This window comes from Triturus cristatus, chromosome 7 (genome assembly GCF_964204655.1).
Source record: "Triturus cristatus chromosome 7, aTriCri1.1, whole genome shotgun sequence".
Lineage (NCBI taxonomy): Eukaryota > Metazoa > Chordata > Amphibia > Caudata > Salamandridae > Triturus > Triturus cristatus.
In genome coordinates this window covers 336,050,987-336,123,075 of record NC_140590.1, presented here as the reverse complement: position 1 = coordinate 336,123,075, position 72,089 = coordinate 336,050,987, and positions in this window count along the sequence as shown.

The window sequence follows — 72,089 nt, the reverse complement described above, 5'->3', positions numbered from 1 at the left end:
CTGTCATGCTTCTGTGACGGAAACCAAGGAACCTGAGTATCATTGAATTCAACTCCTGAAACCTTTAAATACACCACTCCCGTATACCGCAAGAATCTTGGAAGCGGAGGGAAAGCGAAAACAAATCAAACCAAAGTTCCACTCACCAGAATGTCGTCTGCGCTAACCATTTCCAGAACACTTTCTGAAAGTTAGAAACTGACAGGCAGTGCCTCGCCTTGGTCTGCTGAAAACACTATCGCAACCCCCCAGAGTCTGCAGAAGCAAACAGGCTTCCTTACCCATGCCCGCTCCAAGGCTGCATGCAGTATACATGGCACCTCGCCACAGAGGTCCACAACACTCCAAGAGATACCCAGAACTGTTGTCCGAATTAAGGGTGGGCGTAGTTCGCGAAGTAGCACTTCGCGAAGCTACGCAAAGTGAAGGTCGCACTACGCGAGCTACGCGTAGCACTTCGCGAACTGCGTAGTAACATGTTCGCACTGTGCAAGATGTTGTTTTCAATGATTGCACAGTGCGGACAAGCAACCGGCACTGTGCAATCATTGAAAATAGCATCTTGCACAGTGCGAGCTGTAGTTTTCTGCTGCTCGAGTAGGTTTTTACTCGAGCGGCAGCTTTCTCAACGCGAACTGGTAGTTTCTCATCGCGAGCGGTCGCGAGCATACGTGACCCCTCGCAATGAGAAACCTGACCTCCTCGCGTTGGGAATCTCGCCGGGAGGTTTATTTTCCATGCTCGCGATCGCGAACAAGGAAAAAGTCTCGCCAGGATGTCATTTTGCTTGCTCGCGGTCGCCAATTTGATGTTGAGGACCGCGAGCAAGCAAAAAATGACCGCAGCACTACACAACACTACGCTACGCGTGTTCGCACTGTGCTACGTGCAGTTCGCGTAGTGCGAAGTAGCACGAACTTCGCAAACTACGCGAGCGTAGCGTAGTGCTTTCCCCAGGCCTAGTCCGTATGTGCTGGACGCAGCACCTCATCCAAAAGTTTCTGGAATGCGGACCATGAATACAACGTAAGCAGACGTACAGGATGCAACACTATGGGAAGTCGTGCAAGCGCATGCATGACTTTTCAGTATTCTATGAGGAGAAAAGGCCCCCCTACAGTTAATTTGAAGTCTAAGAGGAGAGGGAAGGAAAGAAAAATACAAAAACAAACCTCTTTCAAGACTTATATTTCTTTAAGTTTGACCTGTTCTAGGTTCTATCCTGCCAACAAAAAGGAAAACCTATATCTATGTCATCATGGAGAAACTACAGAAGAATATTTTAAACTCTTTTATATTCTTTATTTCAAAAAAAGTTTTGTATAAAATCATATGTCTAGTAACACATTTCTCATTGTAGTATTATTTAAATCTTTTAGAGAAACACTATTTGTGTACATATGAATGACATCTGCAATTTATACAAAAAAAACAACATTGGTTGCAACGGATACATAATAACAAACTACAAATATATTAGTTGTAATGACCCCACAGCCACAAATAAAACTAAACACCATACTCACTGCTACATGCATACATCAGTCATCCACATACTTTTAAAAATAGCAGAAGATTGAATCCTATGGAGGGTCCAGACTAATGAATTGGAGAGAAAACAGGAATGAACTACTTCTGTTGACACTGTATCTCCAAGGACCAATCCACAGGGATAGCACTTGATTTTTGGTCTACGCGCATTTCGGTGGGAGACCACCTTCCTCAGGACCAATAGATGGAAACAAATCTCACGCCCAAACGAAAGAGCTAGGGGCCATCTGAAAAAATTCAAATGCATTAATTTAGTCAAAACAAAGTGGCAGGAAGTGGTTAATTTAATGAAAATCTGTGACTTCATGTTTCTAAGGTGGATCCCGTGTTCCCATGACTCGTAGTGATCTCATAGGTCATCCAGAGTGATATTGCGAAAGAAGGGAGGAGGAAAGGTACACCTTCACCTTGAATAGATAGAGTTTCATAAATACATAGTCACTTGTGCAAAAAGATCTGGAAATAATTCATAGAAAGCCCGATATATGTGACCCAGAAGATTTGTAGTTTCTATGGTGCTAATTCTGAAGAGATTCTACCTTGGGCTGTAAGACGATTTACAATGAATGAAGGTGCTAGTCGTCTTCACTGTAATTAAGCCAGGCAAACAAATTAATGCTGAAACCAACAACATGCTTGTTTAGTCTATATAGATGGAAGAAAGAAACGTATGAATAAGTGGCACCTTGTTATGGTTAATGCCCAATTGAATATACATCCCTGGTGAAATCCCTTACCCTATACGAGTTGCTAACGATTATATGTCGAATCCAATCCAAAGGCGCATTTCAAAGGAGAGGCAATGTATATCAACATCAGAATAGTTGTCCGAGTGGGAGAAATCACTATGTTTTATATAAGGTCTCAATTAGACTCCCAGCTGAAAAAAAGGGGCATAGAATTATTTTTTATATCGTTGAGGATAGTGATATCCCTTATGTTAAACAGCTAGGAAAAGCTTAGCCCAGAGACTATATGTATATACACACAAAGCGGAGACGCATGGGGGAGATGTTTAGCCGGAAAGACTCCTTTTGAGAGGGTTGCTTTCTGTGGAGTGTTTATTTATAATTAACATGGGGCAGCAAGTCTGACTGTCGTATTCTAATCAGCCTTCTCCAGTATGGCCATTACTGGTAGTGCAGTAAATCTAAACCAATAGGATTAATCAAAACTAAGAAATTAACGAAGATAGTCCTATTCTTATATAGTTGTCACTCTCATAAAGAATGGATAGATTATTGACAGTGTAGGCGGCACTACTTCTAGTATAAGTATCTGAATGAGATTAGAAAATATAACCAAGAGAAGTACCAGAGGAAAGCTCCCTGAAGCTACCCCTAAACATACCTGAGTAATGACACACAACCCATTGCATTTGAAATGGACGGGCACCATATTGAGGTGCAAGTAAGCAAAGTTCGTGGCGCTATGCTGAATATCATCCAAAAAGAAGAATTACAATATCATATCCAAATGGCAGGAGGTACCATGAGCAGGTTACAAAGTTATATTTAATGTAACAACAGTACTAATAAAAGGTACCCTTCGCTAAATCCGGGGGATGTCAGGCGAATGTTAGCATTACTGCGATAATGAGTAAATTTAGACTAAAGTAGCGCAGCGCCGCTGACATTCTTACCCGCTTGAAGTAACTTCCAGCAAAATCTCCGTATCGCAGTGAGTGGCTGTAAGACGACAAACCTCGATACCGGGCTGAGGAAAATATTTAAATGAGATGCTGTTATACAATTGTGCAAGAAAAGCTCACGAGAAGAGAGCTAGTGAGATGAGACTCAGACAAGGTCAATGTATAACCAGAATCCTCCGCCATGTTGGAATGATTAAAAATATATAGAAAAAACCTTACAAGGCATATAGACTCTCACATAATTTGCCTATCAAGCTTATTCGAAAGTATGGCTATAACTTAAATTATGCACAATACTATTGCAACTATGATTACACCGGAAATTGGTAGCAGTGTGTATGGTGTTTAGTTTTATTTGTGGCTGTGGGGTCATTACAACTAATATATTTACAGTTTGTTATTATGTATTAGTTGCAACTAATGTTGGTTTTTTGTATAAATTGCAAATGTCATGCATATGTACACAAATACAGTGTTTCTCTAAAAGATTTAAATAATACTACAATGAGAAATGTGTTACTAGACATGATTTTATTTAAAAAAATTGAAATAAAGAATATAAAAGAGTTTAAAATATTCTTCTGTAGTTTCTCCATGATTACATAGATATAGGTTTCCCTTTTTGTTGGCAGGATAGAACCTGAACAGGTCAAACTTAAAGAAATATAAGTCTTGAAAGAGGTTTTGTTTTTGTATGAGTTTCCAGCATTGCCAGACTCCACAAACTACTGGCCCTTTCAATGCGTTGCGCAGAAAGGAGCGGATATGATGCAAACTTCAGCGAGGAGCCCGCAGACTTAACACTCACCGGACTCTGCAGGGGACGGTGTCCTCCGCTCCGTTGTAGGGCTGCTTGAGACCCCCTTCCCGGAGACTGGGAAGCGGGCAGAGGGACTTTTAGCTTCGGGGATTTCGGGGGAAAGCGGGCAGCAGAGCAGCAGCACCTCGTCCCTGAAAAGCGTGAGCAAGGTGGGCGGGACCTAATGAACAGGGCAGACACCAACAACAAACGCCGAGAATGTTTCATGAAAAGCCCGAGCAAGGCGAGCAAAATATGCTGTCAGGGTGGGCGGGGCCTAATGGAGACAGGGCGGACACCAACCCCACTTCCAGAGAAGCCAGACACAAAAGCAACAACAATAGTTCTCACAAGGTGATGCAGCGCATGCGCTGCAACGCAGGCGAGACCTAAAAACCACCCACTTCACTCTATCCAGAAACAGTGCCTATGTGTCCACGGCCTGGGTAACCCCAATGAAGAACGTTTGCTATACATACCTCTGTTTGCACAGCACTAGTGCTTGAGAAAACGACAGTCTGACATTCGGGTTTCAGACGATAATGTAACTGATTCGGAAAGTCGCATATGGTTAGAGAAACTCTTTTCCTTTAATACCTCGCTGTGAACGCACACCTGCAGTGGCATTTGCTGGAGCATGTACTTCTTTGCTCAAAGCAAAAGCAACAACACCCAGGACTCCATATTTGATTGGCAGATATTGAAACAAGCATTGGTGAATCAAATAGGTCTTGTCTTTGCACCTGGGCCTATTTATTTTTTGCTACCTGATATGCAAGTAGATCATCCATCTTGGAAATAATTTTCTTTAAAAACATAATCTCCATTTCAAGATGTCTACCATGCATGTGCGGGCATACTCAATAGCAATCTTGTAATGGAGTTTCAAAGAAACATAAGATACTCTACTGCAAGATCAGTGAATGTGTGCGTGCACATGCACTATGGCCATTTCGGAATGATTTGGCTTTGCCAATGATTGTGAAACAATTTAAAAAGCATTGGCAAAGCCAAAATAAGAGTTTGCCAGTGCCAGATAGAATGTGGTGGCGGGGGTCACATCCTGAACTGGGAGGGGTGAAGATTGGGACTCGGGGTTAGGCAAAGAAGCAGAGACAGGGGGTAGTTGAGTGACAGAATTGTTGCAAAAGGGAACTACTTGGAGTTCCATGACCCTAAATGAATGGCTGAGACATTAAGGACAGTCAATGGCAACTTCTAAAAAATTGAGGAGATGGAACATGCACTGCTGGGCTGTTTTAAATGTTGAAGAGGCTGTAGCGTGCCACGGAGGTCTCACTCTCTGACCAGGGAGTGTTTAGAAGATAACTGGGTTTAAGCGTTCTCTAGATTTAGAGAATGTCCCTCCGGGCGCAGCTGTAGTGGATCGCTGGACGCGATTTTCACATGATTATCCAAATGAATATAACATTTTATAAACGTTGTAGATGATTTTCAAATAATTATTTATTCCTATCATGAAGAATATTTCATTTCATTCTGTTTGGAAATGTCATCCTTATTGTTTGACAAACAATTATTTCAAGCATCCCAGTGCGTGTTCAATCTCCTCAATTTCATCTAACTTGTTCTGATCAACTGAAACACAGCACGCATATTTCAGATCTAAATGAACCATGGCTTATGACGATATATCACGACTTACAGACCTAAGAGCGGACACATTTGCTTTTGCAGATGACTACGCTTCCAAAATGTATGCACTTATCAATGAGGACACCACACCGATAACGAATGCAAGAAACAAAGAAAACATCAGACAACTATTGTATCTCACAAAAAGAGAAATCAACCAGCGTCTACACACAAGCACTTTGATTAAGTATCATCAGGCGCAACGAATTCTGAGAGGCCTCCGGATTCCTTTAAAACCGTTATTATGTAAGAACAATCCAAAATTTGCAGAAAGATGGTATGCGATACTCAATAAGTGCTCGCTAGACCTTATCCTGCTCATAATTGAAGGATTATCTAAAATTCTGGAAGACCTCAGAGAAATTACACAAACAAAAACAGACCTACAAAATGTAATGGAAACTGAAGATTGGCAAAAAACTCTAGAAGACATTAATAGACAACTCGACAAATACACTCAAGAAATTAACGAACGAAAGATCCGCAAATATAAAAGAGACACCATTGATTATAAGATGGGAGAGGTTTATTCATGGGCAGAAGTATACGCCAGAAGGCATCAATCCAAGCCATACAGCCAAAACACAGAAACTGAAACTTCCTCATCTGAGGAAGAACCCATAGTTAAAAAACCACACTCCCATCTGAACAACCTTCTACCTCATCTATCATTCAACCCACAGTTGGCGTCTTTTTTAGAGGAAGGACAAAAAGAAAATGACGACCCACGAGGGACAGAAATCCACCCTTCCGCCCTATTGTTTCTACCAAAGGAAGCATTCATGAACCTGTGGAAAAGTTCCTAGATACACATTTACAACAATTTGTCGTCAAGATGAACACCTACATCCGAGATACAACAGACTTCCTAAATAAAATCAATCAAATCCAACTACCGGAAGACGAAGAAATCTGGATGTGCACGATTGACCTCAAGTCACTCTACACCTCTATACCGCACAATCTTGGCACAGAAGCCATAGAAGAAACACTCTTACATTCACAACTAGACCACGACTTCCAAGTGTTTCTATTGGAACTATTGAATATCACCCTATATCAAAGTTATTTTGAATCGAATGAAGAATTCTATTTACTGCTCACTGGTACATCAATGGGCAACTGCGCAGCACCTTCGTATGCGAATATTTTCATGCATACATTTGAGAATAAATTCATTATATCCCTAGACACCTGGAAAAAGCATGTCATTATATTTTTACGTTACATCGATTACATTTTTGTACTGTGGAAAGGTTCACAAACATCTGTGACAACCGCATTGACTAATCTCAATTCGATCAACGAACGTATTCAATTCACCTTTATCATTCAGAATACCTCTATCGTGTACCTTGACGTACTCTTGGAGACACAGAAACTCCCTAGAAACCACCATATATAGAAAGTCAACAGGCAGAAACAACATTCTACACTATCAAAGTTTCCATCAGCTTCCATTAAAAAATAATCTCCTCTTCTCGCAACTGCTAAGGTTGAAAAGAATAGTATCTGATCCAGTCGACTTACAAAATCAAACAGACAACATGCTCCAACAATTTCGAGAAAGAGGATATCCCATGAAAATCTTACATCAAGCCCAGATAGAACCCACCAAAAAATCAAGAACAGAATTATTACAAACCACAGTTAAGAGAAACCAATCACGCATGGTGGTTGTATCTAAATACTTCACTATGAGTTATCACTATAAACAATCAATAAGATCGCATTGGTCAATTTTGTCAGTAGAACCCGATTTCAATGGAATTTATGGTCAAGCTCTGAGATTTGCATACACTACAGGCAAGAATATTCAAGAAATGTTAAAACAAACCGCACCGGATACTCTTCCAAAAACCACATACAAAGGCACAATCCTGTGCTATAATTGCAGTAACTGTAACAAACTTATCACAGGTCCAAAAATCACACATCCTATGAGAGGCACTCCGATTCTACTACGTGTCACAGCAACCTGTGAAACCAGCAATGTCATCTACCTACTAAAATACCCGTGTGGTTTGGTATATGTAGGCAAGACTGAAAGGAAATACAAAATTTGCATCCATGAACATAAGAGTAACATTTGCTTGAACAACACCAATTCAGCAATAGCCGCACATTTCAATGAAAATTATCACAATATCGCACAACTGAAATTCACCATTCTTGAAATCATTGAGAAAAAACAAGGGAGAGATAATAACAAATTCCTGCTACAGAGAGAAAATCATTGGATTAAATAGCTGGAATCAATGAAACCAAAAGGACTGATGACCGGATGGAATTCGCATGCTACTTATGATACATGGTTGAAGAACTGACTCGTTATTTTGCCTCTAACATTTTGTGCATGGTTGAAGAAATGACTCGTTAATTTGTCTCTAGTATTTTGCAACTTGTTCAATCTCATCATATGCATTAACCTTTTATATTTGTTTATTGATCAATTTCATATCGTACCACTCAAAAGTGCACTTTTAATTTGCACACTGCATGTCACACTCTTGTAATAAGGCCTTGCTATATGAATTTTACGCCCTGCTAAGATGGCGCCCGTTGGTATTCCTGATTTTTAGTGGTTGTGTAGTCCGTCCTTAGTGTCGGATCTATGCACAGCCCGTCGCTTCCAGCGTGCACCTTACATGCATCTTGCATAAAAATCACCATTCTATTTCAAAACGATTCACGGACACTAATTCCGCACATCACCGCTCACGCGGGAGGTAAGAGGCTGTTATGTTTCTTGACAACAAGTCCAACTTTTACTTTTAAGATCGCCGAACATGCCATACCATTCCTTTAACATGCCGACTTTTGAAATTTCTACCGCAATTATGACATGTGAATTTCTTTTTAGCTTCTTCTATTTTAAAATTTCCCTTACCTTTCCCAGGAATTAATTTTCTGGGGCCTGTATTATTCGCTTGTTCCGCTAACTGAGCTTCCTGTCTTTCTGCCACTTTTACTTGTGCCCACATAGCCTTCTCTTTTAATTTACGCTGTTTTGCTTCGATCTCATCACTGAAATATTTTGCATGTCTCAATACTTCATCTATTTTCTTATTTTGCCAATCTACAGTATGTTGTTTGATCATCTCACTAATCTCTGGACGTAGACCATATACTAATCGGTATACAAAATGACTCAAATCTTTCACTCAAATTTTCATCACCACTGAACTGTTTAAAGGCCAAAATTAATCTTTCATAATAGGCATGTACTGACTCCTTACTTTCCTGATGAGTTCTGTCAATTTTTACCCAATCAGTTTCTTTAGGAGGAACTTTATTTTTCAAAAAGGCAATAACCTGTTTATATTTCTTCATAACCTCGGGGTCTGGGACTCCTGTCTTTGGATCCCTCGGGTATTCTTGTGTTGGCCAATTTATCATCAGCTTGCACTCTGTCCATAAATCTGCACTACCTTACCATGAGTCAAAACTTCCACTAGACAAACCTCAACCTCTTTCCAGGAAGACAATTAATCACTGGAGTTATCTTGACATTTTAATTGAAATTGCTTTTAAGTTTAAAGGAGAACTTTATTGAAGTAAAAATGCAACAACGCAACTACAGTCAACTAAAGCTTAAATGCAATAATTCACTTCGGTTTACTAGTAATACAATAAAAATCAGGGAAGTCAAAAGAGTTGCACATGTGGGAAAGATTACAACAAATCTAAAAAGAGTAAGAGGGGAGTAAAGTTATAATAATATAACTCAAACACGTTAGCGTTCAGTTTCACGCCGACTTTTTAAAATCACACAGTGTCGACAACACCGTTCCTCACTGCACTTTGAGCACAAATCCCGATAGTAACCATGGAATCGTTTAAAAATTTCAGAACATGTTTTTTAAGTTCAATTTCACTCGATTAAAACTCGTTCATTAATAGCACAGTAACGAGATAATACAGCTATCTAATATTCAGACCAGCCCATTTTTAAACACTGGGGCACAGATTATGCAAAAAGCTCCAAAAGAAACTGGTGCACAGATAATGTTATCAACTAACAACACCCAACAACCCACAGGTCGTGGACCCTCGTTGAATACACGTTTGTTTTGATTTTTTTGTCTGATGAAGGACTCATTAAGAGTCCGAAATGCATTGGGATGCTTGAAATAATTGTTTTCCAAACAGAATGAAATGAAAAATTCTTCATGATACGAATAAATAATTATTTGAAAATCATCTACAACGTTTAGAAGAGTTTATATTGATTTGGATAATCATGTGAAATTCGCATCCAGCGATCCACTACAGCTGCGCCCAGAGGGACATTCTCTAAATCTAGAGAATTCATAAACCCAGTTAACTTCTAAAAAATGCCAACAGTCAGGGGCTGAAGGTGGTTCTCCAAAAGCTTACGGATCTGTGCTGTATGTATGCATATGTGCATGCATGTGTGTGTATTGGTAAAATGAGATCTCTGATTAAATGACCTCAGGCATGGGTGTAGCAGAAGACAGATTACACTTGTCCGGTATAGCCTCCAAAGGATGTTATCATATGTACGCAGTGTTCACTTGAGAGCATTTAGAAATATGTGGAGGCCATCAAAACAGATATTCAGAGTCCTGGACGTTGGCAAATAAACATTAGAGCAGTTATCAGTTATTCAATTCAATTCAAAAGACCTTTATTCAAATTTCATAAAATCCATAAAAGTACACACATAAGAACAATTCATTATCACAAAATTTCAAAGTACAATTTCATAATTATTAAAAACCAATACAGCTGTCATTCAGGGATTTTCCATCATTTTACATACACGTGTTACAAGTCTCAAGAAAGTGCTGGTGCGAAAAATTAGTTCATCCCTATCCAGGGAGAATAACATTAAACGAGACTCCCCCAATGAAAGGGGTCTTTGTTTCCTAAAATAAGGTGTTAAAAACCAATTAATATATTTTAAGTAAAATTTACAGAAGAATCGGAAGTGCAAGTCATTCTGTGTACTAATACCATCACACGGGCAAGGATTATATTCTGTTGAGTGGTGGTAACCCAACGGAAAACTCAATAAAAATTTCACAGAACCTGCTCTTAGGCGGAATAACAAGGGCCTTTCCCAATTAGACATAGGGAGGGTAAGGTAAAGTGGGAATAGTTCTCCATATATCTAGCAATGGTAGGTTTGGAAATTTCCCTTTCCATTCTCTCTGTGTCAAAAAGTGCATATAGTGCTTGTTTAACCTTGTCTTTAGGTTCGATTCTGGATGGGTCGGAGAAAAGATCGCCTCTATTCACGGCACACAATGTTTTTTGGGCTCCAGCGAGCCAGGGGATTAATAAGCCGTGATCACATTTGAGGCAGTCTTTAATTATGTCTTGTGTTAAGGTGGCTGAATTGTTCCTCCAAATCCTCAACCAGAATAAAGTTGGTCTAGATCTAATAAAATCACAGACATAGGGGAGGTTTAGCTCTTTATGGCAAATAAATTCAGAGGATGAGATTGAGGCGCCCAGTAATTTCCTGCGAAAACGACTCTTCGCGCTGAATACCGGGACTTTTTCCCGAACCCCAAACCTCAGCCCCATAAGTAGTAACGGGAATGCACTGTAATCTAAAAAAATTTTAAATGGCTCTAGTAGCACCTAATTTCTTTGGGCGTGAGAAGCTCAATATTGAATTGGTGGCTTTCGAGAACTTGCCCATGGCGTGGGCAAGATACCCACTCCATGAGCCGTTCGCAGCGAAAACAAACCCTAAATATGGAAAAGAATTTACAGAGTCTAATTTATATGACCCTATATGTATGGTATTGAGCTTCCGTTTCCCAGGCCCACATGACATGATAAAAGATTTTTTTAAATTTACACGCAGATCTAGGCCCTCCATGTGGTGGACAAAAGTTTCCACAAGCAAACGGAGGGCATTTGGAGTGCGGCCCATAAGGACCGCATCGTCTGCGTATAGTAAAAGTGGCAAAGGATGCCCCTGAATAATTGGCACATCTTTAGTCACTTGTTTTAAAGCTTTTGCTATACCATTAATATAGATGATGAACAACAGGGGTGCTAAAACGCACCCCTGTCTGACCCCCCTACCAATCTTTATGGCTCCGGAAACTTCACCACCCATCCCAATCCTGACTTGTGCTTTAAGGTCGGTATGAAGGTAAGCCAGGAAATGTACGAGGGCCTCGTCCAGACCATAGTTAAGAAGCATGGTCCACAATTTAGATCTATTGACTAAATCAAAAGCAGATGAGAGATCCATAAAAGCAAGGTAAATGGGAGACGATCGAGCAACTTTATACTTGTCAATTGTCAGTTTTAAATTCAAACATTGCTCGACCGTGCCCACCCTGCTCCTGAATCCCATCTGACACGGGTCCAGTAAATCTGAATCTTCAGTCCACTCTACCACCCTGTTATAAATAACTCACCCGAGTATTTTTAGAGTATTATCCAAGAGCGAGATTGGGCGGTAGTTAGCTGGGTCTGATCCGTCACCCTTTTTGTAAATTGGAACTATGATACTGGAGGTCCACGTCTTAGGAATGGGCGCTTTTGACAGGCTATTAAAAACATTGAGAAGAATTGGTGCCCATAAGTCCGGACTATGCTTTATGACATCTATAGGAATCCATCTGGGCCTGGGGCCTTGTTGCCAACGCTCTCTCTAATGGCTGCTTCTACCTCATGAAGATCAATCTGCAAATTGCGCAGCTGTCCCAAATCTGAGGTAATTACATCCTCGGTCGGGGCAGCATATATTTTAGAAAAATGGGCCTCCCAGGTGCTGCTGATTATATTACAGCTAGTTGAGGATAAATGTTTGCCCAAATCGCGCATTTTCCCAACGGCAGACCAAAATGGGCCACTGCTCTTCTGGTTGGCACTTGCAACCAACAATTCCCACTGTTCCATCAATAGTGCAGCCTTCCTTTCAGCTATTTTTAGTTTATAATGTTTCCTAGCTGACTGTAACTCTGCTGGGTTCCTTGGCTTGGTGATTAGTGCCCTGCGTAATTCCCTATTTGCTGTAAAACAAGCAGAGTCAAACCACCTTGGGTCTTTCCCTTTTGTAGGTAGTGGAACTGACAAGAAGTTTATTACCAAGCACAGTTTACCAAAGTCCGTGATTATTCTATGACAATTCCCGTCAAGTAATAAACAGGAATTAATTAACCCCTTGAGTGCCCATGACGAGATGGTCTCGTCATGGGCCGCGGTTGCGCTGTGCCCATGACGAGACTATCTCGTCATGAACCCCGCCCGCTAATTCAACGCCCGGCACAGGACGGGGGAAAGGGCGGGGCACACAAGGAGTTAATTCAAAGTGATCATTTTTTACACTATCGAGTATGGCTCCACAGTCAATTCCCCTCCATTTTAAACGGAGGCCATCACCAGATGGTATAATATCTCTAGCACCGTTTAGATTAACATATACCGGACTGGGGCCTAAATGTAAAATAATTGTAAGGGGATTATGGTCTCCAAATAGTGTCTCTACCACTTTAGAATCTATTACACGGTTTGTTAAATAGGGGGATGTAAAAATAAAATCAATGGTTGAACTGGAGTCTCTCCCTCTAAACGTGGTGGCGCAAGCCATCCTAGAGGTTTGGCTTGCTTCCATGGCATTGCTAAGAATATGTTCACTTAGCATATTAGCTAATTCAATACCCCTTCGTTCAGCATGATCCAAGTGATTGTTGTCCTCATGCCGGTACTTTATGATTTTCGCATTAAAATCTCCCCCGATAATAATCCCTGACTTCTCTTCTAGACCTATATTTGTTTCAAGGTGCAGTAAAGTGTTGGAAAGTGCTGTATAGTTCCTATTCGGTACAGAATAAAAATCATTATTATAAAAATTAATTAAATAAATCTTAGTCTTTCGCTTATATTCAAGAACCTGGATATTTGGGTTCCCTTCTGACAAATCCTTAATAGTACCACCCGCCAATATCCTGATTCCAAAAAGTCCTCCCACTGCACGACCAAAAGCGGGCTTGGATGCAATCACACTAAAGCAATGGTAGCCCTCTAAGTGCAGATTCCCCACAGCCCATGTCTCTTGGAACATAATAATGTCTTTGCCATCCAATAGCTGGACCCATTGAGGGTCAGACAGTCTTGGTTCTAAGCCGGCGACGTTCCAGCTAAGGATTGATAAACCACTAGGGGAACCTAAAGACTTATCCCTTGCGCTCTGGGTTGGATTAGCAGGGTTGTTGTGTCCTCGCATATAACTGAGGGTAGAGCAATAACATCCTGTGCTACCATTGGCTGGGTAGTATTTGTATTAAGTGTGGATGTTCCCCATTGGCATCAACTACCTCTACACATTCAGTATTGCTTACACTATTCCCCAGTCAATCCTGATCTTCTAGGTTTGAGAAGGCGTATTCAAACCGGTTGTAAATTGGGATGTTATACATGTACCTCAACTCATTCTGGGTCATGTTAAAGTTTTGGTTAATCCCTACATGGGGCCTCTCCTTTGGGGTGTGCTGGGGCGCAATGGGAAAAAATGGGTGGCCAGTCCTAAAATTAGTATTTTAATCCTGGTGGTACAGTCGACTATTATTTCTAATATTAAAATTTGAGTCCGATCGATATCCTAAAGAATTAATCCCAAGATTAAGATTAGAGTCTATTAGGTGCCTGTAGAAGTATCCCAGAGGGAGGAGAGTGGTATTATATTCCCATGGTGAGGGCTGTGGGGCTTTTGCAAGCGTGGATTGTGCCCATTGTGGGGACCTAAAATGTATAATTATACAGTCCCCCTCAAACTTTTTTCTCAACGGGCCCACCCAGCCCACTCTTTGGGTATGAATGATCTCCCCTGCACCTTCCATCGGAAAGTGGCAATATCTAGATAGCCAGTGGAGGGTTCTATTTTTAAGAGTTGTAACATTTTCCTCTTGGTCCTTCCTTAATTTAGGCACATTAACTAGAACCAATACATAGGCTCCACACTCTGGGGGTAGGCTGATACGAGCCGGGATCTGTCTCGTATTAATTGATATAGGTTTATCCAGCTTAGCTAAAGGGGAAGTTGGACAGTTTCGGTCATCTGTATTATCTTGTCTAAAATGTGCCTTTTTACTTTTAGGAACAATTTGTTCCGTACCTTCAAGGATGGCAGCCTTGGTTGATTTCGATTAGAGTACCCATTTGGCTGAGGATTCCGCATTTGATGGATTTTTGCTTGTACTTGGTTTTGGTGAAGGCAAGGGGGCGTTAGTATGGGCTTTGTTATTTGTATTAGCCACAATTGTTTGGGGTTTGTCTACAATAGTTACCCCCAGATTTGGTGTAAATGATTGATTACGCCCTGTACCCAATTTTATTACATGATCATCTAATGCTCTCAGCCTCTTTTCTATATTCAGGACTTGTTGATTTATTGGCCCTAAAAGGGAAGTTATCAATGTCTTCAATCTCCCCCCAAATCCCTCATTCCCTGACACTGTGTTAGCTTCTATAATTGGGGAGTCCATCTCGCCAAGTTGACCATCCCCCTTATCCTTATTTTGCTCTACGGGGCAACAGTCCTCCGTGATTGGATATACCCATCCTTGTGTTTATTCGGTGCTGGCTCTATGCGTTTTCGTTTGCTCTTGGCTTTTTGCCTCTTAGCTTTCTGCCCCCTGGTTTGCATCGATACACTGGTGCTTTTATCCCCGTCTATGGCCAGTACATCAAAGTCGGGATGTGATCCTATCCCCCTCTGAATGTGTCTGGTTGTTAACTGGGGATGACAAAAAGTCAGAGTCCCTATTCATGCTTGGCCTTAACATGGTGGGAGTCGACGAAAGCCTGATGTCCATAGACAAATGTCCATGAGGAGCTGTATCTACAATTATACAGTTCTCGTTATTGTCTGCACCCGGGAGCCCCGCATAAGATGTGGCAAGCAGGGACACCAATGAGTTTTCTTGGTGCATAAATAGGGGCAGACTTGGTGGAAGCGATAGGTGCCTTTCAGTGTTCTGAATAGCCGTGGCGACAACGCCGATAGTCTTCTGTAACATTTTGTCTATGGCTGTCAGGCTAGGCAGTGGGGTGGTAGGAGTTGATACAGGTAATTTCTGCTTACCATTTCTTCTGGGCGCGGCTGGTATCCTTTTCCCCATTATAAGTGATTAAGCAGATGGGCGAAGCAGCTAATCAGTAGTATCTTGAGGGCACCTGCACACCGGCGACGTTGGAGGGGGGGCCCAGCCCTGCCTCCTCCTGGCGATGACGGGCAAGGACGGGCCCGCCCTTGGCCCGGGCTTTGCCCGGGCGCTGCCCGCGCGCGTCCCGCGCTGCGGGAGGCTGCTGGAGAGTTTATGCGCCTGCGGGCGCTCTTGGCCACGTCACTGCGGCGACCGGCTGGGGCGTCTGGGAAATAGAGTTTTTGTTGCCCGTTGCCCTCACGGCGGCGATAGAACAACCTGGCGTCACTCCCCCTGCCTCCGATGTTGTGAATTCGAAGGTAAGTTCCCGCGCTGCGGGAGGCTGCTGGAGAGTTTATGCGCCTGCAGGCGCTCTTGGCCGCGTTACTGCGGCGACCGGCTGGGGCGTCTGGAAAATAGAGTTTTTGTTGGCCGTTGCCCTCACGGCAGTGATAGAACAACCTGGCGTCACTCCCCCTGCCTCCGATGTTGTGAAATCGAAGGTAAGTTCCCGCGCTGCGGGAGGCTGCTTGAGAGTTTATGCGCCTGCGGGCGCTCTTGGCCGCGCCACTGCGGCGACCGGCTGGGGCGTCTGGGAAATAGAGTTTTTGTTGGCCGATGCCCTCACGGCGGCGATAGAACAACCTGGCGTCACTCCCCCTGCCTCCGGTGTTGTGAATTCGAAGGTAAGTTCCCGCGCTGCGGGAAGCTGCTGGAGAGTTTATGCTCCTGCGGATGCTCTTGGCCGCGTCACTGCGGCGACCGGCTGGGGCGTCTGGGAAATAGAGTTTTTGTTGGCCGTTGCCCTCACGGCGGCGATAGAACAACCTGACGTCACTCCCCCTGCCTCCGGTGTTGTGAATTCGAAGGTTATCAGTTATTTGAAGTAGTATGAGTAGTAAAATGTTTAATTCTTAAAAAGTGATTGAATATAAAATCTACATTACATATAAAAATACAATTATTTAAAAATATGCATATCATTATAACCTATAAAGTGCTGGTGCAATCAACATAGTAACCATCACATTACGTTGCTAGAGCAACAATACAATACTGAGGCTACACAGTTGATTAACCAGTATCAACCACAATATGTCTGAATGTTCCTTGTTCTCCATGCTCGTCATTCAGCGCTTTTTAACAAACAAGACTTTTCACCAAAACAAGGACAAGCTGTAAAACCCCTTCAAGAGATGATCCATAGGTTCTTTGATCAATGAAAGATTGCGAGTGCTTTTCTTTATGCAAATTCAAAAACCGTAAAGCGCTGCTCGTGGTGGACCAGAAGCGATGTTAATCGTCCAAGGATTTTGATGTTTCACAAATGAGCTTTCTCAACAAATCAATACATCCAATATGACAAAGCACATGAGGCGCCACAAAAAAGGCAAATAATATTTTAGTGTCAAACCATGAAAGCCTATTAAAGGTTAATAGAAGGCAAAATTAGATTAGCAGCAATTTATACTCAGAATGCATATGCTTCTTTTATTAGGAAACCAAATGAGATCAAATCTTAGGAAGCAGAGGGTGAACAATCACGGGGGTCACCTTAAAGAGAAGGACAAAGGAACAGTCAGTCCTCCCTCTAAGAGAGCACTCTAAAATCTACTGTTCTGCTCTATTCTCCTCTAAAGACACACATTCACTAACATTTTACCCAACTACACGCAAATCTCAAAATACTGCCCAATCAGGTTTAAGTAAAATGATTCAATTGTATTCTAGAGAGGTTCTCAAGATTTCTCACAATACAAGCTTCTCTTTGTGGCCTTCAAACGTACATGATCAGTAACAAGATAAGACACATGGACTAGTTTGCACACTGCAGATGCCGCCTGAATGTGCTATTCATTGAAACAGCATTCCATGATAACTACAAAGAAAATAACTTTCTTCTCAAGGGAAAGAAAGAAAAAGAACATTGCACTCAACAATATAAGAACTCCAGCTTGCCTAGAAATAAAATGTCCACATGCCACAAAGCAAACATGGCAACCAACATCAACTCATTTTGAAACTCAGGCCTACATTGGCTATAGTAAAACTAAACCTGAATAACATAATTTATCGGATGTATGATGTTACAACGCAAGTGTTTACAACGCGTGCCGTTACATCGCATTCGTTACAACGAACGGATGTAACCACGCTATGCCATTACAACGCAAGTCTTTACCTCGACTTGCACTAGATGGCGTGCTAACATTAGAAAAGTGTAATTTACTATTCCAACTCCAGTCCACTTAACAGTAGGGAAGGTGTTGGGATAGTAAACTACACTATTTGTAATGTTAGCACGCCATCTAGCGCAAGTCGATGTAAAGACTTGCGTTGTAATGGCATAGCGTGGTTACATCGCGTTCGTTGTAACGAATGCGATGTAACGGCACGCGTTGTACTAACCGCGTTGTAAAGGTTGTTCCCCTAATTTATCTCTACCTTAGCATTGGCGCAACTACGCATTATTGTTATGTTAAGGCAAAACATTTGAGGGCAGATTTACTAACATTTCACAAAACGCAGCGTACCCTTGCTGCTCTTCGTTATGTGAGAGGGAGACATCAGAAATGTGCCATACTCACAAAGATATGGTGCATTTCTGCAGCCTCCTCGTGCTGGGGCACTCTGTGCTGCCTACCGCCAACGCAGGCACCCATGAACTTTATTGCAATGGTTCCTGCATTACCAGCAGGATTGCTTTGGAGGAGGAAGGGACACAACAATCCTTAAAGGCATTTTCCTTTTTCTATGTGTGATGCGGAATTCATCACACATAGAAAACGAAAGAATACAGATATTTCTCCCTGTTATGCCTGGCTCTGGGAGGCGTTCCATTTCGACGCATTCCCCGGTTTACAACTCTTTCTAAATCTTGGAATGCTCCAAAATCCATGGGTGGATGAGTGGGAACACTCATACTTTAACAATGGAACGCCTCCCTACCGCAAGGTAATGCAAGGTAGCAAAATATGCTGGCTTGTGTGCCTAAGATTTACGAAACCTCATAGAGCCAGGCAAGGTGGCTTTTGTTTGGCTTAGTAAATCCTAGTTAAGGGCATGCATTGGCTCATGCTTAGCATGACTCAAGGGCAACGTGAGCCTTTAGTAAACCTGGTCCAAAATATACAACATTTTTACCAACATGAATATCTGCATTGTATAGACCACTGGATAATGCTTTTTGAATCCACAAAACATGCAGGAGAAGCAGAAGCATTGCATTTTCTCACTCACAGCAGCTCTGGAGGTGAAAAGACTGGTGAACGCGTACTGGCCCTTAAAATGTTGTGATCTTTCATCACAAATTCTGCATTTTAGGGAAAGAAATCAACAAGTTATTATATATATAGTATATGTTTTTAAGCAAACATTCTGCCCCAATTCAATCTGTGAGCTCACCCTTATTTCAGTCAAGCAATTTTCAAGGAGTGCCACAAATGTGGTCAAGGCTGTAAGTAAAACACACATTCTATTACAAGCTATTGGATTTTATGGTCTTAAAGAGGTGTTCACACCCAGGTGCATTGTCTCAGACCGGGTTTGCATAGGTAGAAGATTACAATATCCAGGCAAAAAAAGCATCTCAAAAAGTAAAATTACATTTCAGTATCAACAAAATCCTGTGTACACAATGTTATAGTGAGAAAGACAAAGTTATAAGACTGTACAGGACTGTACATTATATGTCAAAGCGAATCGCATTTTTAGTGGCACAATGTTATGTGTGATGGTTATTCATAATCCATGCCGTTTAAAATAATAAATCAAAGGTCTGCAGGGCCATCAGTCTTCAGATTGCCTATAGCAATAATGATTATTCTAAGCAATATCACTGGGTACATCTCTAGTAAGGCTGTTGAAGCAAAACATAATGGATATGTTTTTCAATTTAGATGTATTGGACATGTTTGCCAATTTATGTCACAGACCAGGGAGAGGTTTGCTAAAAGCAATAGATGACGAGGTGGTATGTGGAGCTAAGGGAACGAACACACACCTCTTCAGCATCGACCAGTACATGTGCTTCCATGACCAAAAGGCTCATAAAGGTATTTCTAATATTGGCCCCTGACATTAGTGCATTAAAAGTGCTCTTATTAAGTCACAGAGCGTGTGGGTTCAGTGGTGAAGTTTAAGCACACATTTGGAAGGGCGAAGTGTACATTGCAAGTTCAGTAGCGCTTATGAAATAATTGCAAAGGATAATAATTTGCAAATGGAGCCACCAATCCTCAGTGTGTATAGAGTCGGGTTATCTTGGCAGATGGTGTATAGTTGACTTATGTAACTACTCTTATAAGAAGTGGTACACCAAGACACATAGTAAAAATGTCTATATAGAGTTGGGGCCACACATTAGTGATAAAGGTACATAGTATCATTTTCAGTGAGCTGCAGTAATCATGACTGTGGGACTCAATAGCATGCAACCATGCATGCAACTATTAGACTAAGAATGCTGTAAGTATGCAATTAAAAACATATGCTATATCTTTTGTAGCACCCCTGGCTGTGTCCATGTAACTCCCGACCTAAAAAAATCCCCCATTGATAGAAAACGCTTATAAATGTTGTCTACATACTAGACAGGCACCCACCACAGTTCTAAAGGCTGAGATCGTTTTCCATGTGAGACTCCAAAAATTAGCTTGGGATCTTCGTGAAGGAGAAGCCGCTGTCTGATTAGAGCTACTGAGAGATGGAGACCTAGAGGTACAGATATAGCAAAGTGCTTTTAACTAACTCACATTAAGATGATAGTTTGTTGTAAAAGTAGATGATCCTAGGAACATGCATCAGTTTGTAGAAGACACCGAAGCAAGCTTGGAACACACTTGTTACTGATTGCATGCCCTTGAATAATTGCGCCTTACGTGACAGTCGTGAATTCAGCACCTGCTTAGTGTTTTTTAAAGATTTCACTTACAGACAGATTTAGCTGTCTGGTGAGAGCTTATGTCATTACATAGCACACAAAAGACATACAATTGATGGACGGAATGCAGAACAAATCAAAACATTCACCCCCAGTCAAGAGATCTGGGTTAAATCCATTATTCTTTTGCTCACCATGCCACCCAAGTTTGGTCCCAGCCATATGCAAATCAGCCTTGACCCTGTGCCTTATGGGAACAGTCCAGCCCGAACTGCCAAGGCAGGTCTTCGCTGGACTGGAAACAAGCATCCTAAGACCAGTTGCAGGCTAACAATCCTCATCAGCCAGGCTAGCTTGAATTCAGTGGCAAAGGGAGCAAGGGACCCACGTCTGGGCATACCCAGTGCACTTAGGGCAAGGAAGCAAAAGGCACACAATTGATGGATGGAATGCTGACAAAATCAAAATATTCCCCCCAGTCAAGAGATCTGGGTGAAATCCATCATTTATTTGCTCGCCATGCCAGTTTAGACCTGGCCATATGCAAATCAGTCTTGATCCTGTGCCTCAACCCCGAAACCAGTCCTAGGATTCTTGTTTCCAGTCCAGGGAGGACCTGGCCTGGCAGTTTGGGCTGGAATGTTCCCAATGCGCGCAGGGTCAAGACTGATTTGCATATGGCTGGGTTCAAACTGGATTGGCATGGGGAGCAAAAAAAACTATGTATTTAGGCCCAGATCTCTGTACTGGGTGAATGTATGGCATTGTTCTGCATTCTATCCATCAATTGTTCTTTTTGCATTTGTGACCCAGAGTGGGACGGGTATGCTAACACGTGGGTCCCGTGCTCTCCATGCCACTGGAGTCAAGCTATCCTGGCTGATGAGAGGTGAAACCCCGAAGCCGGTCCTAGGATGCTTGTTTCCAGTCCAGGGAGGACCTAGCCTGGCCGTTCGGGCTGGACTGTTCCCAATGGGCGCAGGTTCCAGACTATTTTGCATTTGGCTGGGTTCAAACTGGAATGGCATGGGGAGCAAAAAAACGATGGATTTAGGCCCAGATCTTTGTACTGGGGTGAATGTATGACATTGTTCTGCATTCTATCCATCAATTGTTCTTTTTGCATTACATAGCACACATCACATATCGAACACCACACAACATACAAATACATACATCTCCTTTCAAGACATTGACTAAAGTGGTTCAGCTGGCTTTGAGCAGTGACTTTAGGGGTTGTCCATCAGCTTTGGTATCTGCCTACGGCAGTTAGTAAATGTAAAAGAAGATAGTTCTTCAAACATATACATTTACGACTCTGGGTAGTTCACAAGTTTATGTGGAGAGCAGCTCCTGTATAGAGCATCCTCAACACCAGCGACACTCTGAATTTGCTCCTGTCAAATGTCTGCTTTTCTATCAGTATCTTTAAGCATAGGATTAGCACAATGCCATCCACGCTGAGATTGAAAGTGACAAAGTCTTTCATCATCTCTACTGCACAGGTTTTGAGCATAGGATTAGCATAGTGCTATCCATGCCGAGCTGTAAAATGACAAAATCCTTTTACCACTCCAGGCACGGTATTACAGCTTTAAAGCCAACCTGAAATGAATAAAAGCATCCCTTGACACGTGTTTTGCTATCATTACAGCTCTTCAGAGAGGTTTAGCTTTGTCCAGACACAAGGGAGCACCCAGTATAAGTCAAAAGAATACTCTTTAAGGCATAGAGTGATGCATAAATTATGCAAAAAAGAAGCACTGAACTCTGGGTAGAAAGCCCACTTGACAATAGGGTTTTTTTTTTTTTTGTAAAAGAGGCGTAGGGGCTGCCCACAATGGGCTTGCCCATTCCCCATCTCCACATAAATGGGGACGAAAGTCTTTCTGCCTCCTCTAGGGGGTAGGTGAGGTAATAGCCCTGTACCTGCCCCCTAATTATGATAGCTGTTTGAAAGCAATATACAGTTACATCTGCTGAACCTTTCTGGATGTGGGTATATATAGGACTTGTAGGTTCACCAAGAACCCGACGAACCCAGAGCCAATAACTGAGCAGTGTCTTGCAATGGTTTTTTATTATGTACCGGGTATATGGCAATTAATTTGGGAAAATATACATGGAAAAATCAGTATGAAAGACACCTATGTATTTCTGAAATTGGAACAAAATATATAGTTTAGAAACAGTAGATATTTGCAATTTCCGAAATTGTGAGCACCCATACTAGCATGAGAATTATAAGTCATTTTTCACTGGAAAAATGTGATGTGTCCACGTTGCTTTTTGGTCCGTTTCCTCACGCGGGCACAAGGCCTATCCACACGAGTGAAGTACCATTTTTATCGAGAGACTTGGGGGAATGCTGGGTGGGTGGAAGTTTGAGGCTCCCTGCAGATTCCAGAACTTTCCATCACAGAGATGTGGGGGAAATGTGTTTTTTTTTTACAAAGTTTGAGATTTGCAAGGGATTCTGGGTAACAGAACATGATGAGAGCCACACATCTCACTGCATCCTGGATTCCCCTGTGTGTCTAGGTTTAAAAAATGTACAGGTTTGCTAGGTTTCCCTAGGTGCCATCTGAGCTAGGGTCCGAAATCCACAGCTAGGCACATTGCACAAAAAGGGTATATTTTCACTAGAAAAAATGTGATGCATTCATGTTGCGTTTTGGGCCGTTTTCTGTCGCAGGCACAAGGCCTACCCACACAAGTGAGGTACCATCTTTATTGGGAGACCTGGGCGAATGCTGGGTGTGTGAAAGTTTGTTGCTTCCAGCAGATTCCAGAACTTTTCATCACAAATAGTTTAGGAAAATGTGTTTTTTGACAAAGTTTCAGGTTTGCAAGGCATTCTGGGTAACAGAACCTGGTGGGAGGCCCACAAGCTGCCCCATCCTGGATTCCCCCGGGTCTCTAGTTTTAAAAAATGTACAGGTTTTCTAGGTTTCGCTAGATGCTGGCTGAGTTAGGGTCCAAAATCCACAGCTAGGCACATTGCAAAAAAGTGGTCAGTTTTCACTGGAAAAATGTGATGCGTCCATGTTGCATCTTGTGCCGTTTCCTGGCATGGGCACAAGGCCTACCCACACAAGTGAGGTACTATTTTCATCAGGAGACTTAGGGGAATGGTAAAACAAGTGTTATTACCGATTGACTTTCTATGTATTTCTGCCTTCCAAATGTAAGACAATGTGTAAGAAAGAAGTAATTTTCAAGATTGTCCTGTAGTTGACATGCTAGTATGGGTCCCCACAATTTCAGCGACGTGCAAATAACCACTACCTCTAAACTCTATGGGCCCGATTCACAGAATTAACTTAAGACTAAATCCTAAACTTACTACTTTGTGGTATTCACAGACTGCACTTACTACTTTTGGTATTCACAGAATGGATTTACTACTACTAACTTTACGTCCGCACTTGGGCCGGAAATTCCGGCCCGGAGGCAGAGCTTCTGGCCCAGAGGCGGGGCTTCCGGGCCAGAGGCGGAGCCGGCCCAGAGGTGGAGATTTCAGCCATGGCTAAATCTCCACCACTGGCCGGAATCCCCACCTCCGAGCCGGAAGCTCCGCCTCCGGTCCGGAAGCCCTGCCTCCGGGCCAGAAGCTCCGCCTCCGGGCCGGAATTTCCGGCCCGAGTGCGGACGTGAAGTTAGTAGTCGTAAATACATTCTGTGAATACCAAAAGTAGTAAGTGCAGTCTGTGAATACCAAAAGTAGTAAGTGCATTCTGTGAATACCACAAAGTAGTAAGTTTAGGATTTAGTCTTAAGTTAATTCTGTGAATCGGGCCCCCAATTTTGTTCCCACTTCGTAAGTACATAGGTTTCCTTGATACCTATTTTTTACTCTTTACATTTTACCAAATGAATTGCTAGATACCCAGTACACAATGAAACACCATGAAAGTAAATATAAAGTAAATATTGAAATTGAGTTGCAAAACCCCCCGGCTCTTTAGGCCAACATTTTCACTTTTTAAATCAATATATCTTTATGTCCGCTGGACCATTCCGGTTACAGGTATAAATAGGACACACAAGTCCTATTTATACCTGTAACCGGAATGGTCCAGCGGACATAAAGATATATTGATTTAAAAAGTGAAAATGTTGGCCTAAAGAGCCGGGGGGTTTTGCAACTCAATTTCAATATTTACTTTATTTCAACTGTTAGTTTCTATAGGAAAACTTTGAAGGATCTACACAATTGACCCCCTGCTGAATTCAGAATTGTGCCTACTTTAACGAAATGTATAGCTTTGCAGGTTCCATTATTTCTTTCATACCCATTTCTATCACTAACTGGAAGGAGGTTGAAAGCAAAAAAATAGGAAAAATAGGCTACGTCACAGTAAAATGCCAAAACTGTGTAGAAGATTTTGGTTTGCTGATAAAAGTCTGCCTGTTCCTGAAAGCTGGGAAGATGGTGATTTCAGCACCACAAACTATTTGTTGGTAGCATTTGCAGGGAAAAGAACAGACATTTTAATCTGCAGCACTTTACTCCAGTTTAAAAAAAATATGTAGCTATATTTTGGCTTATTTCTCGGTACCCCCCAGGGGAATCCACAAACCCTTAGTACCATTAGAATACTCAGGATGTTGGAAGAAGAGGACACAATTTTGGTGTGGATACCTTATGTGGACAAAATGTTACAGGGGCCTAAGTGCGAACTACCCCAAATAGCCAAAAAAATGGCTTAACACAGGAGTGGGGAAAGGCCTAGCAGTGAAGAGGTTAAATTACGCTTCTTTTTGTATTACTAATGAGTGTTACTGTTTCGAACTTATGTAATCTGACGAGCTATGTGAATCTGTATCAGTGTGTTGAGTGGGTGTCTTAGTGGCTGTATGGGTGTGTGAGTAGCTATATGGATCTGCCACTGGTTGTGTGAGTGGCTGTATGGGTCTGTGAATGGGTTCATGAGTGGTTGCATGGATGTGTGAGTGATTGTATGGGTGTGTGAGTAGCTGCCTGAGTAGATGTGTGGGTGTGTGAGTGGTTGTATGGGTCTGTGAGTGGTTGTATGGGTGTGTGAGGGGTGTGTGTATGGTTGTAGGTAATATATTTGTATGCGGTCGCCACTGGGTAGTTTTAGTTAGGATCGTGTTTCCATATGACATTCATTTTTGTGTTGCTAATAACTTGGATGAAAAACTTTCCAATCAAAGGCTTTTTTGCCTAGTTTGGGCATGAAAAATTTCAGGGTAATTCATCAAGCGTAGGCTAAGAAAAATACAGCTATAGCCTAAACCGCTGAACAAATGTGCAATAAATTTGACAAAAAGCTAGATCTTGGTCCAGAAAGAGTACTTTTTGTATTTTGGAGTAAATCCGGTAAGTAGTTTTTGAACATTTAATGTTCCAAAACTTTGTATATCTAGGGATGCCGAGTCCCCAAAGATCTCAAGCTCAGATCTGATTGGCTGCCACCACCACTACCAGGAAGTGATTGTAGTCATCTTAGGACTTGGGACTCAGTACTGAGTCATAAAAAAAGTGAAAAAAACAGGGGCAGGTTACGGATACCCTGACCCCCTAGCCCTGTAGGTGGATCCAAAATGATTTGTTTTAACTTTTCCGTGAATTTACAGAGGATCCACAAAACCATGGCACAATTATAAATAAAAAATAAGCATGAGCTCCTGTGTCAGCTTTTGAAAAAACCCTCATGGCAGGCCAGGGCCTCAGGGGAAAGAGTGGTTTATTTTTGGAGTGGAGGGGGGCTCGTATGACCCCCCTCCCCAGGCCGATTTTGGGATTGGGTCCCCAGGGCCTAATAAGGCTCAGGGAGGGTGGGCCACGTTCACTCCGGTCCCTTAATAAAAAAAGGGACCTGAGGGATGGGGTCCCCTAGGTTAAATGAGGCTAAGGGAGAGGGGCTTCGCATCCCCCCTTTAAAAGTAAGTAACTCCCTGGAGGATGGGGTCCCCAGGGCCATAATAGGTTTGGGGAGTAGGACCACATGGCCCCCCATCCCTTAAAAAAAAGAAAATACATGGACAATGGGGTCCCATTGGCCAGGCCCTATGGCCAACCCCCCACTGTGCACTGCCAAAGGCTGTGCGCAACATGGTGTTGGCTGCATGCGGCAGGGTGGCTGCATGCGGCGAGGTGGCTGCATGGAAGGCCCTACAGCTGAACCCCAGCAGCGCTCAGCCAAAGGCCGTGCGTGGCAGTGGGTTGGATTTACACATGGTAATTAAATATTACTTTACACAATAAAAACTAGAAATGAACCTATAAAGTAATGTTATAGCTAGGTGGAATGTTCAGTGACAATTCAAAATGTTATACTCTAAAAACCACAGAAATTCACCCGTTATATATCTCAAGTAACTATAACTTGTGCTCTAACAAAACTATAACTTGCTCCCTTGCCATGCACTGCTAATTACCCCACATATTACATCACTCATGACTTCTTTTATGACATCAGTGATATCACTGCAACATTTGCAATTTCATTTTTGATGAGAAAACTGTGCATGGCGGGAGCGCGAGTTATAGTTACGCTAGAGCACGAGTTATAGTTAGTTGAGATAACTATAACTGGTTAAGTACTATGGCTTTTAGAGTTTAATATGTTACATCGTTCCTGAATATTTCACCTAACTATAATGCAACTTTAACCTTTGGGGTTTTCAGTGTTTTAAGATGGAAGCCCCAATGCAAACAAGCACAGGTAAGACAAACAGATCAGCATTCACCTGCCAAAGGTGAGACCAATTGGTTTTGCAAATGTTTGCTAAGTATAGACTTTGGGAAACACAGATAAAGGTGCAGGTCCTGCTCCGAGGAGCTAGTAAGAAATACGGATGAGTAGGACCAGGGAGTACAGGAGATATCTACATAGGTAGAAGCTACCAGCAGTGAAAATCACTACAGTGGAAGAGAATCCCAGAAGACCCATACTTTCCAGGTATTTTTTCAAAGAGGACAGTACGAAAAGCTGACACCAACATAGACCAACCCAGCTGGTTTTAGTCTGGCCTAGAGTGCCCTCCTGGACCTGCAGGGGCTTTGCCTTTGTATCCAGGCTATCTTTCTGAAGGCAGCACTAGATACACTGCTTGATTAAAAGTTGGCTGCTAATGGAAAATGTCAAGATTTCTAAAAGTACTCACTCTGGATGAGAATCAACTTTCACCATTTTTTCATTTTTCCACATTTTACAAATTGCATTTGAAGCCTTCTGGCCTTTGCAAGGAGAAAGTCAAATATAAATAAAACAAATCTCTTAAAAGACCAAATGAAAAACGTGAGCACAGTGGGTGAGATGATCTTCCTCCTATGTTTGAGCTATGAAAATAGGAGTCACATTTCTGAGCATCTGTGAATTCAGAGACATGAAGGCACTTCGATTCATAGTAAAGACCTGTGTTAGGTCCAACGTCTCCTTATTTCATTAAGGATAAGAGGAATCAGCGGGTGGTCAGGTAGGGAAAGGCAAGATGAATAATGCAGAGCCATATCATGTGAAAATATGTTAGTCTCTTTAAAATTAAAAAAGATATTTCTTTAACATGTAGAAGCATTTCAATTTAATACATAATATTATATTGGAAGGTGCTCCAATATGGATTAACGAAGAAAAAGGAGGGCCTATAAAATGCAATATTTGCCTAGGATCACATTATTTGGTCAAACAGGGAAGCCAGTATTGGTCCCAGGTTTCTGACTTCACATTATGCAATTTACCCTCTAAATGGAAAACTCCTCTCCTTTTTAATCACCAAAGGTTTATGCTTTGTTTTTAATTCATGGTGCATGGTGGTAGAGAGTGGTGGACGCCAACAGCCACATTAAAGCTTGACTTGTTTTGTGCTCGATAGTCCAAGAGGACTTCGAGCTGGGCTAGAACCAGTCCTCTGGCCCAATCCTTAAGTGGCTCACCCCCTCTAATCATTGATCATACCTCAAATATTTTGATATTTTATTACAGGAATCTGGTTCTTAATTATCAGGATGTTTTTCATGAGAAAAACGGATGATGTGGCTGCTGAACAAGCCCTTCTTTCCATAGAAGTAAAAAGTTCTGGTACTCAGTGTCCCAGAGTAACTTTTAACTACTCAGAAGTGCGTTTAGACTCCCATAAAAACTATTTTATCCATGTAGAGAAGGGCTGGTACGCTCCAATTGAAAAAGTTGAGGTACCCAATACCTGACAGTACTTGCCTATATAAAGCTCAGGAGACCTGTACCAATCCGGAATCATAGATAGGGACAAAAGCTTTAAAAACAAGTAGTAGTAAAACCACTAGAACATTCTTTATTGTGGTAATACACAAACAATAGGAAAGTTCATATGAAGAAAACAAGTAGAAATAAACATTGATGGAAAGTCAGTATCAAAGGCACGGGGAAAGAAAATGGGGAAGGCAGACAGGAACAAGACACACACTAAAATAGCCAGTGAAGTGAAACAAAAAACAAAAAGCAAAAGTATATATTCTATATGTGATAAATAATTTAATATGTGAATATTAAGTGTACTTTTGAGATGTAAAATAGCCTGTCATACTCTGCAATGCAGGCACTTCACAGGAGAAATAATAATAAACCAAAAAAACAATTGTATGTGGAAAAAGTGTAATACTTATTTGGGTGGAGCAAAAAATCCACATGTAGTTCTAAGAATTGGTAACAATAGGTCAGCCGACAGCTGTGCTGACATACCAGAACTAAAAATGTCCAACAAATCTATTTTTTTCAGGCTTGTTTTTCAGAGAACTTAGAGGCATATCTACAAGCTCTTATCGCCATCACAACGTCACTTTGAGTGACGTTGTGGTGGCAATAGGGGCCTCACCTTATTAACAAGGCAGTGTTAAGCCACTTAAAGTGGTTTAACTCTGCCTTGTAAATAAGGCCCCCTTTCACGTTATGCTTAGTGTGAAAGGGGTGGGAAGTGGGTGTTTTGGTGGGCGTTCCACCGCAACATCCATTGTTTTTTATGCTGCCCCCTATTTACAAGGGCAGTGTAAATAGGAGGCAGCGCCAAAATGAAGACGAGGAAAAACCTGGTCTTAAGTTTGCAAAACAAGGAGAAATGCTTGTTTTCTCCTCCATTTTGCTTTTTCCATGTGTGCTGCACAATGCAGCACATACGGAAAAGCGAAACGCCTTGAATTGTTTATGTGTAGGAAGGTGTCCCTTCCTGCACATAAACAATCATTTAAAAAAATGACATTTTGTAACTTGCATGTTTGCTGCATGCAAGATCACACATAGAAGTGACAAAATGGCATATCGGGATTGTTTATTTGCAAGAAGGGACACCTTCCTGCACATAAACAATCCTACCCTGCACACAGGCACCCTGGCACTATAGTGCCAGATAGTGCCAGGGTGCCTGCGTTGGTGCTACACTGTTAAGTGTAGCGCAGGCGCAAGGGGAAATGCAACGCCACACCATGTCCTTGTAAACAAGGTGCAGCCTTGCGTTTCTGAAGTGGCGGAGTGACGCCTCACTCTGCCACATCCTTGTACATATGCCCCTTAGTGTTTCTCTTTGGGCCTTGGAAGTCACCGATATATTTGTCTAAAGCGCTTCAAACAGGTTAACAACTTTTTGCAGATATAATCAATTGAGCTGCATTGTACAAAACTCAGGGTTGCCTTTGCTGGATGCATATTTATTATGGAGAGCAATTTCCTGAGCATTCACCGTAAACTAGACACTATAAATCAACCTTTAGCATTCTCCTGAGACGGAAATTACAAAATTCTTAGTTTTTCTACGAATTCGTTTATTATTCATATGCTGTGCCAAGTGTTCTGAGAACAAATTATCTGATAAACCTAATGCTTTTTTAGAGTCATGTAGGCTTCTGAATGTTATAATCCGTCCCCATAATGTCAAGTCAACACACTGCCTTTCTAGAATGCCTAAAATGTTCACACTTTTAAATGTGGTCAATTCAGGCGAACAGTAAAACACATATTCGTCCAATCATACGAACAAAAGGCAGGGAAAAAAGAACTAGACCCATCAGGTAAGTCAATTTCTGTACGTAGAGACTACCTATTTGCAGATTGATTTAGAGCATGCCTTGAAGAGTAAAAAATAGCACTTTCAGGTGCAGATTTACAACTTCTGGTGCATCCCTGCAATTCAGCAGGGATGCGCCCAGAAAGAGGAGTCATGCAAAACTACCCGTGCGCCACCATGGATGCGCCGCATTTACAATGCGGTGTGCTGTGGCGCACGGATAGGCAGATACGTGACGTATCTGCTGGCGTAAGGTTGGCGCAGTGCGAGAGTCGTGTCGCGGGAGCGACGCAACTCTAGCACTGTTCCAACCTGGCCTATCTCCAACATGCTGCTTCACGCCTTACGCCTGCTTAAAGCAGGCGCACGTTTTTGACGCAGCCGCGTCGGAAAAGGGACTGAGTGAAATCTTGTAGATTTCACTGCGTCACTTTCCCCCGACAGAATGCCCACACTGCGACGGAACGCCCAAATGAAACCGGACGCAGGTTTCATGTGGTGCAGTGCTTTACAACGTGACGCGTCTGCCTAGATGCGTCACGTTGTAAATAAGTTGCAACGTGGCGCATGTTTTACGCCCCGCTGCGTCACAAAAGTGACGCAACGGCGGCGTAAAAGTGTCGCAAGGGACTTCTAAATCTGCCCCTCAGTTTCTAGAAGATTGCATAACATTACAACAGAAATGTATTTATAGTGCAGCCCAATCTAAGTGAAACATGCACATTAAAAGTAACCAACCTATGCTAAAGCTAAAGCACATCTGAAGTGATATAAAAATAAAAGCGGCATGCCAAACCATGGGAAAACGTCTGCTGAACCCTCACACACAAATATGAAGCTGCCACACTCACTCTATCGTGTATGTAACAGTTTTGTTTTCTGGACATGGAAACCTAAATCAGGCACAAACCCGCTGCCAACAGGAAGGCAGCAACGGCGACAGGAGGTGGGAGTCCTGCGCCACCGGAGGAGCTGGAGGAAATTGAGGCCAGTCATCAGTGTGGAGACGGTGCAAGGAGTTGGGAGTCCGGACACAGCTCGATAGGACCTGACAACAACAACAGGGTGAGGATCTAAAAGGGACTGGGGGAGATGGGAACAATGGCACATATGCACAACGATGTGTAGCACACTGCACAACCACAAATACCCAGGGACCTGTCCCCAATCCCCGTGGCACACTGCAGCACACACACATCAATGACAGCACATCCCATGACAATGTGGCACAAAGTGCAACACCGACACTGCAGAACAGGGGACACAACTGGGTACGCCCATGCGCAGTAACAGGCCAATCACATTGGACAGAGCAGGGAACTGTGAGATGCATATGTACGGGTACAACCTCACATCAGTCATGTAGTCCAATGTCCACTGTCCCAACTCAAATTGCCAGCACCACCCAAACAGTCATGATGTACATTGTCACACAGTCTGCATGTCCACAAGAACAATGCGCCAACATAAATGTCAACATGCATCTCCCCTTCACATTGAAGAGGGAAAAACAACACCTCCACCAGGTCACACCAGACAACCCATCAGTGATGCCGGAGATGACCACCATACCTTCAACACTGATGCCCTACAACAGCCTATGGACATTCCACGCAACTCACCACCAGGCCCAGGGCAAACAAGTCACTTAGAGGAGAACCCAGCCCCTGCAACAGACCACACAGCATGAAGCACTTGCAAGCACGGCTGGCACACAACACTTCACCGACCCACGCATGGCACACCAATGCCAGGTGTCCAAACGCCAAAAGGAGGTGGCCAAAAGGTGCGGGTGTGGTCCGAACCCATGGAAGGCGTAACAGAGTACATATGTGGGTGTCCATTACCCTTCGGAGACCACCTACACCCCACAAAGGAGACCCACACTGCCATAGAGACACAGGCAGATGCACATTCCTAGTACAGAACCACGCTCAGGGGCACGCACATATCAGTCACACACCCACGTTGGCTCTGCATATGATGGCACAGTCCACTTCCCTTATGAATTGAGTGGATGACAACAAAGCCACATATTCAAGCTCTAACCCGCTGCCTGTGGTGACATGTCTGTGTCCACTGTACACAGCACAATGTAATGTCGTACGGCCCAGGGCCCTCATGCATACACGACCACAGGGACACACGCAGATATTATATCAAACTGGTTACGGGCACGTGTGCCCGGCACCTTTATTGGCAGGGCCACAAGTACAGTGACACCTGTGCTGGATGTGTGTGGGGTGGGTGGAAGACAGCCCTCAGGGAGTTGTTGGTGCTGGCAACAAATACAACAGTAAAAACAATGACTACAGAAACAGACAACAGCATTTCAGGGACACCTGCGGAGCATCATGGAGGTAGCCTGAGCAAGGCCAGGGGGCACACAATGAGCAAACAGAAGTGTTCGTGAGTTGCAGTGCACTGAGTCTGGGGTACCAGAGCTGGGCGCACTCATGTGAAGAGAATGTCTAGGATTCTGTCCCTTCGGGTCCTACATGATGCAGCTGCAGTGGGGGGGTGTCGCACCTGCATCATCTACCTCATCGACGTCCCATTTCTCCCAGACCGCCAGAGGTGACATTGCTGCATGAACCCACTACAGTACATAACCAAGACAGTGATGGACGATGATTCGTGGTGCACTGACTCAGTGGCACCTGCAGTGCTGAGCAGGTGATCAGGCAGAAGATGGCATCCACGACATGTGGAGGCAACTCCGTCAGCCTGCCAATACGACCATTTCAACACAGGCATTCTGCGGTTGGCGTCGGTCCTGGCGGTGGTGGCGTGTGCCTCATGCGGTGATGCGACGTCCAGGCCAGTCTGGACTCGATTTGATGTGTGAGCCCTGGTGGGCCGCAGTTGAGGCCGGAGGCTCCGAACAGCGCAGGGCCACAGACACATGGCATTGATGAACCCAAGGCCATCGCTTCAGAGGCCATCAAATATCTCAGAAGAAGGGGTCCCGGACATGACCAGCACAGAGTTAGTGGCCCCGGATGCACTGCGGCTAGCAAGGGGCACCCAGCCACGGGACGGTTACTTGCGGTGCAGTCAGATGGGCCATGCGACCTGAGCGGGTCCTCTTTAATGTCTGAGGTGTATGTTGCGGAGGGTTGCAAGAGACAGTTGAAGGTGTCCTCCAGGGCTTGATGCAGAGGGTAAAAGCTGTACGGAAGCAGCAAATGGAGGGGTGGAATGCCACTGCCTCGTTTTCGCCACAAAGTCAGTATCAAGGCCATGATGGCGACGACAACCCCAAGTCCATGGACTCAGTCGCCACCAAAGTCCAACCAGAAAGTGTCCATGGGTCTCGGGGAATAGACATAGTGGCAACGGGGCTGAAAGGGGATGCAGTCGGCGATGAGGCCTGTACAATGACATCAAGTCTGCCATAAATAAATCAAGGCTGAATTCGAAAGTGTGTGTGACCTATTCAACTGCAGTGTAGGCCAGGGGCAGCGGTCAGCAAGGGCCCACAGCCATGTGTCATTGGGATGCTTTGCACATGGTTGCTGCCACCTGACCGAAGGGAGTACAGTGAAATAGAATCTTCCTTCTTGTGCATACACGGACAATGTATGATCGAGAAGAAGAAAAGAACTAGACCCATCAGGTAAGTCAATTTCTCTACGTAGAGACTACCTATTTGCAGATCGATTTAGAGCATGCCTTGAAGAGTAAAAAATAGTACTTTCAGGTGCAGATTTACTACTTCTGGCGCATCCCTGCAATTCAGCAGGGATGCGCCCAGAAAGATGAGTCATGCAAAACTACCCGTGCGCCACCATGGATGTGCCGCATTTACAATGCGGCATGCCGTGGCGCACGGATAGGCAGATGTGACGTATCTGCTGGTGTAAGGTTGGCGCAGTGCAAGAGTTGTGTCGCGGGAGCGACGCAACTCTAGCACTGTTCCAATTCGGCCTATCTCTAACATGCTGCATCAAGCCTTACACCTGCTTCAAGCAGGCGCAAGTTTTTGACGCAGCCGCGTCGGAAATGTGACTGAGTGAAATCTTGTAGATTTCACTGCGTCACTTTTCCGAGGCTTTCCCCCGACGGAACGCCCACACTGCGACGGAATGCCCAAATGAAACCTGACGCAGGTTTCATGTGGCGCAGTGCTTTACAACGTGACGCATCTGCCTAGATGCGTCACGTTGTAAATAAGTTGCAACGTGGCGCATGTTTTACGCCGCCGCTGCGTCACAAAAGTGACGCAACGGCGGCGTAAAAGTGTCGCAAGGGACTTCTAAATCTGCCCCTCAGTTTCTAGAAGATTGTATAATATTACAACAGGAATGTATTTATAGTGCAGCCCAATCTAAAGTTAAGTGAAACATGCAAATCAAAAGTAACCAACCTATGCTAAAGCTAAAGCACATCTGAAGTAATAAAAAATTAAAGCGACATGCCAAACCATGGGAAAACGTCTGCTGAACCCTCACACACAATTATGAAGCTACCACACTCACTCTAATTATCGTGTATGTAACAGTTCTTTGTTTTCTGGACATGGAAACCTAAACCAGGCACAAACCCGCTGCCAACAGGAAGGCAGCAATGGCAACAGGAGGTGGGAGTCCTGCGCAACAGGAGGAGCTGGAGGAAATTGAGGCCAGTCATCAGTGTTGAGACGGTGCAAGGAGTTGAGAGTCTGGACACAGCTCGATAGGACCTGACAACAACAACAGGGTGAGGATCTAAAAGGGACTGGGGGAGATGGGAACAATGGCACACATGCACAACGATGTGTAGCACACTGCACTCCCACAAATACCCAGGAACCTGTCCCCCATCCCCGTGGCACACTGCAGCACACACACATAGCAATCACAGCACATCTCATGACAATGTGGCACAAAGTGCAACACCGACACTGCAGAACAGGGGACACAACTGGGTCCGCCCATGCGCAGTAACAGGCCAATCACATTGGACAGAGCAGGGAACTGTGAGATGCATATGTACGGGTACAACCTCACATCAGTCATGTAGTCCAATGTCCCAACTCAAATTGCCAGCCCCGCCCAAACAGTCATGATGTACATTGTCACACAGTCTGCATGTCCACAAGAACAATGCGCCAACATAAATGTCAACATGCATCTCCCCTTCACATTGCAGAGGGAAAAACAACACCTCCACCAGGTCACACCAGACAACCCATCAGTGATGCCGGAGATGACCACCACACCTTCGACACCGATGCCCTACAACAGCCTATGGACATTCCACGCAACCCACCACCAGGCCCAGGGCAGACAATTCACTTAGAGGAGAACCCAGCCCCTGCAACAGACCACACTACATGAAGCACCCACAAGCACGGCTGGCACACAACACTTCACTGACCCACACATGGCACACCAATGCCAGGTGTCCGATCTGTGTAAGCCCTGGTGGGCCGCAGTTGAGGCCGGAGGCTGCAAACAGCGCAGGGCCACAGACACATGGCATTGATGAACCCAAGGCAATCGCTTCAGAGGCCATCCAATATCTCAGAAGAAGGGGTCCCGGACAAGACCAGCACAGAGTTAGTGGCCCCGGATGCACTGCGGCCAGCAAGGGGCACCCAGCCACTGAACGGTTACTTGCGATGCAGTCAGATGGGCCATGCGACCTGAGCGGGTCCTCATCAATGTCCGAGGTGTATGTTGCAGAGGGTTGCAAGGGACAGTTGAAGGTGTCCTCCAGGGCACGATGCAGAGGGTAAAAGCTGTCCGGAAGCAGCAAATGGAGGGGTGGAATGCCACGGCCTCGTTTTCGCCACAAAGTCAGTATCACCGCCATGATGGCGATGACAACCCCAAGTCCATGGACTCAGTTGCCACCAAAGTCCAACCAGAAAGTGTCCATGGGTCTCGGGGAATAGACATAGTGGCACCGGGGCTGAAAGGGGATGCAGTCAGCGATGAGGCCTGTACAATGACATCAAGTCTGCCATAAATAAATCAAGGCTGAATTCGAAAGTGTGTGTGACCTATTCAACTGCAATGTAGGCCAGGGGCAGCGGTCAGCAAGGGCCCACAGCCACGTGTCGTTGGGATGCTATGCACATGGTTGCTGCCACCTGACCGAAGGGAGTACAGTGAAGTAGAATCTTCCTTCTTGTGCATACACGGACAATGTATGATCAAAACTCAGTTCCAAATGTGTGACCTACTTGTCTGTAGTGTCGGCCGAAGGCAGTAGTCAGCAGGGGACAACAGACATGTGTCGTAAGAATGCCATGCACAGAGTTGGTGGCACCACATCGAAGGGAGTACACTGATCTAAAATCTGAAATGAACATATGAACTGTGCCATCGTGAAATCAAGACTCCGTTCCAAATGTCCGAACGCCAAAAGGAGGTGGCCAAAAGGTGCGGGTGTGGTCCAAACCCATGGAAGGTGTAACAGAGTACATATGTGGGTGTCCATTACCCTTCAGAGACCACCTACACCCCACAAAGGAGACCCACACTGCATAGAGACACAGGCAGATGCACATTCCTAGTACAGAACCACACTCAGGGCCACGCACATATCAGCCACACACCCACGTTGGCTCTGCTTATGATGGCACATTCCACTTCCCTTATGAATTGAGTGGATGACAACAAAGCTACATGTCCAAGCTCTAACCCGCTGCCTGTGGTGACATGTCTGTGTCCACTGTACACAGCACAATGTAATGTCGTATGGCCCAGGGCCCCCATGCATACAAGACCACAGGGACACACGCAGATATTATGTCAAACTGGCTACGGGCACGTGCGCCCGGCCCCTTTATTGGCAGGGCCACAAGTACAGTGACGCCTGTGCCGGATGTGTGTGGGGTGGGTGCAAGACAGCCCTCAGGGAGTTGTTGGTGCTGGCAACAAATACAACAGTAAAAACAATGACTACGGAAACAGACAACAACAGCATTTCAGGGACACCTGCGGAGCATCATGGAGGTAGCCTGAGCAAGGCCAGGGGGCACACAATGAGCAAACAGAAGTGTCCGTCAGTTGCAGTGCACTGAGTCTGGGGCACCAGAGCTGAGCGCACTCATGTGAAGATAATGTCTAGGATTCTGTCCCTTCGGGACCTACATGATGCAGATGCAGTGGGGGGGGTGTCGCACCTGCATCATCTTCCCCATCGACGTCCCAGGTCTCCCAGACCGCCTGAGGTGACATTGCTGCGTGAACCCACCGCAGTACATAACCAAGACAGTGATGGACGATGATTCGTGGTGCACTGACTCAGTGGCACCTGCAGTGCTGAGCAGGTGATCAGGCAGGAGATGGCATCCATGACATGTTGAGGCAACTCAGTCAGCCTGGCATCCACGACATGTTGAGGCAACTCAGTCAGCCTGCCAATACGACCATTTAGACACAGGCATTCTGCGGTTGGAGTCGGTCCTGGCGGTGGTGGCGTGTGCCTCCTGCGGTGATGCAACGTCCAGGCCGGTCTGGACTAGATTTAATGTGTGAGCCCTTGTGGGCAGCAGTTGAGGCTGGGAACAGCGCAGGGCCACAGACACATGGCATTGATGAACCCAAGGTCATCACTTCAGAGGCCATCCAATATCTCAGAAGAAGGGGTCCCGGACATGACCAGCACAGAGTTAGTGGCCCCGGATGCACTGCGGCTAGCAAGGGGCACCCAGCCACAGGACGGTTACTTGCGGTGATGTCAGATGGGCCATGCGACCTGAACGGGTCCTCATCAATGTCCGAGGTGTATGTTGCGGAGGGTTGCAAGGGACAGTTGAAGGTGTCCTCCAGGGCACGATGCAGAGGGTAAAAGCTGTCCGGAAGCAGCAAATGGAAGGGTGGAATGCCACGGCCTCGTTTTCGCCACAAAGTCAGTATCACCGCCATGATGGCGACGACAACCCCAAGTCCATGGACTCAGTCGCCACCAAAGTCCAACCAGAAAGTGTCCATGGGTCTCGGGGAATAGACATAGTGGCACCGGGGCTGAAAGGGGATGCAGTCGGCGATGAGGCCTGTACAATGACATCAAGTCTGCCATAAATAAATCAAGGCTGAATTCGAAAGTGTGTGTGACCTATTCAACTGCAGTGTAGGCCAGGGGCAGCGGTCAGCAAGGGCCCACAGCCACGTGTCGTTGGGATGCTATGCACATGGTTGCTGCCACCTGACCGAAGGGAGTACAGTGAAGTAGAATCTTCCTTCTTGTGCATACACGGACAATGTATGATCAAGACTCAGTTCCAAATGTGTGACCTACTTGTTGTAGTGTCGGCCGAAGGCAGTAGTCAGCAGGGGACAACAGACATGTGTCGTAAGAATGCCATGCACAGAGTTGGTGGCACCACATCGAAGGGACTACACTGATATAAAATCTGAAATGAACATATGTACTGTGCCATCGTGTAATCAAGACTCCGTTCCAAATGTGCGACCTACTTGACCGCGGTGTAGGCCGGAGGCGGCAGTAGAATACGTCAACGAGAAAGGACTAAAGCGGGCCTGTGTCGTGGAGGCCATGATGGACTGAGGAGGCTGCCAAGGTCGTGAGCCTCGGGCTTGGAGCTTGCGCAGGCACATGGTGGGCCCTCCTTGACAAACGTCGGTGTCGGAAGGTGATCAGTCTGGCCTGGCTGCGCAGGGGCGAGCTGGCGGGTTTGGGGTCCAGTGGGCCAGGGTACGGCAAGCGCACAGGATCGCAGGCAACTCCGCTCACGAGGACGGTGTTGGCCTTACGTCGTGGTGAGAGGCGCAGCCCTGGCAGAGATGTTGGGCTTCCTGAAAGAGGACCATGCCCAGGGCTACATGCTTTTTATTCACACCCCTACGCTGGACTGGCATACGCCGGGCCATCCCACTCCACTCATGCTTACGGGGGTACGTAACTGGCAACATTTCCGCAAACTCCCCCACTGGCTTGGGTGACATGGTTGCGTCCACTGTCCACGACACTCCATACACCAGTGGTATATGTCGCCATGGTTATGGGTGTGTTCTGCATACTGCAGTCTGTCAAGTACATCTCTGCCACTCTTGGCATTGCGTACTTTCCCAATCATGATTCTCCTGCATCCTCCACGCATGCCTGGATGCCACCTCTCCCCACATTCTGCTATTGTGTGCCAGGGGTGCCGTGCCATTGAGGGCTCATGTTCACGGCTTGCCCAGGTTACCATTGTGAGTTGTTCTGTCGTTTCTGGTGTGTGGGCATGTTGTTTTGCCTGTTGGTTGTGATTTTGTGACGTGTGCATTGCCGGAGTTGTGAGTTGCATGGTTGTGGAGTTGAGGTGAGTGGGGTGTTCATTTGGAACTTGCCAAGGGGCTGTGCATTTCCCTTGGTGCCATCCTGGGAATACTGGTTGCTGATGGACTGTCGGGGGATGGAGGTATCACGCAAACTGGCTGGGAATTTGGAGGCGACATTGGTGGAGGTTCCACGGTGTTTGGTTGTTGCCTGCACATTGATGTGAGACGTATGCTTATTTTTGCAGTGCTTGTGTGCTGTGTCACCAGGGGGCACAGGTAGGATATATGTGCTGTGGATTGCCCCCAACACGTGCGTGCATCCAACTATGGCGTATGGTCCTTGCTTGGTCTCCAGTGGATCCTGCGCATTGTGTTGGGACGTATAGGGACTGGGGTTCCAGGCTGACGGTGATGTCCAGGACAGGTGTGAGGAACTTGGATGTAGCTGGCTGTGAGACTCCTCCGACTCTGGTGGGTGTTGGTTGGGGGGTACCAGTGGCCAACAGGTGCAGCACAGCCAGCAGCTTTGTGTGGGGTGGGATGTTGGTTGTCTGCTGTGTTGGTGCCGTCGGCCTGTTGGGCGTTGTTGGTCAGGATGCGTACGATGGCTGTCCTTTTGAGCCTGTAGTGGGCAATGACATTGTCAGGTGTTGGGTCTGTGAGGCTGCTGCGTTTCCTGGGGGTACGCTGTCTTTGTCTGCGCTGCCTCTGTGGTGGTCCGGGGGGCTTGTTCCAGGTGGAGGTTGGTGTCCTGGGGTAGTGGCGGTGGGTGTTGTGGCCCTCTTGAGTGTCCGGGACGCATGACCAGTGGCTCCATGGCATCTGTTGCCCTTCCGATGTGGCTGTGGGTTGGGCTCCCTTTTGTGGTGCAGGCTGTCATCCGACTTTGCACCAGGTCTGAGCAGGTGTTAGTTTCCGGGTGCTAACGCACCTTATCGCCTGTTTTGTGTTCTTATCGCCAATCTGGCTGGTCGTTAAGAATGTTGAGGTGTGGTGTTGTCGCGGCTTTTCGCACGGGAACGCCTACTCTGCATCTCATTAGCGATAGTTGCGGGGGTCATCTGGAGCGATGTTTTTTGCGGCTGCTATCGTGGGTATACTGGTGCTGTGGGCTGTTTACACCAGCTTGTGATTGGGGCGATAAGTTTATCGCAACTTTGGCAGCGATAAAGTGCCATTAACTCTGCAATAGATCCTTGTGAATATGCCCCACAGAGTATGACTTTTGTAATGAAAAACGCAATACACGTCAATATCCAGATGGATTGCGTAAGGCCAAGTTCTATGGAGCAGGTACATTTATGGCCTGTGAACTCTCTCTTACAGAGGGAAAGCTCAAGGTAACTCGCAATCAGTGCTCATAACACCGAGTCCACAACAGTAAGTTTGTCTCAATCAAGATACCTCAATTTTCTGAATAAAAGTGGACAGCATTTCAAGTTTTAACTCAAGGGAGGTCCACACCCTGTTTGTCATGAAATGGATCATCAGTAACAAAAGGTGGTGCAGAGAGGAATGTGTATGCCAGACAGTCACCACCAATTTCCCTGGAGCCCGAAAGAGTGGACCGCTGGGGCGATTTAATCTGTCTCTGGTGAGGTAATGTGTGGCTCAGTAGATTTTGGAAGCTGATTTTTCAGCAGCCTTCGTCAATCTTGTGTTTTTCTTCCGCAATGCAGGACTTTCTGGGATAACAAGGGGCTTTAAGACAGTGCTAGCATGGAGGCCGATTCACCAAAATACCAGGGGTGGTGTAAGTGACATCACAGGTCATCTGATATCACAGAAAGTAATATCCCATTGAATTTGACCTTGATGATATCAATGGAAGTGATATTCCATGACCTCTGACCTGCAACAACATCAGCGATAGTGACATCTCTAGAGTTAACAAAAATAGCAATAACTACGAGATGTACAACTGTCAGCTACCAAGATATATAGCCTTCATACGACCTACACCAGTAGTTAATTCTCAGTAACAGCCCTGAATCCTGGTGTGTCCATATGTTTGAGAACAATAAAATTAGAACAATTGATTTGGGTAATAAAAACATCTGATATTCAGTGCAAGATGCACAAAAGTTGAACATGTGCCTTATACATGCATGTTATGTTATATAATGTTCAGTACCAAACACTCAGACACACCACTAAATTTAAAAGGTATAATTCCAAATAAAGGTCCAGGGTACAACCTTCAGATTCTCTGGCCCAGCTTGAACTACCAAAGACTAGTTCAATTATCGACAATACAGTACAAATACCAAAGCGCATGCATCATTTACAAAAGCACAGCTTCACATATCTAGACACAACTTTGATTGCCCTGGCTCAGGTAGCAAACATGCAGAAGGCCAGATGACCCCAGGCACAGCAGTAAATGCTCGGGGTTAGCGCCACATTCTCAGGCAACAAGCCAAGCATCAGGATAAAAGCAAACTATGCCAGGTCACAGGGTATTCCTAGCTACAGACATATGCCCCTGCCAATCAAGTCCAGCCCATGTTGAAGTAGGTCTTCAATATGCTCAGATACAGTCTCAAATACCCAATTTTGCTTTTCCTCGCACAGGTGCATCCTCAAAAGTATGTCCAACCTCAGTCTTTCACAACTGTATGCTCAGCAATAACTACCAGAACACAGTGGAAAGTTTAATGGATTATTTTGACATTTTCACAGGCATGAGCAATTAAGCAGTATATCACTGCCCTATGTAGGAATTGTGGACTCCATGCCATGGACCATTAGCAGGACAAACACAAACTATTTTCTTTCAGAAATACAACCTGTTGTATTCAGGCATAACGCTGTATTATTCCAGTAGCATGGAATCCAAAGCTGCCATGTTCCATAGGTAAACTAAAGCACTGGTGTTCTTTATCAGGTGGACTGATTTCTGGCACCAGTAATTTTGTATTCCCTGTGTCATCTAACTCTTAAAAAGGGCCAAAGAGGCAGCAACATACCTGATTTTTAATGACATAGGAGTGGTCTACAGGAAGGAAAAATTCTGTGGACTCTCCTTCACAGTTTCTTCTAATGGTGCCACTGACTCTCCCAGCCACCACACCTTCCCCATCCTTATTTCCACAGATAGGATGGAAGTATAAGCACTGCATCCTCTTTCTTCATCCTCCGTTCTACACCCTTCCTTAGCTAAACCTTGCTTCCCACTCTTCACCTTTTACTTCTTCCTACCCACTCTATTTTAGTTAAAGAATGCTCTTTTGATGTCTAGGCCTCTCCAGTAACCCAGCATGGCATACACGTACAATAAAGTGAAAGGGATGACTATACTACTGGTGCACTTGCATTCCAAGACTACACCTGGGATTAGGGATCAGCTAGAGTACCAGAGTTAGTGGATAAATATAGTTTGTGTTAGACGTGTAATGAAATGAAGTGAGGCACTGATTTTGAAACTCTGCCTTTGCATTTATATTTAACATCATGTTTGTTAGATCTGTAAAAATAAAGTAAAAATACAAAAGTTTGACCCATTTTAACATGCAGAATTCTTGACTAGGCGCATTAACCCTCCAAAATACACCTTATTCAGCACCATAAACACCCATTATTTACAGAGCTTTAGAGCCATGTTGGGACATGAAGTGTTACTACAAAAGCAACCTTATGACCCTGTCTCGAGATGCCTGGGATGAATTCTGCACTTCGAGGGAAGGCCCTGACGCTACCAGCCTGCTGGCCATGTGATAACCATAAGTGCAGGGACGGACGGGTGGTGGCATAATGCACTGAGCCTGAGGTAAAAGTGCTGCAGGGACTTGGAGACCCAACTGCATGGAGCCTGTATCTCATTGTCTGTACTGAGCGATGTAGCTACTACAAAGAGCTGATGAGTGCCATGTGTTGAAGCCTGCTGCAGAATAAACATTCTGAAACTCGACTTGACCTTGCTAGAGTAAATTGGTCTGATTCTCGAGCACCAATGTGATCCAGGAACAAGATGAACAGTTCCACCGTCAGGTCATTGAGGTAAATGTGGCAGCCATCTATTGACTAATGGAAAGGAGTACAACATGTAGTTTAAAATTTTATAGTGTTCCAGCTTCTTTGGGCCCTATTTTGACAACACAGGCTTGCTGCACCATTCACCATAGTAAAGCAGAACAGTGACATTACCAGGCTGACCCTTATAGGGCATGTGACCTGATAACAAAGGTAAATTTAGAGGGTGTTTCACCTCATACTCCTCCACTGTCTTTATTAAATAGTTTTAAAACACGCATCCCACACATTTCCTCTTCAGCAAACATGAATCAACAAGTCCTTCATGATTCTGGCTGCAGAACTGAAACCAGGGGTCGCAAAGGCACAGCCAGAGTTCACAAATTGCAAGCTAGGGGTCGCATTTGCTATCCTGGTGACCCCTAAATGACGTCCATGAGTGCAAGGTCAGCAGCAGGGCAAGAAAGTGGGGCAACTGCATGGCCACAAACGTAGGTCTAGCCAGGAGGAAGTGGGCAGAATGATGGCTTCACATTCCTGAATCCATTTTCAGCAACAAGGTTCACACACTTCCTCAGTGTAAACAATATTCAGTGAGCTACGGGGGAGCTCCAGGTTACATTCAAAAAGTTGGACCGTTGGAAAGATACCCTCTGCTAGAAAGTAGGGGTGGGTGGAATTGGCGGAATTTAATTCAGTGGGATTACATAAAAATTCCGCGATATTCCACGGAAATAAGCACCGGGCAGAGTGGGCATTTGGCGCTATTTTCTTAATGCAAAATTCAACCTCACATCAAAAAATGGATGTGAGGATGCATTTTACGCTAAGAAAATAGCACAACCAAACACCACTTGGTGCCTTTATGTGCTCTGCAGTGATTACTGGAGAGTATGTAAGGGCGTCACCTCGAAGTGGTATGTAGGGGTTTCTGAACTTTAGAAACCACTGCATGTCACTCTGCAGTGCATACCCCTCGGCACCTTACATACTCTTCAGATTTTACTGCAGAGTATGTAAGGTGCCGAAGGGTATGCACTGGGGAGTGATTTAGACAGGGCGGGAAGAGGGAATTTGTTTAAAATTCACCTTATTGGTTCTTAAATATAGAAGGACTGCTCCCCCGTCCCACCCTGCTTAAAAATCATTGCAGTGTCAATAAAAAGATTTGGAAAAAAATCACTGCAATGCATACCCCTCAACATCCTAACAAACTATTCAGTAATCACTGAACAGTATGTAAGGGCACCGAGGGGTGTGCCTGCAGTCATTCTTTGTTTCGAAACAGGAACAAAAGAGTGAGCAGTCCCTCCATGTTTCAAAACAACTGCAGGTTAAACTTCAATCTGCCGTGATTTTTAAACATGGAGAGACTGCTCCCTCTCCCACCTTCCGAGAAGCAAATAATTACTGTAGATTAACCGCAAAAGGAGGCGAGACCTTGTTGCGGCCCCTAACACTTATTATGGTGGGGAACACTTGATTGTTCTTGGTTTGGCCCTCCCCATTTGTGTGTGGCCAAACTATTTTCTTTTACTTGGACACTTTTGGAGTCCGGTTTTTATTATCAGTACATAGTACTATTTTATCCAGACAAAATATAGCGGTCACTGAGTTTTCTTTTTCCATATGCTGGTCGTATTTACCTACCACGGATACCCTCACATGATATGTTAGGAATGCCCTGAAGAAGTCCATCTCTTTGAACGAAACGAGTTGGCTGTTCTACTCTACTTGATATGTTTAAACTAACTATGCAGACTCTCCAACATTTCGCGATTTCGGGGTCACCAGGATGGCAAATGCGACCCCTAGCTTGCAATTTGTGAACTCTGGCTGTGCCTTTGCGACCCCTGGTTTCAGTTCTGCAGCCAGAATCATAAAGGACTTGGTGATTAATGTTTGCTGAAGAGGAAATATATGGGACACGTGTTTTAAAACTATTTAATAAAGACAGTGTCGTTTTAAACAGAGGAGGAGTATGAGGTGAAACACCCTCTAAATTTACCTTTGTTATCAGGTCACAAGCCCTATTAGGGTCAGCCTGGTAATGTCACTGTTGTGCTTATATAACAAAGGAAGATTTGAAAAACAACCTTGGACACAGATTTCATAACTTTTGTGTTTATGTTAAATAAGCGGTGCACCATTTGCTTCTGTTTTGTCAAACATCGTTAAGTTCAGTAGTGGACTGCACCGTGACAGTGGGTGTGTACACCATGTGCACACATCATTGGGGTATTTCCCATTGTTTATTTGAAACAGGGCCTAGCAGGTTAGGTGCTAGTTTCTTGTAGGGTTCCACTGTCGATCATTGTATGAATTACTGCAGATTAATTTCGCCAGAGCAGTCAGGCTTAATTTAGAGGCATAGTGTAAAGTATTTATGCAGCTCTTCAAACAGTAATAAAGTGAAAACACAACACTAGAAAAATCCCACAACAATTTAGAACAATTGAGCAGAGTTTAATAAATAAATCAAGGCCAAAACATAAAAAATCCAATCAGTAGAACTGGAGATATGCAATTTTAAAGATTAGAATGAAAATAGCACAAAAAGCCCAACAAACCACTCACGGATTTCAGGCCGTGCAAGGCCGGGAGAAAGTCACAAGTTTAGGCTGACTGTGATGGAGCTCGGGTAGGACAGAGTCCAGTTTAGTCCCTCGGAAAAAATGACTCTCAGTGCAGTGCAGAGTCCCGTTTGCGATAGAAGGGGTGATGAGGAGCAGGGAAGTGTTGTAAATGGTTGTTGTAGCATAATGAGCAGGCCGGGCATTGTGGACGGTCGTTGCTGTAGTGCGAAGTTTCTGTTGTTACAGACGGTCAGGACGGAGCTTTGTGGCTGGGCTCCCCACAAGGAATCAATTAGGCCAGGGCGGAGATTTCTGCACTCAGTGGAGCACTCGGAGTACAGAAAAACTCCACTCCACGTAGTGGAGCAGAGTTTGTTTCCTCATTCATGTTCCCCAATGTCAAGCTGGCAAGCGCCCATGAGGAAAATCCACCTCCCAGTGAGATTTCTCAAGGTGGACGGTCGCAGATTGTCGTGACCATTCACGTTGAGAAAGATCCAGCTCGGGTAGAAAATCTACTCGAGAGACAAGAAAAGAAGCAGCGCCCTCTTGCACTGCACATGGTGCAGTTTGTGCTGATTTGACAATGCCGGACAGACACCCGGCGCTGAAAATCAATGTGAATGGCATGACCAAATAAACTCCGCCGCTTGCGAAACTGCACATAGCGCTGCAGAGTTTTTGGTCACTTCACGGAGTTCTGGGGATGCTTTAAAATTGTGCTTAGATGTGTTAGGATAACCAACATCAGAAGTGGCCACAAACCTAGGCGCTCTGCTAAGGCTCTGAGACAGTCTATGGCACCCTTATTTCCCAGACCAGAGCGAGGTGCACAAGTCACACTCACACCAAGACTTTCAGACAGCCACATTTTTATTTTCCCCCAGCCACATTTTGTTTATACCAGCCTAATCGCACACAATTTCTGGCCTTTCACTTTATGCTCATTACACAAAATACCCAAGATTATGCCACATTGTGTAATCGAGATTTTGATCGGGTTTGTGAGAGAATGGGAACAAAGCGAACAAACAGAATGTAATTGGCTTTTGCTCACATCATGTGCAATTTTGGGACATCATTTAAAGTGAAATGCGTTATCGCATCCCAGAAAAAGAGCGCAAAATGTTGGACCGCCATTTTTAGTAATAACACTTTATTTTGTGTATTTATTGGGCTCTCACTTAATTTCGGCAAAGGAAATTTCACAAACTTTGCCCAGGACTAGTTTTTATTGTGAAAACTTCATAGCACAGCGAGCAATTTACATTTGCTTACAAAGATAAACCGTTTCTCTAGTCCCACAAAAAAAGAGGAGTCACATGTACGACTTGACAAGAGTAAAGGAAATATTAATTGATTTTGTCTACCCATCTTGGCTCCCGCTCAACTCTGATCCAAAGCAGAGCAAGAGATACCCTATGCAATGGAATGACATTAGCACCCCCTGATAGCTTCCCATATCCTCTCCTGCATTCCTTCCCAGGATAAGATCAGTTTTTAACACACGCTCAGTCGGTTGCTCACACCTTCTCTTCTTCCCGGTGTTTTTCCTAAGGAGATGTGCACAGCTCCTAGAGACTTGAACTTGGAACTGCAGGCACACTGTGTAATCTTGTACAAACTCTGGTGTTACCTAATCTGGTACATTAGGTAACCAAATTGCAAGATATCTTGGACATATCCTTTGCCTTATTCCAGAGATGAATCAGTCTTTCCTCAACAGAAAGCGAGGATTGGTCTTTTAAACGTTTGTTTTCTTCCATGACCACCTCTGGGATACTATTGAAATTGGTAGCTGTACTGCTGTAAATATCTAAAGAGTTTACTTAAGTGTGAGGTCTGTATGCTGCAGAGAGTGTGTCAATGAGGGAGGCTTTTGTGCTGGCAAAGCAATGGACGCTGCCACCTTTTTTGCATCTGTGCGATGCTGGAGGTGTTGGTATGGCATGCACTTTCAAGTGGGTATGGCCTAGAAAGGCAATTTTTGAAGTTTCTGGACAGGGAAGGTGCAAGAACATTTATTGCGAAGCTTAGCTTTCTAATATAAAGCTGTTTAAATGTTGGAGACCCTATCACATGACTATTCTTTTTTTCTCTGCCTTTTAATCACAGCATTATACATATTCATAAACGCTAAAGGTCTGTTTTTAAGTGATGTGTCCAGAATCACAAGATGAGTGGACATTGGGGCTCGAACCTTATTCACCAGTTCCTAAGCTAGGCCACATAACCTTCATTTCCCCAAGTAGAGTTCTCATCTTTCATTGTGGGGGAACAACCAGCAGTGGGGAGGGGGTAAATTACAGGGCTTTTCTGGCTGTGTCTTCCCTGGCAGCCCTGTGACAATACCTGCTGTGCTAACCTGTGCCAGCAAGGACGTCTTGTGGAGGTGAGAGGTCAAATGGAATGGAGCAGTACTGATGTAATGCTCCAGGCTAAAAACAAAAGAAAGGGTCTATTTGGTGCTCGTTTTTCTTGCTCTCTTCTGTGGAAAGACAACAAACACCACACAAGACCATTTGTTTTGTTTTTGCATCAGCTTGTCTTTAAATCCCGGGCATTGCGAAAGTCATTGCGGAAAATCGCAATTTGCAAAGTCATTAAAAGCTGGGGGGTCTGAGTTCACAAGTACTGTACAGGAGGCTAGCAGACTTGGTCTTGGAGCTACTCTGGGAGTCCTGGGTTCAGATGCAGATACAACCCCTCTGACTCAGGCAGAAAGGCAGAAGGGCAGCAGGGCAGCAATCCAGCAATGCAGCAGACCAGCAATTCATTAGTCCAGCAGCGCAACAGTCCAGCAGAGTGGAAGATCTTTCAGCAGTACAGCAGAGTCCAGGGCCTATCCTAGAGGTGACCCATATGTATTAAAAAGGAAGGTTTGGGCCTGGTAAAAGGTTTCTTTGGCTAGGTCGAAATGGCAGTTCAAAACTGTCCACACAAGCTGCATGGGCTGGCCTGAGACATGTTTAAAGGGCTATTAAAGTGGGTGGCACAAGCAGTGCTGCAGCCCCACTAGTACATTTAATTTACAGGCTTTTGGTACATGTAGTACCAATTTACTGGGTACTGGGTACTTATAAGTAAATTAAATATACGAATTGGGCCTGAGCCAATTCTACAAGGTTTTAAGGAGATAGCACAGCACTTTAGCAGTGGTAAAGTGTGCAGAGTCCAAAAGCCAGCATAAACGAAGTCAGCAAAACAGGAGAGTTGAAGGCAAAAAGTAAGGGGGTAAACCATGCCAAGGATGCAAGGTCTAAAACAATTCAAATTCAAAGGCCCAAGAGAATCGACTCTGAGTACATGCTAGAGATGAGGCAGACCCTTAAGTGGCTCCTTTGGTGTGAATCTAAGTGCATTTTCTCCAGAAAAACTCTTTAAAAAGTACAGAGTAGGAAGAAGTGGTGATGGATTTTCCTCGATGCTTAGGACTGGTCTCCAATTTTCCAAAGACTGTTTTTTTACATGACCATAAATGTTTGAAAATAATTATGGGTAACATCAGATGCACCAGAAACGTTCATGAAACCTTTTGCTACAATTCATACACGATGATTGCATGCAAAGCTCATAAATATTATGTATAAGCAAAGAAAAAGAAACACAAAGAGACAGCTGCTAGCTCTATGAGTACAGTAGGCCAAGATACATTTCAAATCTTTTCTCACTGTACAAAGGTGGCCGAGAGCATCACAATTATCTAGTGATCTGGTCTTTCTTTGACTGTGAAAAATGTTCCACCTTCGCACACAGACCCCTGTTTATAAGCACTGATGATAAATACTTCTTGATCTATCCTGATCCTTCAGTTAGTCTTAGTCTATCCTGACTTTTTATTCAATGTATACTCTATTGGTCCTTGTGATTTATTGTTTTGTTCTATGTAAAGTTTGCCACTGTGCTGTATACAACTGTTACATTTCTACATGTAAAGTTATCTAATATTACTCACATTGTAAACCCTATGACTAAGCACATAGACATGCTCTAACCCCCTACATGTAAAGTGGATATGGCTTTATATCTACAAAAACGTTATGGGCTTGATTCACAAAGGTAAACTTACACTTTTGTTCAAGTTCGCAACTATTTGCTAATCACAAAGGTATTTTACTAGTAATATATTAACAACTGCACAGTCCAATCAATTGTGTGCGGAGGAACAGCAGCCATAAAGATAAGATACTACTAGTAAAATACCTTTGTACACACACAGCAGGACATAAACTGGAACCCATTTTCGCCACCAGTGACAGCTTCAAATACACCTCACCACTCACATGGACCTACCACTCCATTAGAAACTTCCAGATCAACACGCCACAAGCCAACACACCCACCAGTACCAGTATCATGCGACAAAATCTCTGAAGCAGACGGGCTCAGCGCCCTCAGCACAGATTAACCTTACCCCACAGACAGCCTCAACAAGGACATCACCAACTGCAACAACTGGATTAAGAACTATGCGGACTCACTTGCACCCATCAGACATAACAAGCACCGCAGATCTCCACGAGATCGGCATCTAGGATCTGCAATCTGCTTCTCCTTTTAGGAAGAACCCAAATGGTTATATTGCCACCCTTCATATCAGGGACCAAGACTCCCTGATCTGCTGAGTCCCCCAGGGATCCTCTTTCAGCCCCACCCTGCTCAATGTCTACATGACCCTGCTCACCAACATCATCTGATCTCAAGGCATCACCTCCTATGCCGATAACACCCAAGTCATCCTCTCCCTGAGAGACCGAATACCACTAACATAATCAACTTCACCAACTGCTTGACCATAGTAGCAGACTGGATGAGAACCAACTGCTTAACGCTCAATTCAGACAGGATGGAAGTAATGATCTTCAGAAACTAGTCCATCCCATGGGACACCATCTGGTGCCGTTGGAGCTATGACCTACATCAACACCCACTGCCCATGCTAGAAATCTAGTGATCATTCAAGATGACAAACTAAACATGATGTCACAAGTTAATGCAATGAGCACCTCATGCTTCCACATCCTATGGATTCTATTAAAGTACTTCAAGCTTCTGCCACAGAACACCAGTTGGACCATCACACAAGTACTCATCCCAAGCAGGCTCGACTATGGCGACACAATTAATATTGGAATCACCAAGCATCTGCTACACAGACTTCAGACCATCCAGAACACTGCTGCAAGACTCGTACCCAGCCTCCCACGCTACATCCACATCAAAGCGCACCTCAAGGCGCTTCACTAGCTGCACATTCAAAAACACAGCCAGTTCAGACTTCTCAGGCACACATAGAAAGCCTTGCAACATTGGACCAGAATAACTGAACTGCATTCACTTTCACCAGCCTGCTAGACACCTATGCTCTGCCTCACCCTCATTTGCACACACCCCCTGTGTCCACAAAAGCAAAGCAGGTAGTCGCTCTTTTTCCTACTTCCTACTCACAACTTGCAATGACCTCCCTCAACATATGAGAGCCTTCTTTTGATCTCTGAAATTCCGTAAGAAGCTGAAGGCCTGACACCTCGAATAACTCCATGGGGTCTACCCGCCTGCACACCTGCTTGAGAGCCTGGATACCCTCAAGGGTGTATAGTGCCCTACACAAATCAACATATCATATGTTCCAAAATTGCAACGAGATTGGCAGAAATACTACATATGAACCAGCTTCGTATTGAAGGTAAATTAAAACCTCTGTATATCGTGACAGTGATCTGGATCTGTAAAACGATGCTAGCAATTATCTCTCTCCAAGCTATTAAGGTGCCGATTACGATCCGGTAAAAACCGTGTACGAACCATCGGTCGGAGCGAATTCCCCGTCCGACTCGTACCTGGTCGTAAAACTTTACAAACATGGAATTACGATTCGCACGGAAACACCATTTCCGTACGAATCGTAAAAAACACCGACCGACGAAAATATACATACGAATGTGATCCGGGAATGCTGCGACGTGACGTCGGGACGCTTTCAGGCAGCGTTTCACGACCCAGGAATTACGATTCGAACCGACAGCAGTCCGGACGGCAATATTTTCACGGCACCCAAAAAGTGCCGCAAAAGCGAAGTACGGCGCGAATCGACCAGAGTAGGTGGCCCGGTACGCACCGTACCCCCCCCCCAGCCCCCGTAGGTACGCGCAGACCCCCCCCCCAGCCCCCGTAGGTACGCGCCGACCCCCCCCCCCAGCCCCCGTAGGTACGCGCCGACCCCCCCTGTGTGTACACCCGTGTACGTGTCGAACCCCCCCCGTGTACGTTCGAGTCGAACCCCCCCCGTGTACGTTCGAGTCGAACCCCCCGTGTACGTTTGAGTCGTACCCCCACCCGTGTATGTACACGGGGGGGTTCGACTCGAACGTACACGGGGGGGGTACGCACCGTACATACACGGGTGGGGGTACGACTCAAACGTACACGGGGGGGTTCGACTCGAACGTACACGGGGGGGTACGCACCGTACATACACGGGTGGGGGTACGACTCGAACGTACACGGGGGGGTACGCACCGTACATACACGGGTGGGGGTACGACTCGAACGTACACGGGGGGGTTCGACTCGAACGTACACGGGGGGGGTACGCACCGTACATACACGGGTGGGGGTACGACTCAAACGTACACGGGGGGGGGGGTTCGACTCGAACGTACACGGGGGGGTTCGACACGTACACGGGTGTACACACAGGGGGGGTCGGCGCGTACCTACGGGGGCTGGGGGGGGGGGGTCGGCACGTACCTACGGGGGCTGGGGGGGGTCGGCGCGTACCTACGGGGGCTGGGGGGGGTCGGCGCGTACCTACGGGGGCTGGGGGGGGGTCGGCGCGTACCTACGGGGGCTGGGGGGGGGGTCGGCACGTACCTACGGGGGCGGGGGGGGGGGTCGGTGCGTACCTATGGGGGCTGGGGGGGGTACGGCACGTACCGGGCACCTGTTTGGACGTCTCCATGGTTGTTATGGGCGTTCGGTGCGGACGGTCTTTTCACCATACGGTTGTACATTCGGACGCCCGGGATGGATCATGATTCCTCGGTCGGACTTCACCTTTCACGTTTGTACGGTGAATCGTACGAGGACGTGTCGGACACATTTTCCGACCCGAGGACGTGTGGGGAATGATTCCCAATGCGGTTCGTATGGACTTTTTACCATGCGAATCGTGATTGCCAGTTCGTACGGCACTTGTACGATTCGTACGGTAAAAAGACCGGATACGAGTCGCACGGGGATATTTTTTACCGGATCGTGATCGGCACCTAAATGTATAATTGTATCACTTATACCAAAACTATGACTGACTTCTGGTAGCCAGGAATAGGTTCCATCCCTACTCCATTCCTCCAAATCCTGTTATCTCTCACTGCACGCTTACCTATACCGTTTTGTTTTACAACTGTGGGCTGCACCACCAAACCATGTATCCAAAAATAATAATTAAATGTCCATCCAATGTTTTAGACATTTGAATTTTTTTTATTCTTCCTTTGTTTTATTCAAAATAGAGCACCAGGCGGCCAACGCGTTACGTTCTTTTAGACAAGAACTTCATCAGGGCTGTAAAGATATTAAAAATAAGTGTATAGTACAATCTAATCTGTATAAAAACATACAAGTAATATTAACACATTTAATACAATACCATAAGACAGAACAAACTAAATACATAAACACAACTACATTAAAACACAACATATTGCTACACACAGCAATATATAATCAATCTGACGAAAAACATTGGAACGGAACAGAGATAAATGTCTCAGATTCATCGAGCGCATTAGTGTATTTCAACAAAACATGTACATAACTATATATGTTTTGTACTCTTTATATTTCCAATACTAATTTTTTTAATTTATTTTTTGGGTTTTTTTGTTGGAGAATCTAAAAAGCTACAAACACCACATTATCTTCCAAGCTAAATGATTGAGACAGTACAAGAGCTAGACAATCATCAGTCATTAGCTTTTCATATAAATGCTTGATAGGAAGCTACAATTGTAATCCCTTTTTTCATATACATGCTTGATAGTAAGCTACAATAGTAATCCATTTAGAAAAAAAGAGACAAAGGGAAGCTGGTTTATAATAAGAGACAGAGTCATACAGAAAAGTGTAGAAGCAGTGAGGTAGGAAGAAAATAGACTTGTATAGCTGTTCCTATTGTTAGTCTCTGACAATAAATAGACTGTTGTGTCTGACCACATATCTTGTGGGTCCATTTATGATCAAAATGTAAGCCATATTATCCTAGTGCCTCATTACTTGTAATTACCCGAGATAATCCCTCATTATTTTATTCAACTACAAATAACCATTTCCTATCAACTAAAAATAAGCCAAAGCTTACATAATTATTTTTAAATAATTATTGTTTTAAAAAAAGCACCAAACAGGAAATCCAAGCCACATACCTATCAAACTATTTGTGGCTGTATTCGAAAAGGGCAAAATTGCCAGGCTGGATCAAGTAAGAACACCGACCCGGACGTCAACCTCCTTGTCCAGGGACGTAAGAAAATTAAATGGATGTTGTGCCTAGAGAGAATTATATTTGAATGTTTAGCCCCACATAAAAACCAAAAGATACACTTCCAAAGAATAACTCCTTGCATACTGAGTCCACATTATCACAAGTGTAACCTCAAATTAAAATCACATTGTCAGAAAAAACTCAAATTTGCTTGAGAGTAGCCAAGGGATCAAATTTATTTCAATTGGACATGTTTTAAATTTAGCCACATTATTAGAGACCCCGATTAATAAACCAACATATCTCATGAATTGAGCTCTACACTTTCCACAGCCATTCAAGGACCGCATATGGTCCACAGGACTGGAATAACACAATCAATACAGTCCCGTGTGACTACACCGTCACTTGCTTACTTTTAACAGGGAAGCCGCCAAATATTTAATCTTATTTCATATTTTAGTTCTAATGTTTATTTATTATTATTATTGAAGCTTGTAGAGCGCACAGCTACCTCCAACGGAAGTGTTCCGGCGCTAGCAGCGCATCCATCCTGAGAGGAAGAAGACCGGGTTGGACCGTTGGCTCTAGGGCAGGCCGAATAGCCATGTTTTTAATGCTTTCCTAAACACGGTTTCCGAGTCAATTTTTCTCAGGTGGTCAGGCATGGAATTCCATAAGGTAGTGGTTTTCACCGAATAAGCACGGCCACCGATCCTAGCCTTTGCAAAACGGGGGGTCACCAGAAGATTCTGACCATTAGATCTGAGTGCTCTGGATTGGCTATAATTCTGAAGTCTCTGACTCGGGTATTGGGGACCAGTCCCTCTAACTGCTATGTGTGCCAAGATCAGAGCTTTGAACTCCACTCTTCTCTTTACTGGGAGCCAGTGTAGACTGCGCAAGTGGGGGGGGTAATATGATGTCGTAGTGGCACATTCCTAATTAACCTGGCTGCTGCGTTTTGAATTAGCTGTAGTCTCCTGATCAAGTACTTCAGAAGACCAAGGTAGAGGCTGTTGGCATAGTCAAGTTGAGAGGTGACTAATGCATGCACTACTGACTTCCTGCAATCCATGGGCAGGAAGTGAAGGAATCTCCGCAGAGTCTTCAGTTTCCAGAAACACCGTGAGGAGACATGAGCAATTTGCGCCTTGCCAGTGAGTTGAGAATCGAACTTGAATTCTAGGTTTCTGGTAGAAGAGGAGGATTTAACTCTGTCGGCCACCACAGCGCAGATCAGGGCGGAGTAGGTTGATTAAAAAAATAAGACATCCGTTTTATCGGTGTTTAATCTTAGGCAGCTGTCCGTCATCCATGATGAGATGTTTAAAAGACACTGTCTAAAATTGGCGAAAGCTGTCTCGTTGTGTTCTCTAAAAGAGAACACCAGTTGTGTGTCGTCGGCATACGAGACAACTTTCACCCAACATTGCTCGACAATTGCCGCGAGAGGAGTCAGATAAACATTAAAAAGTGTGGGGCTCAGAGCCGAGCCCTGGGAAACACCACACATCAGGGGGCTGGAACTAGAGACATGGGGATGAAGAATCACTTGTTGAGAGCGACCCTCAAGAAATGAACGGAACCATGCCAAAACAGTTACCGTCACTCCTAACTGATAGAGTCTGTTCAAGAGAATCCTATGTGACTCCGTGTCACAGGCTACGGACAAATCCAACAGCACCAACATCGCACAGCTACCCTGATCTAAGGTTTCACGGATCGATTCGGCCACTTCAAGCAGAGCTGTCTCCGTGCTGTAACCCGACCTAAATCCAGACTGAGAATCGTGAAGATGGTTGTTCGATTCCAGGAAGTCTGAAAGTTGTTTCTTGAGGATAGGCTGGACATAAGCTTTTTTCCAGCTAGTTGGAAAAACCCCAGTCTCTAGTGAGGAGTTCCAGATAGGGTTCAGTGTGGAGTTGAGCCAGGGGGCTAATAATTTAAAGAATCTGGCCGGGCATGGGTCCAACGAAGAGCCTGATTTAATTCCCCCAGTGACCCTTCCATCCCAAAAGGGCGGAAAGCCGACCATGTATCCAGTGGGGAATGAGTTGCCATATCAGATAATCCCAATGATGGAAAGGAGGAATAAATGGTTAAAATTTTATTCTGGAAGTAAGTAGCTGGATCTTCACAGAGAGTCAAAGATGGGGGAATAGTGCTCTTCAGGGCTTGTGATTTCATAAAACCTTGGACTATCTTAAAAACTTATTTTGCTGAATTGTCCGAGGACTTGATCTGCTTTGCGACGTAGTCCCTGGTGAGCTTACGCTTCAGGCTATAAAATTTCCTCAGTACTGCTTTATATTCACATTTGGCTGAAGGTTCATATTTGTTTCGCCAAACACGCTCCAGCCTCTTACATAGGCTTTTCTCTGTACGGAGCTCCATGGCGAACCAGGGAGCCGAAGGTTTATTCCTGGCTAATTTCATAGTCTTAATAGGAGCTATTTTATCAAGAGCTGAGTTAACCCATTCATTGAAGACAGAGGCATCATGGCTCGGGTCACCTGTGAGCTTAGGGGTTGTATTATGTGGCTCGCAACCCATTGATTCAGGTGAAATCTTCCTCCAGTTTCTCCTGTCCTCAGTAGTTAATCTAATGTGGCTATCACAGGCAGCCCAAGTTAGCTTAAAAGGGACCAACCAATGGTCTGACCAAGTCACCGGTGAGGGATGCTCTACCTGTAGGGTGTGATCATTTGTGAAAAGTAGATCAAGAGTGTGGCCAGCTACATGCGTGGGTAGTAGTACCTTTTGAAACAGGTTTAACCCTTTAAAGGTATCTACCAATTGAACCACTAAGGGGCAGTTCACATTGTCCATATGGACTTCAAAATCACCAAGAACAGTGAAGTTAGTATGCCTCAGTGAGAGATCGGCAATACTATCATACAATTTCTGTCAGTGGGCAATCAAAGCATTCGGAGGTCTATAGACCAAGAGTCCTGCCATAGAGGAGGTGGTGGAGAATTTAATACAGAAAAACATGGCCTCAATTAGCCCAATGTCTTCAATTTTCTTGTGTGAGATCTCCCAGCCTTCCCTCATAATTACGGCCAAGCCGCCGCCAAGCCTATTGCCAGTCCTATCAGCCTTAGTTATTCTGTAGCCTGTGGGAATGGCCAGGGAGATGTCTGGGTTCGAGCTCTCCCTCAGAAAGGTTTCCGTTAGAAACAGGACGTCCCAGTCATTAATCTTTAGAGTGAGCCAGATATCACTTGCATGTTTATGGAGAAATCTGCAGTTGATCAGGCAAGCCCTAATAGGCGGCCTGGGACTAGATTTGGATGTGGGTCCTAAGGTCAATGCATCCGCTGAATTATGGATATCTCCCCCCCCTTTCAGAGGTGCCATGTCCAATTTGAAAGTGCAAGTTCTACAGTGTAGCTCATGATGGCAGCGTTCCTCATCTCCCCCCAAACCAGGATCAAAACACGTAGGTCTTATACAACCTGAAGTTGAAATAGCAAGTAACTGCTCTCTCGTTCAAACAGTCCTGGCCTGAAGGGAGCCACAGGCAGCATGGCTGGTGCTGGCCGCGATCCGGACGCGGACGGGCACAGACAGGCTTGCCATTGGCGTGCCTTCGGCGCCGGCTCTCGCCAATCTCCCTTTTTATAGAACAACGTGAGAACAACTAGCCCGCTGACCACACTTCCTAAGATGGTGACCTGACGTAGCCTTATGCAGTTGTGAAGCGCATGTGCAAGAGCGCAATCACCCAACAGCGTGAAGGTACAGAGTAACACAATTAAAAACGTTCCCAAATAGAATGTGCAAGTGTACAAATCCGCCCCCCAATTCAGACTTAAAAGAATGTGCAAATGGGCAGTATCCTAAAATCGCATCACTCCCGGCTCAAGCCTCAGGAGGACGCAGTTAATAGAACACCTACCTATCAAACTTGTTGATGGCTGAATTCTCAAAGCCAAGGATGAGAAATATTGAATGGCTGTTGTGCCAGCAAAAGTTCATGAGGAATATTAAGCATCACGTATAAACCAAATTGGTACATTTTCAAAGACAACTCCTCAAGTTCCAAAGACAATATCAAGATAAACCCACTTCAAAATTAACATGTGGTATATCGCGTCCATACAATTCTATATCATTACGAGTTTTCGCATTTTTCACACATTAAAGTCATTACCAACGCTGATACCGGTGACATGTCATCTAATTAACCGCGCTAGGATTTACAGACGCGGAAATCTCTTGGACTCATTTGTCCTAGGGACTGTAGTATAGGCAATATTGTTTGGCCACACTGGAATGCCATATATGAAGCTAAACAAGCCGCGCTGGCGTTTAAAAGCGCAGAACTATGTTGGACACATTAGTCCAAAAGCGCTCCCTAAAAAACTCAACTGTGGGGAGCATCTAAGAATCAGTATTAAAGTTTCTAAATGCAGTAGCCCACAGGCAACCCTTGAGGTGTAACTGCTTACCAGAACACGGCATCTCGGACTGCGAAGTATACGTAAATCTAAACACTCGAAGAGGGGACCCAGGGGGAGCGGAGCGCGAGCCAGTCTCCCCCTGGGTGGTTTCGCACAAGGGAGCGGCCACCCAGGTGCGGGGTAGGGTTAATTAGGGAGGCGCGAGGCAAGAGGCGAGGTTTTAAGTAGAGGCGCTGTGGGGCGGGAAATTCATTGCGATCGAGGGAGTGGGGAGGAAGGGTTTTGAATTGGCCCCTTGTCGTTTGTCCTTTTGCTGCTGCCGTACTGGTGGGGGTCGCTGGCGTCCCGGGAGGAGGTGTGCGATGCTGTGCGCGTGCTCTGTGTTGCGGGGCGGGTCGACTTTCTGGGCCCGGGGATCACGGAGCAGGCTTGGTTGGGGCGGGGGCGCCGGCCCCGGAAAGCTGCGGGAGGCGTCGCGTTGGCGGTGGCGACGGCGGCGGGCATGTCGCCGTGGCAGGAAGAAGGCGGCGGGTTGTGCAGCGTCGGGCCTGGCTGGGGCCATGGAGGTCGGGGCTGCGGTTTTTGGTGGGGACCGGCCGTGTCCCTTGAGAGACGGCTCCGGAGTCACAGGTATGTGCGGCCGCCCGTAGCTTTATCAGCGGGCAGCGCGATGCAGGGGAAGCAGGAGGGGGTGGTCCTTGGGCACCGCTGGGAGGCGGGGGAACAGCGGGGTGAGCCGGGCAGCACTTAACGCGTTGGAAGGCAGGCGCTAAGCGGGCGGGGAGTGCTGAGGGTCACGCTGGGCAGGGGGCAGGTTTGGAAACAGCCCAGTCGCTTGCTTCACACAATACCGGTATGGAGTGGCGGGGGGGGGGGGGCTCAGTTACTGCATTTCAATGGGTGCCAGTATGTCATTTGCCCTGCTACGCCGGCATCATGTTTCTGCCCCACCTCTTTGCCTTTGGAGCCCACTCCGGCTGGGCCATCTGGTTGGGTGCCTCACACCAGTGTTAGTCGGTTTCGGGGCGCTCCTTTTGGCAGGTCCAACGCCCGGGTAGGCAGTTTGTTCTCAGCAAGCCGGGTCCCTGGGTGCAGCAGAGGAGGCACGGTCGGCGGTTTGGTCCTCACAGATTACGGTTGCAGGGCATTTGGGTCCACTTGGGGATGGTGGGCAGCGGATTGCGCGTCACTTACCAGGCCTGTCGGTGGATTTGGGGCAGCATAGTGGCCGCCTGCAGGGTACAGCCAGGGAGTTGGAGCACGAGCCCACGGCCAGTGGGTCCGGGTGAGCAGAGGTGGCACGTCGGGCATGCGGCAGGGCGGGGTGGTAGGGGTCCCCGGGGTCGCCTTCGGAGTTACGGAAGAGTCTGGTCAGAGCGGCTGGACGACCATACTGCCGGTTTTGTCCTCACGGCAGACGGCTGGCAGGTGCACGCTACAGTCAGATCTATGCGGTTCTGTCTGGGGGGGCGTGTGGAGGGAGTGAGATCTGGAGCGGATTTCCCTTCTACCTCAGACGCCTCAGCTGTTACGATGTTTGTTGCTGGGTATTGGGTTTCTGGAACAAGGGGAATTTTTGGTTCTGAGAAGAGAAAAGGGGTCATGGTGTGGTGACAATGGAGATGACATGGTATTGGATAATGGCAACGATGATTTGGATAGCAGGGAACTGCATGAGGGTGATGGGGATGATCGGAAACGATATGTGACATCATGGAGGGGTACGAGGGGTTTGTCGGGGCTACCCAGTATGCTTCTTTTGCAGGCGTCACGAGCGGACCACGCAAAACAGCGGGAGCATGCTACTGACACCCACCTACGGGAGGAACGTCCATTTCTACAATGCAGAGTGGGGCATTTGTGTGGGGTTGCCGTGATGGCGTGGTATTGGTCACTGACAGTGATGATTTGGATTGAAGGGGAATTGCGTGAGGGAACTGGTGGGGGATTTTTTGAGACACAGTATGTGACGTCAATGACGGGTACGAGGGGTGTGCTGGGGCAACAAAGTATGCTTAGTTTTTTGCAGGCGTCTTGAGCGGACCGAGCTAGCAGCGGGACCAGGTCACTGTCACTCAACTACAGGAGGTACAGCGGGATGTACGGAACAGAGCGGCCCAGTTGCCAAAAGGTACGGCAGAATGGTGGTCGGTTTGGCAACAGGGGGGTACAATGCACAAAGCAATATGGTCCATTTTGGTGGGGGAAGAGTTGGTGGGGGTTAATGCTCATGCTGGGGTTGTGCGCCCTGGGAATTTGCTAGATGCTGTAAGGTTGGGGGGCGTCGATGTTGTTGGCAATGCACGGTCGCTGAGAAGGGTAAGGAGGTGTAGGTTTCAGTGGAGGAAGACGAGAATATACACAACAATTGCCGTATATGGGGTTTGGTATGATTTTTAGGATCACATTGCTTGGTTAAGATCAAAAGCAGAATTTTGACATATGAATTTGTGGCTGTTTTTAAGTGCTGCATCAGGTTATTCTGGTCAAAGAGGGTTTCTCAAAGGGGGTTTTCCGGTTAGGATCCAGGGCCCAAGTCGGGGTACGTGTTCGGATAACCCAAACTCTGCTAAGGGGTTCCCGCAGGTGGTCCAGCATACGTTGCAGTGCAAGGTTGCAGCGGGTAGGGTGGCTGGCCCTTTCGGTCAATGTCACATACGCATTTTGATTGTCTCTCCATTGGTGGTGGGCCCAAAACAGAAAGCTGGGGTTTTTTCGCCTGATGCTCCATCTGTCGTGGCCGGAGGGTGCCTCTATGACCGATTTTCCTATTAGCCAGCGGACTCTTGCATGTCTTACGCTTCAGTGGATGGTGCACTGGGTTTGGAACGCTCTGCAGGGCGGAACGTGCAATTGGGTAAAAGTGCTATACAGTCTGTTTTCGTTTTCCTCCCCATCCATCCATGCGATTTTAAACTGTTAGGCATGCATTTCGGGGGCGTTTCAGTAGATACGATGCTGCCAAAGGGGTTGTTACTATCTCGTGTGCAATATTTGACACATTTAGCACTTTTTTACAGTGGCGTTTTTTATTCACATCTCTGGTCACCCCCTCGTATGCCATTATGTGGATGATTTTTGTTCATTGGTGCTCAGAACTCGGGGCTGTTTCATGCGGCTTTGTCTGCTTTTCAGAGTACGGCACAGGGGATCGGTGCTGTTGGCCCGGGACGTAACGGAGGGCCTCAGCTCTACACGGTTTTCTTGGGTATTTCAATTGACACAGTGAACATGGTAGCTCGGCTGCCGGGGGCTAAGGTGCAGGAGATTTCTTTATTTGTCATCAGTGATCGGGGAGCCCGAAGCGGAGCTCAGGAGAGTGCAGACATTATTGGGATACCTCATGTGTGCATGTAGGGTGGTGCGGGCTGGGAGATCTTTATGCAGGAGGTTGGGGTTGGCTATGTCTGAGGTTTTTTCTTCCACACCAGTGCGTAGGGATGTCTGCAGCCCATAGGGCGGATTTGAGAGTGTGGCTGATTCTCTTGCAGGACTTCAAAGAAGTGTCTTTGTTTTGCGGTCCAACGTATGGTCTGGCTGGTTCAGGTTTTCCTCAGCTGCGGTGGGAGCAAAGGGTTTTAGAGTATTTTGGAAAGGGCGTTTTGGTGAGCCGCGAGTTGGCCAGTGCTTTGATTAAGGCAAGGGCGCAGTATCACAATTTTAGACTTCTTTCCTTTACTAGTGGCATTGTATGTCTGGGGTGCGGAGTTTCAGGATTGTTCAGTGCTGTTTAAGGTCGACGATCTAGCGGTGGTAGAGTTGAGCAATCGACAGAAGACCCAGGGTTTGAGAGTTGTTACATTTGCTGAGTGATGGCATGTTCAATAAGTTTACAGCTTATCATTGTTTTTAAGGCACGTCCTATTTCAGGTGTCAACAAGTTTATAGCGGACTCTCTGTCTCGGTGGCATTGGGAGAAATTTCGCCGGCTGGCTCCTGGGGCCGCACTTCCCAAGTCTTCGGTCCCACTGTGTGTCTGGGTGTGGGGGGCCTAAGAATTGTAGAATCGATAGGGTACGTTGTAGCGGACGCTACGAGACCGAGCTAGCAGCAAGCATGAGCGACTTCCTCTGTTTTGCGTACACGGGTGCTCCCAGGAGGGTTAGGATGGCTGCTGGACAGGTAGTTTTTTTGGGTTTTGGATTTACACCTGTTGGTTCAAGGTTTTACCCACAATGCCAGTTTTTCGGTAAAATGGCTGGGAGTTCGTTTTACGGACAATTGAGGTGGGGGAAGGACCTGGTGAGGGGGGGGGGGGGTGATGGTGTTGAGAGTTCTCAAAGGTTTCAGTAGACTTTGGGCTGGGAACAAGAAGTCAAGCCGACCGGTGACATTTGATTTGTTGCAAAGGATGCCTGGGCGGCTGCCACTTTGCTGTTCTAATGAGAACGAATGCGGCCGGTTTAGGCGATGTTTTTTGTATGGTTCATTTTGGGGGCATTTAGGGCATTCGAGCTGCTAGGTTTGCGTCATAGGGTGGGGATTAACAGCGAGGAGGTTTTCTGGAGAAGAACACAGGCGGGGGATTTTTGTTGAGGGTCTCTAAAAATGGTTCAGTTGTGTATGGGTACCTGGGTTTTGCCTACACAGGTGTGGAGTGGGCCAATGCGGTCCAGTAAAGGAATGGGGAGGGTTTTAGGGCGTTTTTTAGTTCCTTTTCTCCTGGGGACATTTTTGCCATGCAGCAGGGAGTCAGAGGTCAGTTGCACAATTGTTGGCAGTAATGAGGAAGTGCTGGTTCTTGTGGGGGAGACCCTTTACTGTTGGGAACACATTCATTTTTGTATAGGGCTGCAACAGAGGCGGCGAGATTGGGATAGTCATGGCCTACCATACGTCGGGTTGGGAGCTGGAACTCCATAGGGGTGCGAGAACTATGTTTGAAAATACGTTTTTATTTCTGCTGTGTTTCCTTTGGTTAACGTTTGTTTTTCTACCTAGGTACGTCTTCGGGGCTGGTAAATGTGAAACAGTCATCATGGATAATAGGACGCTCCTTCGTAAAGTGGGCCGACGTTTATGCTGAGCAACAGTTTTGTGGGAAATCGCTGGGACTACAAGGTGTTAAACATGAAGTGGTTGTTAGGGTAACGGGGGTATGCGTTGGGGTTAATTTTCCTTATTTAGTACTGAGTTGTTCCAACAAGGGCCCGTCAGGCTGGCTGATTATTCATTTGGGTGAGAAGGATCTCGCGGCCCTGTTTTGGGCCGACACTCATAAAGCAAGTTATAGCGACCATCGAGTCTAATTGGACAGGCACCAAGGTAGTTTGGGACTGAGTTCATAACGAGGATGCACTGGAAGGGAGCATGGAGCCATGTAGCCATTGAGAAAGCGCGCACGGAAGCTTATCAGACCCCTGAGAATATTTTGTGTAGATGGGAATACAGTTTTTCTTATTCCCTTATACGGGGCTCTGAAGGGCATCTTTGCGGGTAGGATGGGGTACTTTTGTCTACCATGGGGCACGTTTTTATTTTTATTTGCTGGAGTTGAGGGTCAGGATTGCTCGAATTCGGAAAGAGAGCATTTAGTGCGCATCTGCAAGATGGTCACACTTTTCTGTTGGGTGGGGCAGGAAAACTCTCTGGGTTTTCCTGGTTGGCGGGTTTTTGCTGGGGGGGTGGGCAGACTGGAGCGGGATTGCCCATCCTCCAACGGGGGAAGTGGGGGACGCAGTCACGGGGACGGGAAATGAGAATGAGGGGGATCTATCAACAGGAGTCATTGAGTTGTTTTTGCTTGGGGTCTACCTTGGGGGTTAGGTTTTTATAGATGTCAGAGAAAATTTGGGGATTTGATTATCAGATAATGGAAAAATGGTGTTTAGAGATAATTATAATTTGGCACCTGTCTTAATAAAGTGGCCTTTTTTGCTAATAAAGAAGTGGTGGATTGCGAGTTATTGTGCGAGAGGGGACCCAGGGGGAGCGGAGCGCGAGCCAGTCTCCCCCTGGGTGGTTTCGCACAAGGGAGCGGCCACCCAGGTGCGGGGTAGGGTTAATTAGGGAGGCGCGAGGCAAGAGGCGAGGTTTTAAGTAGAGGCGCTGTGGGGCGGGAAATTCATTGCGATCGAGGGAGTGGGGAGGAAGGGTTTTGAATTGGCCCCACCCACCCTTCCCCTTTTTTGTTTTGTTTCCTTTTGTGTTTTCCCTTTCCCTCTATGGGGTTTTTTCTTCCAAGTTTGGCTACGGCCAGGCCTGGGTTTTTTCTTTTGCCACGATAAGACAGGTTTTTTCGGTTAGCTAGTTTTTCTGGTAGGCGGGTTTTTGCTGGGGGGGTGGGCAGACTGGAGCGGGATTGCCCATCCTCCAACGGGGGAAGTGGGGGACGCAGTCACGGGGACGGGAAATGAGAATGAGGGGGATCTATCAACAGGAGTCATTGAGTTGTTTTTGCTTGGGGTCTACCTTGGGGGTTAGGTTTTTATAGATGTCAGAGAAAATTTGGGGATTTGATTATCAGATAATGGAAAAATGGTGTTTAGAGATAATTATAATTTGGCACCTGTCTTAATAAAGTGGCCTTTTTTGCTAATAAAGAAGTGGTGGATTGCGAGTTATTGTGCGAAAGGGTGCTCCATCTTTCTCAGCGTATTTGAACACCTGACAGCGTCAAGACGTTCAAGCACGTGGTTACGCCTTTAAGGGAATGTCTCAAAAATCCATGTTAGTTTAACCTTATCAAGTATCTGGCCAGGGGCCACGTGTAATTTGTTCGCGAGTTTCCACTGTTTTCATTTATATCCATACTCGTATGGTTTCTCAAAATTATTGCGCCCACTCTAGTGACGAAGTATTAATATAAAAGATCGCATCAGCCCATTTCTGGTAAAAAGCGATCACTAATATTTGTAGTACGGCAATAGCATAAAGTAAGAATAGCATTATCATTGGTGTCTCCACTGATGAAAGCAAAACATTACCAGTGGTAGACCCCTTTCGCATTGATGTTCCCATTCTTATATTTGTACAATACGTCAAAGGGACCACCTTATTTATGCTGCAGAAACCATACGACCAAAAAACTCAAGAATGAGTGTTACACTAGTGGTCTCTGTCGGGAACAATAATATTACCTATGGCAAGCCCATTTGGTGTTGTCAAACCTGCACTTATAGTTGTAAGAAAGACCAAAACAACCACCCTGTTCCATATTGGTGTCCATAACTCAAAAACCCAGGAATACATACTGGGCCTTTCATTGTTATTGAATTTAAAAGAGTAAACAACCAAAGAGACACCACATATTCTTTAAAGGGACCAGAGAAAGAAAAGAAAAGTAAAACAGAAGTACAAAATGAAAAAACAAAATGTATGAATCCACTGTCAATTGACAAGCAATATTAGAGCAGAAATACATTATATCCGCAAGGACAATAAAGTTGTTGTGTCATAAGTTATACATATCTAAGGTAACAATATGCGCCATTATACCAAATTTATTCATAGAGCTTTCACAGAATAAGCATACAGTTTGTCTTTGCATTTGTTCTCAATAAAACTACAAGAAATCACATAAAATAGTGTAACTCTTCATCTGTGTTATGTCCCATAGTAATACTGCGTAGGCGACATATCCACCCTGCTTCATTTCATCAAAGGGCTAGTTCTCTATCCCCTCCCCCTAGATCTTACTGAGACATGGTCAATAGCATGAAACCAGATCTCAGGCCTAGTCCCATGACGTTCACTCATATGGGTTGTCACGGGGTATCTGGCATCTTGGTGTCGGATTGCCCGCACATGTTCCTGAATTCTAGTCTTTAGGGCACGGATTGTACTGCCTACATATGTAATGTCGCAAGTACGCCCAATCAAATATGTCACGTATGTTGTTTTGCATGTGATAGTATGTCTAATAGTATAAGTCCGTTGTGTATTATAATTGAATTCCTTTATCTTTTTTCTTCCCATATTGACAAATATTACAATCTGTACATGTAAAAAATACTTGTGTTTGCACCGGTAACCATGTACCAGCTGTTTTTCTAGAAATGACATAACTAGGACACAGTGGGCCCGATTCACAGAACTAACTTAAGACAAAATCCTAAACTTACTACCATTTTGGTATTCACAGAAGGCACTTACTCATTTTGGTATTCACAGAAGGCACTTAGTCATTTCGGTATTCACAGAAGTTACGAGTCCTAAGTTTAGGACTCCTAAATGCCTTCTGTGAATACCGAAAGTCTTAAAATTAGGATTTTTCTCAGTTTAGTAGTAGTATAGTTAGGACTCCTAACTTTAGGACTCCTAAATGCTTTCTGTGAATACCGAAAGTCTTAAAATTAGGATTTTCTCAATTTAGTAGTAGTAAAGTTAAGACTCCTAACTTTAGGACTCCTAAATGCCTTCTGTGAATACCGAAAGCCTCAAAATTAGGATTTTTCTCAGTTTAGTAGTAGTAAAGTTAGGAGTCCTAACTTTAGGACTCCTAAACTGAGAAAAATCCTAATTTTAAGACTTTCGGTATTCACAGAAGGCATTTAGGAGTCCTAAAGTTAGGACTCCTAACTTCTGTGAATACCGAAATGAGTAAGTGTCTTCTGTGAATACCAAATTGAGTAAGTGCCTTTTGTGAATACAAAAATGGTAGTAAGTTTAGGATTTTGTCTTAAGTTAGTTCTGTGAATCGGGCCCAGTATATCTCAATGTTGTGCCCCGTCGATATGTAATCTTGGGTCTCATCGGTATTTCCCCCTTAACTCCTGGTATTTCTTGGAGCAGGGAACAATGTTTTGAAAGGTTTTTGTAAACCCCCTGACTGTGTTTGTTATATTTTGTGATGAAATTTATGCCAGAGTGTTGATTTGAATTGCTGAGAATAGACCCACGCTGTTGTAAAGTAGCCTCCCTAGGTTTTTACATGATTCTTTTTTCTGCATTGTCTAACACTTTGCGTTTATAGCCTCTCTTTTTAAATCTGTTTTTAGTGATTTCCAAATTTGCAGTCAATAAATTGGTATCGCTACAATTCCTAAGGACACAAACTATTTCTTCATATGGAATGTTATTAATGGTGGTTCTAGGATGTGCGCTAGTCGTATGTAGTGTGCTGTTACTATTCGTGGGTTTGCGATAGAGTGTACTGTGAATTCTACCTTCCTGGGCAAAAAATGTAATATCCAGAAAATCTATTTTGTCTTCTGCATGTGTCATAGTTAATGACACATTATATGGGTTCTGATTGAGGAAAGCATAATAGTCTTCCAACTGGCTAACTGACCCTCTCCAAATAACAATCACATCGTCGATATACCTCCCCCAAAAAATGATGTTTTCTAACCAGGGGGAGGCATCGACCCCAGGCATGTTCCTTCTCCCACCATCCCATGAACATACCTGCGTACGATGGAGCAAATTTTGCTCCCATCGCGGTCCCTTGCAATTGGTGGTGCCAATGGCCTCCATGTAGAAAAAAGTTTTTGGACAGAATTAAATCTGTCATTTCCTAAATCATTTAGTTATGTTCAAGCCACTCTGCTGTCCTAGTTTTCAAATAATATTGCATGGCACGCAGGCCGAAATCTTTTTTGATACAAGTATATAAACTAGTTACATCAAATGTGACAAAATGAAGTCCCTCGATCCAAATAACATCCTCAAACATATTGAGGACATCCTCGCTCAATTTTTGTTTGACTCTTTCAGGGTATGAGAATAGAGAATACTGTCTTCTAAATTGAGGGAGGAGTGTCACATACACTCATTAGTGTTTGTATGGTTTTGCTGTATCCCTTTTCTGTGCAAACTAAAACTGCCACTATACTTTGGATTAATCACTTGGTTGGAGTGCCCTCAAAAGGTCACACCAAATGTATTGCGGAGGCTAAATAACTGCACTGCACTGGGTAAGTCTGGGTGCATTCAACACTTGATACTTGTACTCTACCCTCTCTATTCTAAGGAAAGGGAGGAAAGAAGCCTAAGGCTAGTCTGTGAGGCCTCTTAATCCATTGGAAGAGGTGATGTCTCTAGCCACTGTGCTCACAACACAATAGGATCTGGAATGTATCACTAAAAGAATCATTCCTACTGTAAGTGGCATGAGAACGGTTTCTATTGGCAGTATTTTCTAAAAGGAATCTTCAACTGCATATTTGTTCATGACCACAAAACTTTAGTTAACAGAGATGCTTACTTAGCAGTTAATGACTATACTTGCAAAAAGCTATCCGACCTAGAAAGAACAAGCAAGGCATGCCTGGGGACCCAGATTTGCTAAATGCCCTGAAAGAGAGTGAAATTCATCATACATATCATGAATGTGTTTCAAAGTAACTTTCTGTGGCACTTCAAGCTACTAATGCTAACTGACCTCTGTCCAGCCACGCTGGCCTGTCAATTAACAAAAGTGGGATCTTCGCAGGACTTTGATAACATTTTATACAGTGGGTTTTTCTCTTGTTACGTTACATGCTTAGCTAATGGTAAATACATGTTTTCATTCTAATTGTACAATTGTTGGTGTTTTTCATATTTGTCCATTTTGATTTTGAGGGTTAGGTAAATTTCATCTTAATTTCCTACACTTTCATATGAGACCTTTCAGTGTTGTTCAGTTAATAGATGTCTTTTCTTTCGTATGCTAGCAACAGTTTTGTTTTTTTGTTTTGTTTTTTTATTGAGATTTTCATTATTGCACACAGGTGTAGCAATAATAGTTGTCAAGATATGATCTGAACATCTCAGAATATAATACCGAAGAAAACAACGTAAATGTAACATCAAAAACGATGCAGAGTACTACACAATTTCAAAAATAGTTGTCGCAACTATTCATGACAGTATACACTATGACCGTAAGCATCAGCTACAATTTCAGGAAAATCAGCAGTGTAGGTCGTATCCCATGCTGTGGCCATCCCACTCTCTGAGAATCACTTTACAAGTTCAATAACACATTGCAGTATGAATACCCAAGGAGCCCCCCTTCTGTTTGGCCATTGTGTGCGTATACAGCATCATGGGGTAGCAAGCAGCGCATATCTCCGCCCCTGCGAAGATGCGCCTAGTGGGCCTGTTGTATCATAATGGTCTTAGTCCATCTCCGATGGATATGCCTGCAAAAAACATCCTCAATGGTTGCCAGATGTTTATCGGGAGCGGGGCTGGTGGTTGGAATGTGTCATATATGTCCCTGGTGGTGTTGCAGTGTATCAGATCGCGTATCCAGCCCCTAACAGTGCGGACCAGGGTAATATTCCAATGCAATGATATCAGTCGCTTAGCCGCCAGTAGGGAAAATGGCAGTGAATTGACGTACTCCTTTTGGTAAAGATTTAACATAGCCCACTAGGAACAGTCTAAGGACTGGAAACGTTGTGTGCTCTAAAGATTGAGACCGCGTTATTTCGGCACATCAGCCTCTTAATAATAATTTGTTTGTTTGTTGAAACTGGACGTTTATGGTAGACACAATGGCCTAATAGGCATTATAGACAAATATAGTCTCAATCTCTGGCAGTGCCACTGGAAGGGGTTCACAAATCGGGAATATACAGTGCAATAAACTGATTGACTGCTTCCCTCCTTTTTTGCAATTTGATTTTGCAAACACTAATACATTCGCCCTGACGAAGTTCTTCAAAAAGAACGAAACGCGTTGGCTGTTTGGTGTATATTTCGTTACTGGAAAGAAGAATAAAGAAACTTTTGAACATCACAAATATTAGATGAACATTTGTAAAGTTGATTGTTTATAAATACTTGGACTATGTGGTGCAATTTATGGTGGGCAAGCAGTAGGACCATTAATGGTGTAGGTTGTATGGTGTCTTCCACCATCAGGTACAGGAGCCGAAAAATCTCCCCCCAATATGTTAATATGGGGCCGCAGCTCCAAGCCAGTGCGAAAACCCACCTGCTAAGTAGCACATCTGGTACAAGAGTGTGGTATGTTGGGATCTATCTTGGCCAGAAGTGGCGGGGTAATGTACGCTTGGTGCAAGTATTTAAAATGTAATAGATTGTGCCAGTGATTGTTTGATACATATCTTGTTTGTTCGCAACAGTATGACCATATTTGATCTGTCAAGGGGAATCCTAAATCCTGTTCCAAGGCCTGTCGTACCTTGCCCCCAACCGCTGGTCGGAGAGCTGCGCAATAAAGTTGCGATACCAAATGCGCCCCATCAAATGCTGTAATGGTTAAAGTAAGCAGTAAAAAAACTGCTGCCTCTGTTGCCGCGACTGGAAGCGCCTCACTCAAGGAGTTACGTACCCTGTGTAGGAGAAATGCATCCATATATGTCAAGTCCCTGTTCGAAGTTAGATCTCCCACAATTGAGAGTCCTTGAACAGATCGCCATGCTAGCAACTGTTTTGCACTGCACTTTTTGATTCCCTTGGTCTCAGGCACCTCTAGCATAGTTAAGCATTATGCACTGCAGATGCTCCAGAAAAGAGAGGTAAAAGAGTGCCCAGTACACCCATCTTAATGACACTGAAGATAGCACTTCTGCTGGTCTGGCCCAAATCCCTCCTCTCTCATTGCAAGAGTTTACTGCCATTTTCAGTATAATTAAATCAGGATCTTCCCTTGACCCTGCACCCCCCAGGAATTTGTAATGAAGTATGAATGAATATAGGACATCAAGCAGAGATACTTCATGAAGAGTGTTTATTAGCCACAGCTGCTGCAGACCAGAGCAACAGTCATCTCTGGAACCTCTGAGCTACAAGCTCACAGAGTACATTCCACATTCCACAGACATGTCATCTTGATGGAATGAATGCAA